Source organism: Eschscholzia californica, unplaced genomic scaffold, assembly GCF_041429995.1.
Source record: "Eschscholzia californica isolate CP2 unplaced genomic scaffold, dmEscCali1.0.p SCAF_2, whole genome shotgun sequence".
NCBI lineage: Eukaryota > Viridiplantae > Streptophyta > Magnoliopsida > Ranunculales > Papaveraceae > Eschscholzia > Eschscholzia californica.
The window spans coordinates 11634490-11705339 of record NW_028238309.1 but is presented as its reverse complement, the minus strand read 5'-3'; the positions used below and the strand labels follow the sequence as shown (position 1 = coordinate 11705339).

The window sequence follows — 70850 nt, the reverse complement described above, 5'->3', positions numbered from 1 at the left end:
TGCAAAAGTCCAAATGAGATATGGTCTAGTTCTCCTGCAAATAATAGAAATTTGAAAACTTTTGGTTGTCCAGCTTATGCACATACGAATGAAGGTATACGAGACCACGAGCTAAAAGATGCACATTTTTGCATGAGCATGAAGTGAAGGAACACTGATTATGAAATCCAAAAGGAAAACCAATGAAGTTTCCGGATAGTAAAGATGCTACTTTTGGCGAGTTGTTTATGTAACTACTAATAAGAAAATAATTAATATAGGCACTCAAGGCAGTGTTGATAAGTAAGTGGAGCAAGAGGATCATGCAAAGTAGGTGGGGTTTGGGATAAACGCATCAAAATAGGTCAAATTTCGGTTAGATTAAGAAGATGATGAAAATGTAGAATAAGAGGTTGATTAATCTTGCAAGAGACAGAAATGAGGGAGATATACCATCTTGAAGTTATGGACATGATGATATGGGTGCATTTGCATTTAATGTGGGGAAGCTTGGATTTTTTTTTTTTTTTTTGTTGAAAGGAAGCTTGGATGGGGTGAACCACTCACCTATAAGAGACTATGAGGGGTAATGTTTTTTTCCGATGATCGAGGAGATCAAAGTTCTTCATAAGAACAGGTAAGAAAATAGTTGATAAGTCTAAAAGGTCATAAGATTGTAGGAAGCAAATGAATTTCCAAGAATGAGGGAAAACCTGAAGTATAAACAAAACTCAAAACACAGTTTGTGACAAGGGGTTTTAGGGTTTTACACAGAGAATGAGTCGTCCCCAATGAGATGTTTTCTACTATTGTAAAACATAGCTCTATTAGAGTGATACTTGTTATAGTTGTTTTGCATAATTTAGAATCGGAACTTGTTGTGTGTTACGACTAGTTCCGGTACTAATGTGTAATTGCTCCTTCATGTTGATAATATGTGGATAGCGTGCCAAAACATGTCTAAATTTAAAAGTTGAAGGGCAAGTCAATTTACTGAGCTGGAGAAAGGAGAAGATGAGGGACAGATGCCTTCCTCTCTTTCTCTCTCTTTCACAATTTGGGGCCAAATAGATTTTGACCCAAAGAACAATAAGAATTTCTTTTATCCAACTTCTTCTGCAACTGTGAAACCAATTGATAAAGCAAGTCTTGGCTATAGTATTTGGAAAACAAACTATGAAGATTTCACTCAAACTAGCATTCAAGAACATAAATTCCTCAAAATCTAAAACAAAATTAGGATTTCAAAAAGGAATTCTAGGTGCTTTGCTTCTTCAACTTGGAAAGCTCTTGCCTGATGACTCCACCCTTCTGCAAATTCAAAGTTATACAACTCATTAGCACTGAAGACCCAAACTACTAGTAAAATGGCAAAACATAATACTATATCAGCAAGTGAGACTTTCTGCTAAAAAAAAACTTCGACTTGTATCGCTATACAAAAACGTCAATCATATTTTCACTATATGAAAGCTCGCCAGTGAACTGAGTTTAGGTTGGTATGTTTGTCGGTATGAAGCAAAGGTCCAACGTTAGAACCTTGTCTTTGACATTATCTTTCCTTACATAATTTTTTCTAGTACTTAAGACGAATCTTTGATCAATTAAGGTTCCAAGATTCTCAGTTTTGCATTTTACTAGTACCCACATTCAAGACTTTTCTAACCTACTCATATGAGCCGAAGTAAACTACTTTGAAATACACCAAAAGCGTCCACCTTAAGTTTCGCACATAAGATCTGTGAGAATACATGCATCATTCGAAAAAGCTCGATGAAAATTGCCATGATACCTTTGGTCAATTTTTCAAAGCTTTTCGGTTGGCATTAAGCCCTTCCTTAATCTTTACTACTATATCAAAATACTAGCTTACGAATAAATCGACATCATTCCAAGCAATCAAGATAATTTGATCTATCCACCACTACACATAAATGCATACATAGATAGAGAGAGAGAGAGCAATTTTCTTAATTCTGTAGAACACACGAGGAGTTTTGCAATCCCTCAAGTGACAGACAAAATCTAGCACTCCTGACGAAGGACTGAAAACACATCCAATTCTACTTCTGAGATAACAAGACCTATATGCTCTAAGGTAGAAACATGAGCAAAACTTAACCACATTTACGTAATTACAGATGAAATGGTACCAACAAGCATAGCATTTTTCAGTAAAATGGCCAATCTTTGAGGAAAGGGATGTATGAACTTTTAAGGGTTAAAAGAAAACCCAACCCTTCTCTAATAGCCGCAAATATTTAGCTAATCAATTCCAGGTCAAGTTCTGAAAATCACAGAAACAAACAACCAAACAAACAAGTCTAATAGCATACCTTGATTTTAGCTAACATGATTTTGAACCTATCAAAGTCGTTGAGAGCAGCTCTTCTCTTCTGCACAATCAACTTCCTTCCCCATGAACTGTTTTCCCACTTGTTCTTCACATCTACCAAAATACAACAAACAAGACCCAATTTTACGCCGATTACATAATTCTAGAACAAAACAATGTTTGAATATATAAAGTTCTACAACAAGCTATGAAGAAAAAGTCGGGATTAATCCCCGAGTACACCCCGACTACTCCTCAATCCCCATCTTGCCGACTCGACTAGGAGTCAAAACCCTAGTCCCGTGGAATTCCGAGTAAATCCCCGACTCGGTCCGACTAGGACCGAGTCGACTAGTTGGGCCAGTCGGGATTATTTAGCTGACCCTTTTTTCTTTTGCTCAAATCAACAAAGGTGGTTTAGGATTTGCTCATTCGGCTTCTTCACCCTTCCTCTCCCCTCTAAACATCATTATAACTAGACTGAAGTAATTTTGAAGTTTTCTTCATCTCCAAACAAGATTCCAAGTTTCTCTATCTTCTCAATCTTTTTTCACTATTTCTTTCTGGAACCCAGATTCTACTCTTTTTCTGTAAAAACTCACATAAATGTTAGTTTTTAGTGTTTTTTCATTAATATTGTAGAACTTGTTGATAATTAGATGTGTCCTTCTTAGGGATGAATTTGTAGTGTTTATACTTCATTAAGCCCAAAACTTATATTTATACTTGTATATAATTATATATACAAAATTGAATATATATTTATTTTCTACTACTAGTCCCGTGTAAAGACGACTAGTAGCGACTATGCCTAGTCTCGAGTCCGCCGACTAGTCCCCCTTGCCGACTTTTCCAACATAGACAACAAGATTAATTTTGTACCTGCAGTTTTCATGGCTTCAATAAGGATCTTCTTTTTTGGAACCCTAGGGATATCAATCTTGATATCTGTAAGTGTAAGCCTCTTGAAATTCAACTGGCTTCTCACCATATCAGGAGCATCAACAAGAGCCTATATTCAAAAAGTAAATTCCTTTACAACAATAGTATATAATAAGATTCTTCTAACTTAAGTCATTTCGCTATCAATCTGAATTATAAGCTCAATACTAATGAATTTGAACTAGGGTTTTGTTCAACTAATTCTTCTCCATTCATCTAGGGTTTCAAAAAACATGTTAAGTTAGTCAGAATGAGAAGTACCCGATTTTGATCGATAACATCGACAATCACGACGAGCTGGCCGTAATCCTTTCCGTAATTCACGAGGGCAACTCTTCCAATCTCCACATATCGCTTAAAAGGCTGTAAAAATCACAATAAATACCAAAAAGAAAATGAAAATCGGGAAAACTATAAGAAATGAAGAGAAACAAATCGTAGAGAGGATTGAGAATAGAATCAAGATTAAGAAGATTCACCATTTTCGAAGATCTGAAGATAAGAGAGAATGAGTTTTGGAGTTCAGGGTTTCTTTCAAACTAGGGTTTTTCTGGTTTTATATCATCACCACGGACCTGCAATTAGGTCTTGTTAAATGTGAACCGTCGATTCTTAGATGATCGAAGTTCTTTCAATCGTTAATCACTGTTGAAATTCACCCATACCGATATCCCTCGTGTTTACCCGAATCCGGACGAGCCCGACTACTGCTGGAATTAGTGGGGGCGCTCCGCCGCTCCGGTGGTGAGCCACATTCGGCCCACCTACTCTAAAATGGACTAATTCCTTTTGACTCCTATTTTATGACCAAATTCTCTTTGGACCACATATTTTCGGTAAATTCAAATTTGGCCTCTAAGGCTCTGAAGGGGAGATTTCTTCTATTCGACAGGAAAGGATAACAGGGAAAGTCGGATGTTGTTGTTTGTCAGAGATGCCCTTTCCCTAGTCTTACTTTCCTTTAACTTTATGTTTCAGTTTGCATTTTCTCTAATCTAAAGCCTTTTAAAATTACCTTCCATCTGAATTAGGGATGCACTAGAGTCAAGCATATAACGAGCTACTCGAGCATGGCTCGACTACTGCTCGTGCTCGACTCATAAATTAACGACTACGAGCTTAACACGAGCTCAAAATCATACTCGTTTATATAAACGAGTCGAGCTTGATCATTCTTTAGTGTATCCAAAATTTACTCATGAACACCTCATTTAACATACTATTTATGGTAGTGTAGTAAATAATTATGTATCAATATTGAAACTTTTACATGGAATACCAACCATCAAAATATTATTGAAATATGAATCATCAAGTACACCAACCATTATCAGTAATTAATAATTTATAGAGATTAAAATGAAAGGGTTGGAAGTAACGAGCTTCAATCGATGAGAGCTCGGGTTATTTGAAACATATACGAGTCGGGTTCGAGAAAGTGGACAGTTATTCGACCGAGCTCGAGCTTAAGCAAACATTCAAAGACACTAGTCGAGCTTGAACATCTTACTACTCGCATCGACTAGCTCGAGTACACCCCTAATCTAAACCTCTAAATCTACTCCTTGTAGCTAAATGCTTTCTTCCTCTATTCTGATTTTAACGATTGCTTCCCTCTTCCAACCCTGTAGACGCTATAAGACCACTACATAAACCCTTGTACTGATATTTTCACACTAATACCCTCGTATGTCTTCAGACTTCTTGCAAACACTGGCAAATTGCTTGCAAAGGTTTGCAAATTGTTTGTGAAAGCTTGCAACTTGTTTGCAAAGACTTGTAAGTTTCTCTCTCTAGAATTTGTTTAACAGAAAATTCGTTTAACAAAAAACAAGTTTAAACCCCTAAAAAGTCAATTTCAAACAACAATAACAATTTGTTTGAGAGTAACAAAGAAACAAATTGAAAACCTAATCAAATTCGTTTAACAAAACAGGAATTTTGAACTTCTCTCTCTGGAATCTTTTAACAAGAGCAACCTGAAAATCCTAAAAGGTCGATTTGAAACCTCAATTAAGAAGATTTAAACATCTTAAACAAATCGTTTGATGAGTTGATTATGAAAAGCATCGAGAATTTAGCTCCAAAAATTCGAAGTCATCATCTCTTTTAGCTGTCGTGGAGTTTTCAAAACTCTCAAAATCGATTTTCTTGGAATTAGAACTAATTTCAGAGTTGAAACAAACACATTATCGTAACTGAAAAATGAAACCAATAAAAAATTGAACTTGAAGAATATTTTGAAAAGTAATGTAGTGGCTAAAACATAAACAATGTATTTTTAACCAAGTTTTACGAAAACGCAATTTCTTGTCCTTAGAGCATCTCCATTGCAACTCTCAAACTCAAAAACTTAAAGTCCCACAGAGAATATTTTAGAGTTCTGCCTAAAACCCATCTTCTATGCAAACTTAACTTTGATCTATAAAATGAATTGCAGTAATTATTTTAGTGATCCTTTAGAGGACACTCTAAATTTTGTGTATACCTTCGAAAATCTTTAAATGCCACATAAGCAAATCATTTATTTTATAGTTAGAAATATAAATTTTAGAGTTTCTCTTGAGTGTTGCATTGGAGAATGGTTTCTAATAGAGTATCTCTAAACAAAAATGATGACATGCCCGACCGGGTAAGCTGGGGCTCCAGCCAGGCATAGCTAGTGACGTGTAGAGGAGGTGGAAGTGTTTTGTAATAATTTTGCCTTTAGTCTCTCAAAGTTTGGTGTTTTAGATAAGGCCAAATAAAAAACCCAGACCCGCCACTTTCTTCCTTAAAAACATCTCGACCAAATGCCCAAATTGACTAGTTAGGATTTACCCGAGTAGAACACATCTCGACCAAAAAATCATAACACATATCTCGACCAAACTTTGAGGAATCTTCGTTCCAAACGAGTTCTTCATCATCCAACGAGTTCTTCATAACCCAACGAGTTCTTCATTAGATAGAGGTACGGTTTAAAGATTTTCTTCTTTCTCTTTCATTTCTCTTGGGTTGAAGTTGTCTAACTCTCAAATTTATCACTCTCTCTCCTACTTTCTCTCCATATAAATCGAAGCTCCAACTTAGGAAGAGTTCAAGCTCGATTGTGGCATCAAATCACCTCCTAACAACAGCTTGGTTTGAAGGTACTATGTTATACCCTTTTCAGTTCTAATTTGTTTGATATTCATTAGATAATTGTGTTGCAATTAAGATCTAATGGCTTTTTGGAACATTTTTGTTTTGTGATTCAGTTCTTATATTTTGTGAAGTTTTGTTGCTAATTAGTTTTTGTTGCTATATTTTGTGAGTTTTTTGTCTGCTGATGTGACGTGTGTATTTTATATCTTGTACATATCTTTTGTTGCAGAAATGTTGAACTCTTCAGAGAGTGGGGATGTGGATTGTTTTGACAAAATTTCCGAGAATGAGATTAACAAACTGAAAGAAGGCTTGTGAAGTAACAATACCAAGTGTTGGTTTGGAGTTCCGCAATATTGATGAAATGTTATGAACTTTGTCTTGCTTATGCTAGAAAGAAGGCTTTCGCAATTAGAAAACGATCATCTAAAAAAGAAGAAGGAGTAGTTCGATACATTACATTGACTTGTGGGAAAAATGAGACAACTAAATCAGTAAGTAGAAATCCTATTGAACAACAACCTAGTAGTCGAATTGGGTGTAAAGCCAAACTTTATTCAAAGTTGAATGAAAGTGCGAAATTTGAAATTACAAGTGTTCTTTTAGAGCACAATCATATTCTTAGTACCAGAAAAGTTCGTCACTTTTCATGTAATTGAAAGATTAATGCACGTGTGGCTAGATAACTGAAAATTAGTGATATGGCATGAATTCAAGTGTCGAAATTATAAGCAACATGTTGTAGCAGCTGGTGGACATGAGCATGTCCCAATCAATGAAAGAGATCGTATAAATTATATACAAAAGAATAAATCTATACGTTTGGAGAACGAGATGCTACAACTATTCAACAGTACTATTTGACAATGCAAATGAAGACCAATGGTTTTGTTTTTTGTATGGATTTAGACGAACATGGTTGCTTACGTAATGTGTTTTGGGCAGATAGGAGGAGTAGGGAGGCATACAAAGAATTTGACGACGTTGTGACATTCGAGAGAACCTACCTAACAAATAGGTAGGGTCTTCCTTTTGCTCCTTTTGTTGGCATTAACCATCATGGACAATGTATACTTTTGGGTTGTGGTTTATTGTCTAATGAAGATACAAAGACATTTAGTTGGTAGTTTAGGACTTCGCTTGATTGTATGGATGGTAAGACTCATGATGATATTATTGCAGTGATTAAGCTATGCGGTGTGCTATTGGGGAAGTTTTTCCTAATACAAGACATCGATAGTGTCTTTGGTATATAATGAAGAAGATACCTCAGAAACTAAGTAATTAAAAAGACTACAAGAAGATAAATACTATGTTGCATGATATTGTTTACGACATCCTTAGCATTGAAAAGTTCGAGTCTAAGTGGAAAAACATGATGGATCATTATAGTTTATGGGATAATCGATGGTTGGATGATATGTATAGAGAGAGAAAAAAACGATGGATTTCAATATTTGTGAAACATTACTTTTGAGCGGGAATGTCTAATACCCAACGAAGTGAAAGTATGAATGTGTTCTTTGATGGATATGTCAACGTGAAAACCTCATTAAAGATTATTGTTAAACAATATAACGTAGCTTTCAGGGACAAAGTCGAAAAAGAGGCAAGAGAAGTCTTCAAGTCTTATAATTTTGAGTTGCCTAGTGTGACTCCTTTCGAGATTGAAAAATAGATGAGAGACATTTCCACACTAGCTAAGTTTCAAGATTTTCGGTCAGAACTGGCTGAAAACTTTGCTTGTGAGTATGTGGATGTTAGAAAGTACGCCACCATGTATGAGTATTTAATTTCAGAGAAAAAAAGAGTTTGGTAGGGATAGATATTCTGTATTTTTTCATCCTGTTGAGTATGATATCAAATGCAATTGTCTTTTGTTTGAGTTTAAGGGCATGTTATACCGACATTCACTGATGATGTTGTGTAGAAACGATATGAAGGTCATACTAGAGAAATACATTCTAAGACGATGGAGGAAGGATGTGGAAAGATCTCATACCCGGGTTAGTGTGGTGGTGGCCAACGGGCCTTGCCGTGGTGGCAAACGGGCCTTGCCGTGGTGGCAAACGGGCCTTGCCGTGGTGGCCAACGGGCCTTGCCGTGACGGCACAACCCGTTTGGCAGCCGTGGCGCCGGGCCCACAGAAACGACCCATGAGAACGCCTGTGGCCGTTCATGTGGCGTTTCCGATCGTTTCCATAGTCGTTCCCGTGGCTCCGAGCCATTCATAAATGTTTTTTTTATTTGTCAAAAAATAAAGTAATAAAAGAAGCATTACATTTTTTTCAAGTAAAAAATTGTGATGTACAAACTTTAGAGTCTATGTCATATCTTTGTTTATTTTATTGGAAAAAAGTTGTATCTTTATAACTCTCCACCTTTACTTTACCTTTTTTTGGTTTAGGTGTGGGGCTATCTTTGCTACTTTCTTTGTTTATTATTTTGAAAAGAAGTTTTAGTTTGTTTCAACAAAAAAAAATCTAAGTAAAAAAAAAAAAAACTTCTTTTGTTAAGTTTAAGTATTACTTTTTTTTAAAGTTTTTTTTTATGTTTTTTTCTTTTTGTAATATAAAGTTCTCATAAAAATCTAACAATTTGTAAACACATTAGAATATTAGATGAATGGAGTAGAATTATAAACAAAATAAAAATCGAAATACCTCTTTATTAATGTGAAAAGAATTAAAATTTGCATCACTATAGTTTAGGTACATCCCAACTAGGTTGGCACCCGCCCAACTATCAACCATTTGCAACAAAAGAAAACAAAAAAATATACAAAATTGACTTAATAATAGAAATCATCACCATCACCCATGTCATCATAATTTGTATCCGAACTATCGACCTCTGGAGGCTTCGACTGATATGCAATTTCATCAAAATGCTCTTGTAGTCTTAAATTTTCTTTTCCCCAATCTTGCAACACAACTAATGCTTGTAAAGACTTCTCATTCAATCTTGACCTTTTATCTGGTAAAATTCTTCCACTTGTACTAAATGTTGATTCAGATGTTACTGTAGAAGCTGGAGGCGAAAGAAGATCACGAGCCATCAAAGATAAAATTGGAAAATTTATTCTTCCTTTTTCTCTCCACCAACCTAAAACCGTGTAATTTTTTCTTTCTTCTTCCGTAAGAAAACTTAATAGATTTGTACTCAAGTATGTGAATAATTCATTGTGGACATTTTTCGATGAGCGAGATTCATTCAACTTCAGTAAAAATCTATCTGCCGCATTTGTAGTTTTACCAATAGGCACGGGCAATGGAGGCCCACTACTAGAAGAACCAGAACTTCTTACATCGTTCCCATATTTGTTCACATATATTTCATACATTTCATTTAAATCCCTACTAATTATATCTCTTGAATTTATATATGTATCTATGTTTAAGTTTTTACTGATTTCTTCAAGAATAAACATTGTGTTATCTAATTTTTTTTCTTATGATCCATAATTGAAGCTACTATGAAAGTTTTTGGAATATTTTGCAGTACTCCTTAAATTTTTCTTCCATTATACCAATGACTTCATTAAAAAATCCATAGTTTTTACCTGTAACAAATGCACCGACAATATTATATATCCAATCAATAGCTATACATGACGTAGGATAGTAAATTCCGGAAAGAACATTAGTAGCATCATAAAATGTTTCTAAAACTTGAGTAAAAAGAGATGCACAATCAAAATGAGTAACATCTATATTTATTTTTACTTTCATGCTTTCACGATAACGAGTGATGTATTCTAAAATCGCACGTTCATAGCCTTGACATGATTTTAATAAAAGAAATGTAGAATTCCACCTTGTGTTATTATCTAATGTTAATTTTCTAGGAATTAATCCATGTTGTACACATATTTCTTTATATTTTTGGTACATACTACCTACATACTTAATATACCTAGCAATACTCCTAATTTTTTCAACAAATTTTATGTCATACTCTTTCCCAATAGAGTTAATTCCATCTTGCACAATTAAATTTATGATATGACAACAACATCTAACATGCAATAAATCACGATAACGAGTACGGAAACATTTCTACAGCACTAGTGTTAGATGAAGTATTATCAAATGTAATAGCAAACAAATTTTCTTTTATTTCAAACTCATTCATAATTTCTAAAATCTTGTTATGGATGGTATAACCGGTATGAAGCCACTCTAATATTCTAAAAGCAATTACTCTTTTCTGTAGCATCCAAGTACCATCAATATAATGACATGTAAGGGCAACATACGGTAGTCCATTATTTATGGACCATAAATCAAAAGTAAAAGAAATACGACAATTATGTTTACTAAGTTCATTTTTTAAATTTAAATAATTAAAATAGGCCCGTTGTTGGCGTTTATGTTGCTGCCGTTCCGGTTCCACGGGCCGTGTCGTGCATGGTCCATTCCGTGGCGTTCCTACGTGCCTAACGGGTCGTGTCTAACGGCTCTGGGACTTTAAAATCCCAGCCCCGCCACGGAACACCCGACCCGTGACGCGTCGGCACGACACGAAACAGACCGTTCTGTGTCCCTAAATAAACAAGTCGTGTCGGTCCGTTTCTGGATCGGCACGACCACCACTAGGTTAGTGTAAACTATGGTGGGTGGGATACTACACCAGAACAAAAACGTTATGATTAATTGTGTATATCATTCAACCAAATAGCAGACGAAGCATCTTTGGATGAATGGATGTCGAAATGTAAGCTGAAGATGAACTCAAAAAAAGACAAGAGAACTAGTTCAGGGACAAGCCGACAAACGGGTTATACGGTCGACTGTGAGGATAATGCAAGGGAAGATATCTGTGATCCAGTGTTACTTAAGTTGAAGGGTCGTCCAAGAGATACTAAAATTAAAAAGAAAGCATACGAAAAGAGAAAATTAAGTTGTGTTTGTCTATATTACCTATATTTATTTATGTTCTATATATTTTCTTATTTTGTGTAATGTATTCAATCCTACAATGTTTGTTTTTATTTGTAGATTTCAACTTTTAAAATGCCTTCATGTGAACCAGGGTTGAATACCCAAAAGAGTTCGTGTGGTGATAGTCAACCAAATATATACTCTACACCGGAACCTAGGATATTTAGTTAAGAAGTCTTAATATGTTTGTGTTTATTTTTTAGTTTTCACCATCTAAAATGCCTTTATGTCAGCCCCTGATGAATACACAAGAGAGTTCGCTTGGTGATAGTCAACAAAACATATACTCTACACCGGAACCTAGGATGGTAATTTGTTTACCTTCTATTGTTCTTATTTAGTTAAAAAATCGTAATATGTTTGTGTTTATTTTAGTTTAGAAATCTTAGTAAGTTTGCTTGGTGCAGTCTCACATGGATTTATTGATAGGAGTGTATCGTCCTCAATTTGTAAGTGGTTCAACTTTCCCATTTTCAGTAGATGCGGGGGTTCGACAATTTGATCATGCAAGGACACGTTTTTAATTGATCGACGAACCCAATAATGCGTTTGATTTTTCAGTCGAGGAGTAAGAAGAATGCGTTGCATTTGATTTTCAATCGAGGACTAAGAAGAATGCGTTTCATTTTCCAATGCTTGTAACGACAGACTTAATTTTGGAATGATTGTAATGGCAGACTTTATTTGAATTGGTAGTAATGGCAGACTTAATTTTGGAAAGCTTGTGATGTTTGTGTTTATTTTGTAATGGTTGTAAGATTGAAGAACAAGAATAACATGATTACCAACACACGTTTTTTACTGATAATTTTGGAATGCTTGTGATGTTTGTGTTTATTCTTTATTGATAATTGAAGAACAACAACAACATGATTTCCAACTAAATTAACCAACACAAGTTGTGCCATTAGATGCTCACACCAACACATGATTACCAACACATTTTTTTTAATAAGATTGAAGGACAACAACATGAAATGCTAACCAACATAAATTGTGTCATTAGATGAAAAGAAACCATGGCCAGTGCATGAATCATGTTTGATTGTATACAACAAAATGATCCAAAATAAACTACATAGATAGTACATGACATTAGAACAAAAATGACTAGTTAACAATTCACCCTCACAACAACAACCAAATAGTTCACCAAATAGATGACTAAATCTTTCCAATGCCTTTCAACTTCAACTCTGCGCTTTTCATAAGATCTTTCTTTAGTTCTTCACATTGTCGGTAATGCTGTATAGCTTTACAAGATTCCAACTCCAAAGGCATTAATTTTCCAACAATACGACTTATTTCATTGTCTTCTCTCGTAGACGCCTCCGGTATGTCTGACAATCATAAATATCTTCTTCAAAAATGTGAAACCCACATCCGCGCTTTCCGTCATAAGATGACTTTGGGCAACAATAAAACCTCCGACCTTCATATTTTGATGTAATGAGCTTGGCAAGACCATCCCCACACAGACACAAGCGAAATTCATCCAACCAACACCAAAATCCACATTCCCTTTCATTAAAGCCTCTCTACACAAATAGTGAATGATCGTAACTACATTTGAATAGTTTCAAATACTTCAAATAATGTATATAAAATATAGTAAAAAATGATACCGCTTGTGGACACTTTGTGAACCATCGATTGGGATTGCACTCAGTTCTAAAAGCAACACCTTAAGAAAACTATTCGAGCAAGCACACACAATCTGTTATTTTTTCTACGAAATCCAGTATATCATTGATTTTCTATTGCCAAAAATACAGAGACCTTTATTATAAGTTCAAAATAGTATCTAAATAAACACACACAACCACACTATTATCTTTTTATTTCGGTTAGTCGAGCCATCACCTGCAAAACAATATCCTAAGAGAAACAAAATATAACATGACATTAGACCCTATTTGAGAGAAATTTCTCACAAATTCATCACATCAGACATCAATATATCAATTTAGGGCAAAATCAGATTACTTTCTAAAATTTTACAACACTTAGAACATATAATCAAAGCAATTTCTCTCAAATTCATCACATCAGACAACTAGATATCAATTTAGAGCAAAGCAGATAATTTCCATAATTCATAACACTTAGAATATATAATCAAAGCAACTTCTCGTAAATTCATCACAATAGACATTCAGAGATCAATTTAGGGAAAAATCAACTTAATTTCTAAAATTTCAAAACACTTAGAGCATATAATAAAAGCATTTTCTCACAAATTCATCACATTAGACATCTGGATATCAGTTTATGGCAAAGTCAGATTAATTTTTAAAATTTTAGAACATTTTTTGTTGAGAAATCGACTACGATCTACGTTAGTCGTTACGAGGTGTTGATACATCATGAAGATGTGATGAGCACGATAACGGCCTAATTAGGCATGTACACGGTAGCTTATTGGATCGGATATAGGCATATCCGTATCAGGTACCTGATATCCCGATAATTATCCGACTGATATTATCCGAATCCAATAATATTAAAAGATATCGGATAATCTGAAAGAAAACAAAATTTTATATTTTAATTTTAAATTAACCTTTACATCTAAATAATAAATCTCAACTATAAATTTTATATATTATTATTAATAAATTTTATTTTATTATATTTTTATATTACTTATTAGATACAGATATTTAACGAATCAAATATTGGTGTATCCGTATCCGATATCCAATAAGCAGATATACGATAAGGAATATCCGAGTCTCTATCCGATATCCGAGATTTTGGATATTTTCTTAAAATTCGAATACAAATACGGATCGGATGTCGAATATCCGGATATCCATTGACAGAAGTACGCCTAATTTAAACCATTGATGAAAGAGGCCTAACGCCCAACAATATGAAAGAGGCCTAAAACCCGGCAAATTATTACATTATTTACTATATTTATCGCCTAATTACATGGGATAAATCAGCGCAGTTTCTCCCTAATTCATCACATTAACATCAAGGCACAATCTGGGGCCAAAACCAACCTAACCCTCCCAAATTCGAGCTTCGGTCATTGAGAGCATTTGGTAATAGTGTATTTATGAATGTAGTATTAATAATATTAGGAAATTATTGTATTTAGAAATGTGTTTATGAATATCTTAGATTTTTGGAAAATAATTATACTTGTATATTTTTTTTGTTATTCTAGATCAAGATAAGATCCTTTTATGTTGGTAGTTTTATTTGTATATATGTAGAACCCTAAAAGGAGAATAAGATGATTTGAATTTCCGCAATTTATTATGATAGAGCCATAGTCGTTTGAGGATTCAAGCATGGCCGACGGCGGGAATAACCCTATCAGTGAGATGAGGAAGACGATATCACAGTATGATATCACTTCTCTTGACAATCCAGGTTTGTTAATCATTCAAGATCAACTTAAAGGATAAAATTATGGTGAATGGGCTTGTTCATTCTTTACGACCTTGACAACTCGAAAGAAGTTTGGGGTATTGACGGAACGACAGTGGAACTAAACGAAAAATCGAGTGAGTATGAAGATTGATGGACGATTAATTCATTGTTGGTTTCTTGAATTCGCAATACTGTTGAACCGACGTTGCGATTTAAAATCTCACACGTGGAAGTAGCAGAAGTTCTTTGGAATGATGTTTGAGATCGGTTTTCTATCACTAATGGACCATAAATTCAACAATTGAAATCTGAACTTGCTGATTTCAAACAAAGAGGTATGAATATTGTAGACTACTATGGTCGACTCAAGAAAATTTGGGATGAACTCGGAAATTATGAACAACTGCCGACGTGCAAGTGTGGAAGGTGTACTTGTGATACCATGTCAATTTTGGAGAAGAAATAAGAAGAAGAAAAAGTGCATTCGTTTCTTCTTATAGGGTTTGATGAGAATGTGTATGGCACAGTCAGATCTAACATCTTAGCTCAAGACCCACTTCCTAATATGAACAAAGTGTACTCAACTTTGATTCAAGAAAAGCGAGTCAAAATGACCTCTCGAGGAAAGGATGAACGAGCAGATATCATGACCCTTACTATCAAAATACGATCAGATGGACGCTAGAAATCTAGCTTGGTATGTTCATATAGCAAGATGGTTGGACATGAATCGAAGAGTTGTTTCACCTTAAATGGATATCCAAAATGGTGGGGTGATCGACCTCGCATCAATGGCAAAGGAAAGGGACGAGGAAGGAGTGAATCGAGTACCCGGGGGGCTCGAAGTTATCTAGGTGGTCATCGTGCTAACGTTGTTTAGACTGACTCTACCGAACATCAAACAATAACTAAGTTAAAGGACTCAGTAATACCACTGAGGTTTTCCGCCGAACAGTGACAACAACTTCTTGGGATGTTAGACGGAACAAAACTTGCTACAACTGAAAAGATGACAGGTAAGTCAATTTGTTGGATTATAGATACGGGTGCTTCTAACCACATGACAGGAACCTTTGGTGATCTTCACGTGAGAGAGATCAACTCATATGTCGTGGAATTGCCGAACGGAAGTGTGACTATGGCCGAGAAAGAAGGAACTATCATTCTTGACGAAAATTTTGTCATGGAAAATGTCTAATATGTGCCATTTTTGAATCGTAATTTAATGTATGTCTCAAAGTTAACCGACGACTATGATTATTTCGTCAGATTCACTAAAAAGTTGTGTGTTATACAGATGTTGATTAGTGCTGGTGAAAGACACAATGGACGCTATAATTTCTGGGGTATACCATGGGAAGCACAGGCTTTGAAGATAAATAAAACGACACCTATTGATGTTTGGCACAAACGTTTGGGTCATCCGTCACTTCAAGTGAGAAAGTTAGTACCTCAATTTGTCTCAACAAATTTGTAGTAATAGTATTAGTAACAGCTTGCAGCAGAATTGTGATGTTTGTCAAAGAGCAAAACGAAGTGGAGATAAATTTCCTATTAGTGAAAATAAAACGTCTAGTATTTTTGAACTGATTCATTGTGTGTGGGGTCCTTATAACACAACTTCATCTTATGGTGCGCCTTATTTCTTAACAATAGTAGATGATTTTTCTCGTGCTGTTTAGATTTACTTATTTGTCGATAAGAAAGAAGCACCACAAAAATTAAAAATGTTTGTCTCAATGGTTGAAAGACAATTTGAGAAACGTGTAAAATATTGCGAAGTGATAATGGAAAAGAATTTACATGCATACGCCAATACTCTCTAGATGAAGGAATTGTATTTCAGACGTCCTGTGTTGGAACACCTCAACAAAATGGGAGAGTCGAGAGGAAACATCGATACATTTAAAATGTGGCTAGAGCTCTTAGGTTTCAAGGATCGCTTCCCATTGATTTTTGGGGGGAATGCATATTAACTACAAATTATTTAATAAGTCGGACTTCGTCTTTAATATTGAAGGGGAAAACACCTTATAATATATTATATGGTAAGGAACCCACATATGACCACTTGGGAATATTTGGTTTGTTATGTTATGCACATGTTAGGACAGGAGGTAAATTTGCTAGTAGAAGTAGAGATGTGTTTTTATAGGATACCCGTATGGAAAAAAAAGTTGGTGTTTATATGATTTGGACAAAAAAGATTTCTTTGTATCTGGAGATGTGGTGTTTTCTGAAGGAACTTTTCCTTTTGCTGACACATCTAATCTAGAAGCAAGTGAAGTATCGACAATTGAACCCGTCGATGTTGATTTAGGACAGACTTCGGTTTTGATATTGAGGGGGGCACCGAAGCAGAGGCAGATTTAACGGAGTCAGTTGGTCCAAGAGTCACGCCAATAGATTTGAATCTAAGAGATGATGAAGAAAACTCGGGCAAGGGTAAATGACGAAGAGAACCTTCAGTTAGACTTCGGATTATGTAACTAATGCAACCCGGAATTGAGTCCATCTGCCTCCACTTCATTCGTACCACGATATCCTTCAAGTAGTCCTTATCTTATAACTAATTATGTGAATTGCGATAAATTTTCTGCACGACATAGCCATTTTCTCGCAGCTATGATAGTGGAGCGAAAACCTACCCATTGTTCTAAGGCTGTTAAAGACATCCGGTGGCGGGACGCCATGCGTCATGAAATTGATGCTTTGGTTTTCAATGACACTTGTGAAATCAAAGAATTTCTTGAGGGAAAGAAAGCTCTAAGGTGATAGTGGGTCTACAGGGTGAAATAAACTCCGACGGTACTATTGAGCGATTGAAAGTCATTCTAGTGATTCTTGGGAATCACTAAATTAAAGGGATTGACTACATAGAAACATTCTCTCTCTATAACCTTCCCCCCCAAATATCTCTCTCTAGAAATCTACATGAAAAACTCAAGTTTTCTTCGTCTTCTTCGGCGGACGGAGGGGTTCCTCCGCCTGATCCTGTTTCTTTGGAAGGGGATGTTACCCGTTTTAGCGTTTCCATTCATTCATCCATCTATTCAAGGTATTTGAAGTATATCAGAGAGGAAAGGAAGAAATAAAATGAATTCATTGTTTCTCTTAGATTCATCTGATTGGAGTTGATTAACTCATCAAATTCTCTTTTATGGGATATGTCATCAATTTAACCATCAGAGTCTAGGCACCTTCTTTGATTTTGATCTTTTCTTTCTAATTGATTAGTAAGATGGTAAAGGGATAACTTCAATTTACATCTTCGACAAGGAGTTCAGTCATGCGAGATAAGCCGAGATATGTCAAAGGAGTTGTTTCACAGAAGAAATCGTCGATGATTCAGTATTTCAATATAATTAGTATACTGATTTTGGCGGCTCTTTAATGGTGGCGGTGACTTCCCGGTAATTGTGGTGGCGGTTCTCTCAGCTGGGGGCACTTTTAGTCTTAGTTCATTAATTTTGTCAACCTTTAGGGTCTTTTCATTCTCGATCTTGAGGACCTTTTCTTTGTCGACCTTTAGGGTCTTTTCTTTGAGTCTGTGTCTTGTTTAATTCCTTTCCCTTCATGAGGCACTTTACATTCGAAGGTTCTGTGTAGAACTTGACGTTGTAACTCTCATGTACTTCTCAGATGAATAAGAATTCTCATACCATGTAAGATGTAATCGATTTCACTATGAATATTATTGTGGTTTTACTCAAAAAAATAATAATATCTTGTTGTTGCAGCTACAAGGAATTGAGAAGTACATCAAATGGATGTACATAATGCGTTTCTCCATGGTGATCTCACAAAAGAGGTCTATATGAAGATGCCACCTGGTTTCAGGTAGAGAGTGGGACGAAAGTCTGTAAACTCAAGAAGTCTCTTTACTGAAGGATATATTTCCTCGGTCTGAAGGAATGGTATCCTTCCGAAGGAATGTCCTTCAACCAAGATGTCAATGCGTACGATTTGGCGAATAGGATCATGATGACCTTACTCGGAAGATCATTAGTCCGGTCGAATTAGGGGTCGTAATGCTTAGCTAGAAGCCGCTTACGATCGTCGGGTAACTTCAGTAATCCGCAACTAACATAGACTGGATCCTACAAGAATTACACATAAGAGTGATGGTTTGAACAGAGATAATTGACTAGTGATATATTGGCAAATAAGTGGATTGGATCCATTATTGGTAAGGGCAAATAAGTTCGGAGGAGTCCGAACACATACACACACTTCCGAACCCGAAAGGGAGGCCTGGGAAGGCTAAAGGTGGGTCGGCCATGTGATGGTCGACCATCTCATGGCCGGTTAGGCCCTAAGTGGGCCGACCAAGGAAGCCCATAAAGGGTTATGTTGGTCGGCCACACTGGGGGAACCCTAAAAGGGTATTTTGTGAAAAAATCTTCTAATTAGGTCTTTATGAATCTTAGTTTGGGTAAAACACCTATTCTAGGGATTTTTATATAAGGACCAAATTAGACAACCTAAAAGCAGTACAAGAGGACCAACAGAGTTCAGAGAGTTCAGAACAGAATTCAGTGTGTATAACTCAGAGAGAGCTGTCTGGGAGAGAGAAAAGGAGTTTCTCTCTATTATCTAGTCAAGAAGAAGGAGTTCTTCATCTCAACCTTCAAGAAGGTCCTAGCTGACTCGAAGGAAGGAGTTCAAGTCATACACTCGGTGTCTCAAGTAGAGGAGGTACAATTGGAGTTCTTATCTTCCGAATACTGGTCGGGATTTAGTTCGTGGGAAAGCGATTAAAGGTAATCATCTTTCTATTTTAGTTCCTTGATTAGTTCTTGTATATCGATCCTGGTAATCTAATGTTAGACATATGATGTTTGAGATTCCGCTTAGGACATTAGATAGTTGTATTAGATACACATAAAACCCAACATTTACGAGCTGAAACAAATACCACGATTCTGGCTTGCTAACTTATCTACTGCTTTGAAGAAATACAAATTTTGTCAATCATATTCCGATTATTGCTCATTTACTCTACGACCGAGTTCAGTTTTTCTTAACGTTTTAGTATATGTTAATGATCTTATTATCTCAGGTAGTCACTCTGACGATATTCAGAAATTCAAAGATTATCTCAGTAATTGGTTTCACATGAAAGATTTCGATACTCTGAAATACTTTTTGGGGTAGAAGTTGCTCGTGGTCCAGATGGATTTGTGTTGTGTCAGCGTAAATATACGCTTGACATTATTTCTGAAGTCGGGCTGCTCGGAGCTCGACTAGCTGTTGTCCTGTAGGAACAAAATCATCGATTGGCCATATCTACCAGTTGAGAGCTTGATGATCCAAAACCCTAACGTCGGTTGGTGGGTCTGCTGATTTATTTGTGTTTTACTCGACCTGATTTATCATATAACGTGCACGTCTTATCTCATTTTATGCAACAACCTCGAGTATATCATTGGGAGGCGGCATTACGGGTTGTTCGTTATCTCAAGGTTACTCCAGGTCAAGGTATCCATTTGCAGACCAAGTGTGATTTGCAGCTACATGGATGGCGTGATGCAGATTGGGATAGTTGCCCACTTACCCGAAAGTCTCTTACTGGTTGGGTGGTTTTATCAGACCTTGGCGTGTCACCAGGGCCGTGCATGACCCAGTGCGGGCAGGGCGCCCGCACTGGGCCCCCCAATCAGTGGGGCCCACAAGACATTGTAATTAATTAATAAACGACTGTGACAGTAACGGGAGTTTCAATTCGTTTTGAAAATGATGAGGCTAAAACTTCCTATTAACTGCCCACTAATGTTGGCCCACATGTGCTTTGATTTTTTATTTTTTTGATGGGGAGTACGTTGATTTTCAAAAAGACTCTTTTCTATCTCTCTTGAAAAGCTAATTTTCAATTGATTTCATTCTCTCTCCTTTCTATTTGTTTGTCTTTCTAAGTTGATATTTTCACTTTCCTTAAACATTAAAATTTTCATTCTTCTTTTCTCTCTCCATACTATATATCCAACATAATTAAATCTCTATATTTATATCCTTCTTTTTTTGTTAAAAAAGAAGTTTAAGTTTATTACGTATAAAATAGTTTTCTTAATTTTGAAATTCAATAGTATCCACCAACAATTGATAGTTCGTTGTAAGAGCAACTCCAATGTGGGGGGGCTGGGGCTCCCAAATTTTGTGGCTCCCAAATTCAAAATTTGGGAGCCCCAGCCCACATGCTCCAACCCGGGAGCCAGGCCCGGCCCTGGGCCCAAAGCAGGCAAAGCCTTGCTTTGGGCCCCCACATTTTAGGGGCCCCCAAACTCCACAAAGTTTCAATGTAAATCTATTTTTATTATGAATTTTAAAGGCCCCTCAATTAGTAACTTAAAGATTGGGCCACATTTTTATTACCCAAGCAATTGTTTTACATTTCTGTGGGCCCACCAACTCAATAAAGTAACCCTATAAATGCTTCCCCACTTACTTTTCTTCCCTCCCATTATCCTTCCTTCCCACACTTTAAAAACCCCCAATTCCCAGCCAAACGTGAAATGCAAAGCCACTTAGCCACCTGAACCGAGTTCTCCATTAAACTATTAAAGGCTACCATTATTTTCCACTCCACTATCACAACATCAAGTCAACACAAATCATCACTAAGAGGTAATTTTTGTTCACTTTCTATACATCTCTTAGTAATCTACTATTATATAATGGGATTGTTCAACTATCATTATTATTTGATTTCTTCAAGACCTAGGTTTTGACATTTTGAGTTTCCTCTTTCACTCTCTCTCTCTAGTCTCTAATCTTACTAAATATGAAATATGTGTAACTAATGTGTTGTTTATAGTCTATATATTATTAGATGTTTCAATTGTCACTAGTTAATTTGATATTTGACAAAACCTAACTAACTATTGTTCCTATTAAGTTATTATTTTTGTTATTATCATGTGATATAGTTTTTCTCATTGACTTTTGAAGATTTAGCTATGCTTCCAAATAGAGTACGAAAGTATGTATCCGGATCCGAAAAAAGGAAAAAGAAGAAAAGAGAAGAAGAACTAATTCAATCCCAAGTTGGTGCCCTTGATCGATTTATTAGACACAATAGAGACGTAAACATTGAAAGTGCGGGAGACGTTACAACAAATGATAATAACATGAATGAGGACATTGTAGATGATATTGAGAGAGAGAATACAAGTCAACCCTTATGTGACAATACAAATGAAGATCTCGTTAACGAAGAACTCATAAATGAAGAACACGGACCTAAAAATATCTTTGATCCGGGAAATTGGGACATCATTGATCAAACTTTGCCTGTTATTCGTTCAGACATTTTTACTAGATTTTTTTTGTTCCGGACTTCCGAAGATCTCATAACTTCTAAGTGTTTTGGCACATAAATGTTCAAAACTTTAAAGGTTCAGAAACTTTAAAGTTTGAAACTTTTAAAAGTCCGGGACATTAAAGTTTTTAATCATTAAGTTCGGAAACCTTTTTATTAAAAACTTTGAAAATCAGGAGATTTTTTTATATTAAAATCAGATTATATTATTTCAAATCTTAGCCGTCCAAACTAATGTTTGATATTACAATGAACGTTATATTATTATTTTAAGAGCTAAACTTGATTTTAGAATGAACGTTCAGGACGTTCCCATATTACTGGCTATAAACACATAGACGTCTTCGACTCGCGTAAAAAGAATTAAAAGTAAATAAAAAAATCAATTGCTTATATGAAAAAATATTTTTTTTTTTATAAGAGGTGGATGCTATGGAGACAAACAAATTATATTAGGAGTTCGAGGGGGGGGGGGGGGGGGAAGAGAGATTTGAGATAAGGAGAAATCAACAACATTAAAGAGATAAGAAAAAAAAAACATTTTTAGGTACATCCAAAGTAGGAATTCAAAGATCCACCTGTTTAGGTGGATCTTTGAATTTGACTAATTTATGAGTAAATTTGTCTCGAAAAGTCCTTGGGCCAGATCTTTGATTAAAAGTTCTTAATTTTTCATAAAAAAATAAATAACGCGTTCTTTTAAAATTCTTAAAAAATGATCTAAACCAATAACACGAAACTTTAAAGTTCTTAAATAAAGGTCTGAACCAATAACACAAAACTTCGAAGCTCTTAAAAAAAGGCCGACACCAATAACGCCAAACTTCAAAAGTCTTAAAAACTTTGAAGATCTGTTAAAAGGTCTTAACGAATAACCCCCACTAAGGGACTTTTTGGTACAAAAAGGTCCGACAAGAATTACTAGTTTTGATTTTCCTTTGGATGAACATGGTAGACGTTTCTCTCCGACATATTATACTCGTACTACTATAAATGGTGATAAGTATGATAGGATATGGCTTGTATATTCAATTTCGAAAAATAAAGTATATTGTTTTTGTTGTAAGTTGTTCGCTTGTGGAAATACTAGCAAACTAGCATTTGAAGGGTTTGAAGATTGGAGAAATCTTACGGGAAGACTTAAAAGTCATGAATGTAGTAAAGATCATTATGAAGCTTCGACTAAATGGCATGAATTAGACGTTAGATTGCGAAGAGTCGAAACTATTGACAAACATATTCAAGAACAACTTAACAAAGAGAAGGAACATTGGAAAAAAGTTTTGAATAGGATAGTTGGTCTTGTGAGAACTCTTGCTAGGAGAGGTTTAGCCTTTCGTGGGACTAGTGAGAAGATTGGTGAAGAAAATAACGGGAACTTTTTGGGCATTATTGAATGGGCTGCGGAGTTTGATGAAGTACTAAAATTGCACCTTCAACGCATTAAAAGTGAAGAAATTCATTATCATTATCTTAGTCACAAGATCCAAAACGAATTGATATTGATGTTAGCTTCTGAGACTAAGAACATGATTGTTAAGAGAATTCAGGATGCCAAGTACTACTCCGTTATACTTGATTGCACTCCTGATGTAAGTCATGAGGAACAAATGTCGTTAGTAATAAGATGTGTCAATGTTGCAACAACTCCCATAAAAGTGGAAGAATTTTTCCTTGGGTTCTTAAAGGTGGAAGATACATCCGGACAAGGTCTTTTTAATGTCCTTAAGAATGAATTAGATAATCTCCATTTGAATATCGATAATGTTAGAGGACAAGGATATGATAACAGATCTAATATGAAAGGTAAACATAAAGGTGTACAAAAAAGATTGATTGACATAAATCCAAGAGCATTCTACACGCCTTGTGGTTGTCATAGTCTTAATCTTTTACTTTGTGATATGGCTAACTCGTGTCCTAGAGGGATTTCTTTCTTTGGAGCGGTGCAAAGTATTTATGTATTATTTTCATCTTCACCAAAGCGTTGGCAAATCTTGAAAGAGAAAGTACATGGTTTTGATGGTATCACACTAAAATCTCTTTCACAAACTCGATGGGAAAGTCGTGTTGAAAGTGTCAAAGCAATACGGTATCAAGCTCCACAAATAAGAGAAGCTTTACATAAATTGGTGGAAACAAGTGATGATTCAAAAACGGTTCATGATGCTGAAAATATAATAACGCAAGATTTTGGGAATTTTGAGTTCTTGCTTAGCATGGTTATTTGGTATAATATTTTGTTTGTAGTAAATTCTGTTAGCAAAGCACTTCAAACCGAAGATATAGATATTAATGTTGCATTAGATAAATTGGAAGGACTCATTCGTTATCTTCAAAGTTATAAAGAAGTGGGATTTGAAGAAGGCATGATTGAAGCTAAAGAGATTGCAACTACAATGGGGGTCAAACCTATATTTCGAGAAAGACGTATCGTTCGTAGAAGAAAACAGTTCGACGAGAATGTAAATGAAGATACATCACTATCAGCTGAAGAATCCTTCAAAATAAATTACTTCCTATACATATTGGATCATACCATTTCTTCATTTAAGAGTCGATTTGAACAATTTCAAGAGTACAAAAGAATATTTGGTTTTTTGTTCGATTTGAATAAGTTAAACTCTATAGATGATGGTGGTTTAAGAGATTCATGTGCCTCCCTTGAAACTTTTCTAAAGTTTAACGAGTCATATGATATAGACGGACTTGATTTGTTCTCAGAGTTGAAAGTGTTGAAACATCTTGTACCAAGAGAGGTAAAATCACCAATTGAAGTGTTAAATTTTTTGAAAGAAATGGAAGGCTTCTATCCAAATGCGTGGATCACATACAGAATTTTGTTAACTATACCCGTCACCGTTGCATCTGCCGAAAGAAGTTTTTCAAAGTTGAAGTTGATCAAGTCTTATATTCGATCTACTATGTCACAAGAAAGGTTAAATGGGTTAGCTATCTTGTCGATTGAGAAAGAGATGGCTGAAAATCTTGACTACTCGACTATTATTAGTGATTTTGCATCTAAAAATGTACGAAGAACAAAATTTCAATGAATATAATCATTATTATCCTTTTGAAATATAGATATAATGAAAATTTTGAAGTACTTGTGTATTTGTTTTTATAATTATGATTTGCGCATAGTATAGGGGCCTCATTTTCGGATCTCGCTTCGAGCCCCCAAAATGTCAGGACCGGCCCTGCCGGGAGCCCCGAGGTTGGGCTCCCGGTGGGGCTGGGAGCCCGGGCTGGGGGGCTCCCAGCCCCAAATATGGCCGTTGGGGGTCTCCCAACGGCCATATTTGGGGTGGATCCCCTAAAAAGGGATCCACCCCACTTCTTTTTAATTTTTTTTTAAACTAATTTTTTTTTCAAAAAATATAAATTGTTTTAAATTTGTTTTTTCAATTATTTCTCTAATTTTTTCTTTTTTTAATTTTTTTTATATTTTCAAAATTCCTTCTCTCTCTCGAACATAATATTAAATTTCAATTTTATATTTAAAATTAATAATTTATAGTTGAAAATTGAAATTAAAAGTCCGCACACGTACATTACACACGTGCATAATTTTGATTTGGGAGCCCCTGTTAGGAGCCCGACGTTGGAATTGAAAAAAGCCCCGGGGCTCCTAAAAATCAAGGGCTCCCAAAATTGGGAGCCCGAGCCCCACATTGGACTTGCCCTAAGTACATATATACCAAAATTCTTGAGGTCGCATGTTAGATTCTTTGTTAAACTTGTGTAATTAAAATTATAAATAAAATGGACTTCAGGCCAGTCCGGTGAGAATTTAAAATTTGGCCGTTATCGTGCTTATTAATTTCCAAAAAACAAAATAGATTCAATAATTTTCAGTAATTTACAAACTATTCATAGCCATTTTCAAATTATTGTGAGTTTGTTTGTTATTTTGCTTTTACATTTTTTTACTTTTTATTAGATAAGGGCCCCAACTCAAATTTGGCACCGGGTCCACGAATTCTCAGGCACGGCCCTGCGTGTCACCCCCACAACCTATATCACTGTGATAGTCAAACGACTTTACATTTATCTAACAATTCGGTTTTCATGAGTTACACAGTTAGCGATGAGCTGCTTGTTGGTACTATTGTTTGTTCCGTCCAACTCGCAGCTCGTTGACATTTTCGCTAAGGCATTCGGGACTCATCAATACGATTTTCTTCTTTGCAAGTTGGACATTCGCGATCTCCATGCTCCAACTTGAGGGGAGGAGGGGTTTGAGAATATTTGGTAATATTGTATATAGGAATGTAGTATTGAGAATAATAAGAAAATATTATATTTAGGAATGTGTTTAGGAATATCTTAGATTTTAGGAAATAGTTATACGTGTATATTTTCTTGTTATTCTGTATCAAGATAAGATCTTTTTATTTTGATAGTTTTCCACAATTTATTATCTATTTGTAGAGAGAGAGTTAGACATCAAAGATAAAGAGGTACAAGAGCTAGAAAATATGTCTAATCTTTGAACCTTACTCACCATTATACATTGAAGTCCTAGTTGGTAACGATTTTCGACCACACCTTCCCAAAAACCGAGCTTCAAAACCGCCAAAAGTTGAGCTTCAAAGAGAAAGAGGTAAGTGAGAACCTAGCTTTTGGTCGAGATGAAAACTACAAAAACCCTTACCTCGATCTGATTTGAACCATAAAAACCGAGTTGAGAACCACAAAAACCTTATCGTTGTGCTTTGGAACAAAGAAGCTAGAATCCTAGATTTTGGTCGAGATGAGTTCTGACCAAAAGCTAGTTGGGTCTTTGTTTTTTTATATGACCTTATCTTAAAATACCAAACTTTGAGGGACTAAACGCAAAAATCGTTACAAAGCACTTCTGCCCCACCTCTACACGTCACCCGTTGTGCCCAACTGGAGCGCCAGCTCACCCGGTCGGGATTCAGAGGTCTCAGGTTTGATTCCCCAAAGAAGTAGAATCCATCGGTTTGAATTTGGGTTATTAAAGGTATAAATAATAAATAATGTAATAAATTTGTTGGACTATAGGCTCTATGTTGTGTGGCTTTAGGCCTCTTTCAATATTGGTTTAACTTAGGTGGTTATCGTGATTATCACATCTATTTTTCACACTTGAGGCCGTAGGATTTTTAGATATTTTCTTAAGAGCAGCATAAAATTGCATTTTAGGAATCTATCTACCACTCCACTCAATTTCTACCGTCCCCAAAGCATCAACTTTTAAAAGAGGTTATTCCATATAAGTGCACTCCTAACAAAGTGACAGTAACACTTTCTCGGATCTCTCCTATCGAACATATTCCACACAGAAAAGGTTAAAATCTGTTTTTTTTTTCTCTATTTACGCAGTAATTGAATTGGATCATAACCTATACCATTTTATACTCTCAGGTGATCTAATATTTTTATCATAAATCTAGATTATTTATGAATAAATTTGTATAGATCTAAATTAATCTTCAATTTCAGCAATACATTTCTCCCTTATATTCTTACTGAAAGATATCATTTTAGGGTTTTCAGTGATTTGGGTTATTTGAGACCTGAAAGTAATTAGATCGGTTCAAATCACTGTGAACTTGTACTCTTCCTTATTGTATACCCTAGTTAATTGGATAATTTCTGCTGAATTTTGTTCTTCTGATTCTGAGTTTTAATATGTTTGAATTCAAATTTAACTTTTCTTAAGACCTGTTTATAAGTTGGTGATTAGTAGTGTTTACTGTTCTTAGTTTAGTGTTGGCAAATAATTTTAAAGAGATGTAAGGTATGAAAGATTTCGGAAACCCTTGACTGTTTTTTTTTTGAAGACTAGTGATGATCAGTCAAAATCCACCATCCCCATAGAAAAATCAAAAGAAAAGGAGGGTTTCTTATTTATGAAAAAAATGCTATCTGGGGATTGCTTTGCCTTTTTTGTTCATTTCCTTCAATTTTCTTTGGGTGTCCTCTCTGATCCGATAAAATTAGTGTAACAGTTATTAGATGACATTAACATGCCTAGATGTGAACATACTTGGCATTACGCTAAATGTTTCTCTTATAATTAGTTTTCACCTTGCTTTGCATTTGAAATTCTAGTGTAGTGCTAATTGCTAAAAGATTGTGTTGAATATCCTGATTATGCAGTAAGTCGTAACAATGGAGGGTACTGTTTTCACCCCTTGTTTGGAAGGAATGAACAATGTCAAATCGGAAGAAGGGAAAATGCTGACAAAGCCTTTCTTGGATACATGCAAGCTCATCCTTCCTGTTATAGGTATTTGATTAACGATTGTTGCAAAAATGTATATTTTCTTTTTAGCAAGTAAACATAGTGTGGGTCTCTGATGTATAGGTTGATTAGGCAATGCTCTTGTCAATTAGAAGCTAAGATACTCCGAAAGATTCGACTTTGATTTAGACTCACTGTGTGGCGTATTGCCAGTTAAAGAATCAAACTTTTCCGATATCACAAACTTTGTCTTGAGAGCATCATTTGACTTTATCAAATCATTTTAGTTCTTGGGACTTTTCACATATTAGTATGAATATCGTAGATTAGTCCTACAAATGCATGTCAAAAGCGGTGTTTTACCACACTTTTCGGCTTGACTAGTTTTTGTTGGGCCTCTGACAAGAAATTAACACTTCTCCTGTTTCTGGTTCCAGATAAATTTGGAGCTGCCATGGCACTCGTAAAATCTGATATTGGAGGCAACATAACGGTAAAATTTTATTTCTTCCCTCGCAGATGGATTATTCTCTCTTCCTGACATTATGCATTCACTTTCCTTTGTTGCACTCATTGCTGTTGTGGTTGAACTGTATTTGCAAAATGAAGTTTTCAAAAGAACAATGTTGAGATGCAATCTTAGCAAGCAGTTACATACCTACATATAATTAATGTGATTTAGAAATTTCAACATTTCCAAATTGCAAATTGAAGCAATAGGTAGTTTTCATAATTGTTTTGATCATCGATGTCTAGAAACTGTTGGTTTCACCAGTTGTATTCTTATTACATTCATTTCTGAGTTCTGACTGGATATACGCTCTTATTTTATCCCCAATTATAGCTGTGACATGAAGAGGCATCTAATTAACAAATAAAGTAATAGACAGTGACCCGGTGAGAGTTTTGCTTTGGTGAATGATTTCTTAGTTACTGCCCGGGCACCTTAATCTGCTGCAAGCCTGCAGTCTATATTCTTTTTATTTTAAAAGATTAGATTTTTTTATTTTATTTGCTTGTGTTTATATTCATTTGATTCGATTAGATCCATTCAAAACGGATCAAAACTGTAAACCATGGCTGCAAAATAAGTATCGAGTTGAATTATGATTCTATAAATGATTGATCTAGGTTGATCATTCAGCAACTTCTTCTACAATTTGCTTTTGTAGTCTCAATTTAGTAATCATTTTGTATTATTCATGCCCCTAGCTAGAGATTTCATTAAAATTTTCTTTCTGGATTTGAAGTTGAACTACACAGTTTGGTTACGAAATTTCGTCAATTTCTCCGAACTGCTTATTTCCTATTCTTATTTCTTCTTCTGTTCATTTTGCAGAGGTTGGAGACCAAATATTCTTCCAATCCTTCAGAATTCAACCACTTGTACAGTATGGTACAAGTAGAAGTTGAAGCCAAAACAGCAAAAGCTTCATCTAGTTGCACAAATGGTCTTCTCTGGTTGACAAGGTACAATTACCTTGTGCCTGTCTGCTCTTATGGATACTACTTTAGTTGAACTGTTTCTCTACCTTCTTTTATTTATCTAATTTTCTAATATGAAACGGGTAAGAGTATGGGTACGACGATATCCATAGGTGGTATGAGACATTGGATACAAGAAATCTCAATACGGGGATGCTGCCATAGATACTTCTTGCCTTTTTCTTTTACTATTAGGTCTTTATTGTTACTTCCCAATCAACCTTTGTTACGAAATACACAACCCAGAGTGTATTTCACTGCCCAACACTTCAACTTATGTAACGTAGTCTTTTAAAAAATTTGCTAGCATTTGATACTCAGATTTCTCTATCTGACACGCGAATACTTGTTCTGGTAGTCGGATAATCGGTTTGGGACTTTGGGCTGTAAGATACTCTTGTTATACTCTAGAGTACAGACATTTGAGTAGGTATAATTTAGATATTGTATGATATTGCTCGCAATCATGTTAGGACCACAAATGACTCTCTAGGTTAAGTTATTTTGTGTATAATGTAACAATGGAGTCCTAAATTTAAATAAAAGAGGAAGAACTTGTGGTAACTACAACGAGTAAACAGGTGGATAGTTGTATCCTTCTCATGGTCGTTGTCACTCCGGTATCCGAAACCTCTTTTTTTTTTATGTGTTTGATACTGATATCTGTACATGTAACCGTGTTACATATGCTGCCCCTAACACGATTTTGTGCAATTGCACCCTACATGTACGCAGTGGCGTGGTTGAGATTTTAGGGGCCCGGTGCGAAGTTTTAGTCGATGCCCTAATACAACAATATAAAAAAAAATGACACGTGAAATTTCTACAAAATTTATAATATTTTCACCTCTCTTGAGACAAGTAACATTCTACAATATAGCGGTGTCTTTTATTTAGAATGTGAAATATAAGTTCGACTCTCTTTGTCGTTTTGTAGTTTTGTTTAATCAGAGAAAAAATGACAAAATAAGAGTTTCGAGGAGGAACTGAACTTCTAACATCACGAGGACAAAGAAACTATTAATATCATTGTGCTTGGAACCCAAGAGGAAAACAATTCGACGTAAAAATATGTTTGGATGTAATCAAACCTCTGACCTCTCTCGATGTAAAAATAAGGCTACATATTAACTAATGTTCGTGAGTTGTAATCGTCTAAGAAGCATAACAACTTGAGGAGCGGAACTCAGTTCGGGAACTATCTGAAAAAAATGTGCTTTTGGGAGGACTCGATCCTCCAACCTCTCCCACACAAGTTAACAAGAACACCCATTAGACTACACACTAATAGTTGTTCATAATTGGATGCGAATTTATATGAAGAGTCCATCTATGGATAGGTTGTATTCGCCTTTACAAGTTAGGACGATGGGGCCCCTTGGGAGAGGGAGGCCCGGTGCGACGGCACCTCTTGCACCCCATCTCCCACGCCCCTGCATGTACGTACCTGGCTGTAGTAAATGGGGGTATCCTACTAGTAGTATCTAATATGAATATATGTCTTTGAAACGGCAAAAAGTACTAAATGGAGTATGCATGTTAATTTTATTTTTTGCCTATACGAGTATAAATAAATACGTCTATGCAGTTCTTTCTCATTTTACAGATATTTTCTTATATATACCTTGTGTTGATGAATTTTGTAGGGCCATGGACTTTTTGGTGGAACTGTTCCGCAATTTACTTGAGCACCCAGATTGGACAATGTCACAAGCTTGTACAGATTCCTACACCAAGACACTGAAACAATGGCATGGCTGGCTTGCCAGTTCAAGTTTCACTGTAATATCTCTTATATGTAGTTTACAGTATTTTGTTTATTTAAATTTTATCAAAATACAGAAATTACCTCAAATTCCAAATTGTTTTGAGAAATAACTCGTATTTCGAAAACATGCCACCTAACTGTAACTTGTGTGAAAACGGAGAAACTTGTTCTATTGATGACGTGATCACACAACTACCAACCCTTTTTCTAATTTAAGTTTTCTGAGTCCTAGTTTCATTCCATTTGATTTCCGTTAGACACTAAGAATTTTAAATATATTGAGTGAATTCATGTGATCTAATTATATTATCGAAATATTCATGTAATATTCATTTGTTCCTCGCTTGTTTTTGCCTTTTCTGATCTTCAGTTATCACTGAAAAACTGCAGCTTGCTTTGAAACTTGCTCCGGGTAGGGAAAAGTTCATGGAGGTGATAGGTGGAACGGGCGATATCAATGGAGATATTGAGAAATTCTGCACAAATTTTGCTCCTTTTCTTGAGGAAAACCACAAGTTTCTGGTAAGATCTCTCATCATGGTAGATTGAGATTAACTAGTGTAGTAGAAACATATGCACTATTTGGTTAGTTACCTAAGTAACGCGGAGGGTATCGTTGGACCCACGCGACAACTGAATATTCCACAAAGGGCAGCCAAGTAACCTCTTATGTGGGTAATATGGTATTATCATTAGATCATCAATCGTAACTATGGTCTATTTTGTTTGACACCACTTATTTAGGTTGGGATAAACTTTCTAAGCAAGTTAGTCAAGATTAGGGTTATTCAAAATAGGGGTTAAGGTGAATTAGGCCTTCCCAAAGACATGGTTAGATCATATTCTTGGGTTATACGTAGCACATTTAGGTATTCTTATTACCCATGTCTGAATTAATAAAACTCAAGTTGCAAACTTAAATCATATCTAAGTAAATGATAGTTCTATTTTTTAGATTTGCTACTTTTGATTCTTTTTTTTTCGGAAAACTAGAAGTATCATCTATTATGAAGAAACCCAAATGGAAAGAACGGAAGTATAAAGAAAACCAGAAAGAGAAAATGCTAACTGATCCAATTTATAACTATTGTTAATTTACTTTTCTTGGTTCAGGCTAGTGTTGGATTGGACAATTTGAAAGCTTCCTGATGAGGGCAAATCTCCCGATAACCAAATGGTGCTTTAAATGTTGCTGTTCATCTTCAAACCTAGAGCCATGAACTGTAAACTTTCAAACTAGAATAACTTTTACATTTGATGTTATACATTATTACTGCCAATCTCCTTTTGTTTTATGGTTTCCTTGAGATGTTACCTTGACTTTTATCAGCTTGTCAATATTTTGGCCACTACTGGGCCAGGCTAGGCTCGGAGCAGCCGAAGTGGTTGCTTTGTACCCCAAGGATATTAGTGGCCCTATTCAAAACCAAAGTTGGCCTCTGCACCATTTATCACTAAACAATCGATGGCTCTATTCTGCTTTTGTTGTTTAGGAGTCTAAATTTTGTTTCAATGCATCTTTGCTCTAGAGCCCACTGTTCTTATATCAGAATGCACAATATATCTCTTGAGCCTCATTGGCTCTTGATTAGGTTAACTTTGTGTTCAGAATACTCAAAGCTGACTTGTGGGGGATTATGGGAAGAAGAGAAAATAAGAAAGAGAGTGACAAAGGTGATGAGAAGGGAGAAGAAGAGAGAGAGAATATTTGTGAAAGGAAGGTTGAACATGGTGATGACTGATGATGATGATGGTCACAATGAGGATGGTGATTAGGAAAGAGAAGTTGTGTGTGTGAGAGAGAAAGTAAGAGAATGTTTAAGGATATCTTGGAAATTTTTGAAAAGATAACCACGGGACGGTCAATGAATGAAGATGTGAGGGGGTCATTTGAATATTTCGCTAAAGATAGGAGCTAGCAGAAATTTGGTCATAAACTAGGGACATTTGGAATACCACCCTATAAAAGTTCTTTCTACTTCACCTTGACCCTAGAGGTAATAGATTCCGTCATCTCAGGGTTAAAGTTGTACATACGCAAAATGCACACGTATCATTATCGTCGAATCTCTCTTTCTTCTGTCCTCCCTCTTCTTTTTCTTCAGCTTGAGCACCCTGAGTTTTTGCCTAGCCTTGAAGACCATTGTACAGGGTCATCACAAAAAATTAGCTTCAAATTTTCTCCAGGAAAGAACATGTGAGGGAGAGAAGTTATTAAACATCAACTAGGAAATTTGTAAGTCAATTGGAAGGGTTTGATACTTCTTGCCACTACAACAACATTTAAGCAGCTGATTAGATGAATGAAATTTAGAAAGACAAATGGATTTATACCCCACCACCAGAAAAATGTCCAATTCAAATGCCTCCATCTGTGATATAGGTTTTTTTTTACTTTACCCCCTCAATACTAATTGATAATTGATTTTACTCCTTCAATAATTGGTAATTGAGCTTACCTCCAATGGGTTTGTTACTTTTGTCGAGAACACTAAGATCGAAGGAGATGTCTTTCGACCAAAGATACAATGCGAACAATTTGTCGGATAGGACAATTGATGAAGAAGATCATCAAGTCTGGACAATTTAGGGATCGTAGTGTTTAGCTGGAAACCAACTACGATCATCGGATTACAATGTAATTCGCTGCTAACTTCGTTCGGATCCTACATCGGGTTACACCAAAGAGTGTCTACTTGATTGGAAGCTATGACTAGAGGGATGAGACACATCTACACGGATTAGATCCGGAAATATGTCCACAAGGCCTAGAGAAAGTCAAGACAAAAATAGTACGAAGGCCCGAATGAAGAGGTATTTGGTTCGGGGACTTAAAAGGGTTTTAAGGGTCCATTAGTGGGTCGCCCATGCCTTGGCCGGCCACACGAATAGGGCGACCAGATCTGCCCTTTTAGGACATGTCTTGGTCGGCCACAATATAAGTAGAAACTACTTTCTATTTTCTGAAAATCCTAAACCTACTTTTATTTTGGTCTTTTAGGAAACCTAATTAGGGTTGGATTCCAATTTTGGGATTCTATATAAGGCTCTTATTAGAAGAGATTTAGGTGTGGAATATTCTCAAGTAGATTTCTTATTCTACAACATCAAGTAGAGAAAAAAAGAGAGAATAGTTCCCAACTATCTATCTAGTCTAAAGAAGAAGGTGTTCTTCGTCTAACCACCATTAAAGTTCTAGCTAACTTAAAACTGGAAGATCAAGGTGATTACTTGGGTGTCTCAGATAGAGGAGCTACAATTGAAGTTCTTGGTCTTCTTATTCAACCGGAAAGGTTCGAGGAAAAAATAGCGATTAAGGTAATCTCTATACTAACTTAGTTACATTATTAGCTTATACATGAGATCATGGGGATACTAGTGTTAGACATTAGATGTCTGAGATTCCGTTTAGAACACTAGGAGACACCATAACCCAACAAAGACAATGTTTGACGTACGGAGAAAATATGTCTCCAAGATTAACAATCTCGTAATGTGATTTTAGTAATTGTAAACCTTGCTTTAGTATTGGATTTAATAAATAATATGTTAGTAGCTTATTTTGTTCATAGATTATTTAATTTACGATTCTAATTACCTTACGTCAACGATGTCTCCAGTATTTTGCCAAAATGGTAATTCCAAGGAGGTGAACTCAATTACCACTTCGTGTTGAGGGATTAAGCTAAAAAAACCCTTCTTTTATTCCAACCATTATCTCGGTGTCTCTAAAATTCACACTATTGGTAGAGATTGTAGAAAACATTCTTCATCTTCCACTTTCGACCACCACCCGCCACGTTCGACCATTGCCATCACCAACACTAACCACCTCTATCTCTCTTCCAGAAAGCCTTCGGGGGATCATACAGAGAGAGAAATGGTGGTGTTAGTGGTCAGAATTGGTGGTGATACTTGTTGTTTCTCTGGTTATCAATCGAGAAGTCGATTTCTATCTTGGTTTGATTTAGACAGAGTTTCCTTTCTCTAACTTATAGAGAGATAAACTATTAAAGAATAATGATTTATCAATGTTCCTTCTTTCGGACTAACTGAGATAGGTGTTAATGTAGTCGAGGCAAGAATTAATTCTCTTTCCTTAAGACATTTTACACCCCCGTAACAATACCAAACGTTAGGGTGTATGCCTTCGGGATACAACGACTTTCCTTTCAGAGTTTTAAGATGGTACTTCTTTATTCTGAAAGCGGACGAACCTTTGTAAGTATTATGAGCTCTTGGACTAATGCGGATGATCTTCTAGATGCTTCGGAAATTCAAATTTCACTCGAAACTTCTTTCTTTCTTTTTCTAGATATTCTAGTCTAACCAGAACTTCTAGAAATACTTCCTAATTAGATATTCTAGGCAAACCAGAACTTCTAATTGTTAGAAGGGAGGAGAAGAAGAGAATGAATTGAATTGATAAAAATTGAAGTGGGTTTTGTGGGTTTATATAGGAATTGAATAGGTACATTAGTTTGGGACACATCTCTTGAGTTTTGGGGACAAAACCCTTAGTTTTTGGGACACAACTCTTAGAAATGAGTTGGTTAATTAACTGGGATTTTCGGGTGCATTTTCGAGCGTTAGATTTGGCTAGAAAACACGGACAAAACGCCCATCGTTGGATGGTGTTTGATCCAGCCCGAAATCGTCCCAACAGAGTCCATAGATGACCGTTAGATCTGGATCTAGAAATATCCCGAGAGTGTACCGACGCGGGGCTTACGCGCGCCGTTGGATCTTGTTGATCCAACGCGTCTGGCGGTATCCCACTTTTGTCCCACTCATCTTCAGGCGCAGCCGTTAGATCGCGCTTCAAAAACTCGGGTGGAACGCGAGCCGTCCAGATCTGGACGCGCTCGCTTCGCCCAAATGATCCCCAATTTAACTTTGTCCCTTTTGACATTTTAGTACCTATTTCAACCGAATTTCGTCTAAACTTTAATCTTGAATTTCTCATTCATCCGGAATCGGATTTGAGTGATTCTTGGCTCTAAATTGAAGAGCTCGACGAGACGAACGCAATGTTGCGTTCCGTTTCTGAGTTTGACGAGTCGGGTCGAGCCAAAATTGGCTCCAATTCTAACAATACTAATGGTGGTGGTCGGAGGTAAGCATGAAAATTATGAGACAAAAAACAAACAAATCGATTTGTGGATTCAAAACAAGATCATTGGAGCATCTCCAATGCAAACTCGAAAAAAAATTCAAATTGTCTTATGTGTGACGGTTCAGTTGAGTTTCTTTTTCCTAGATGTCATTGTCAATTCAAAAGACATCTCCATTACAACACTCTAAAAACTCAAAAATAACTTAAGTGTCATTTTCTATATGGTTAGATTTGCTTTTAATATTGAGTGGTCAATTAAGATCGTCAAAACAAATCTCAAATATTGAGTTTCTTCTTGAGATATCTCAAAATTAAATGATGTCACATCATTTTGAGATCCAAATTGAGTGTTGCATTGGAGAAAGTCTTTTATAACAAAACTTAAATATTCTTAGGTGGCACTAAGTTTTTTAATTTGAGTGTTGCTTTGGAAATGCTCTTACATTAAATCTAACTGACAAAAATCTTTATTCATTGTAGATTTTTTTTTTTTGCTCTCTCAAAGTAGGGCCTCTCTAAGACACTCTCCTGTGAAATCGTGGTTGTTAGTATGCTTATAGTTATATAAAATTTAGGGTTATTTTCCAAATAGCCTCCAACTTTGTGACTGGTTTCCTGCCTAGCCCCCTACTTTATCAAAAATACCCAGATGGCCCTCCCTTTTTAAGATCCTGTTATAACACCGTTAACTAGTCATCATTTCTCTCTCCTCCATCTCACCACCTCTCTCTGCCACCTCATCTTCTCGCCACCTCATCGTCTTCACCGGCAATTGTCGCCGGCCGGCCAATTTTCTGGTCGGCGACCTTCAAACCTAAAAAAAAAAAAAATCCTTTTTTTCCACTCTCCCTCTTAGATTTTTTTTCTTTCCTCTCTCTCTAGAACAAATCTAGAGAGAAAAGGCCGAGACCTTGAACAGATCTGTTCAAAGCCAATTTTTCGACCTACTCCGGCGAAGGGTTTTCCTTCGCCGGAGTATTTAGAGAGAGAGGAGAGAGAATTTTTTTTAAAATGTTTGAAGGTTGCCGGTCGGAAAGTTTTCCGGTCGGCGACATTTGCCAGTGAAGACGATGAGGTGGCAGAGAGAGGTGATGAGATGGAGGAGAGAAGGTGATGACTAGTTAACGATGTTATAACGGTAACTGGAAAAGGGGGTCATCTGAGTATTTTTGATAAAGTAGGGGGCTAGGCAGGAAACCGGTCATAAAGTTGGGGGCTATTTGGAAAATAACCCTAAAATTTAATATTGAGTCCAAATGTTCAATTACATTATGTAGCTACATTATGTGTACTTGATATATAGGTATTTAACTAATTATATGGTACTAATTAATAATTCTATACATTTAAATAAATATATATCTAATAGTTTTTTTTTTTTTTGGAATTTTAACTTCATTGAAAGCTGAGAACCAGCAACTGATAAGCAATTACAAGAAGTTAAAAGAAAACAAAAAGATTACATCACCTAACACACAGGTCAAATGTAAAATTCAGTTTTGGGCTAAGTAGTTATGGGCCGAGTCATGGGCCATCCCATTTGCCTCTCTTCAACAGTATAAGGCAGTTTTGAGGTTAGGCTTGAAGCAAAACCCTAGCTGCTGAAACCAATCCACGTATCCTCCACGGGGGTTCATCCTGGCCGTCCAAGATTGAGTTGATCAAGACTAGGCTATCCCCCTCATATATAATCTTTTGTTGCCCTAGACTTCCTCCCACTTCTAACTCCAATGTTAGAGTTCTTGCCTCACTCTCTAGAGCCGACTGTGCATGAATGCTTCTACCTTCTGTTCTTAATATTTCCTGGTTATGGTTCCTGACAACGACTCCAATAGCTGCCCTTCTTCTTTGAATGCTCCATCGAAGTTGATTTTGATGGTATTCGCCGGTGGAGGTACCCAATCTGTTATGGTCGGTGTATGGTTTAGATCTGTGGATGAGGGGTTTTGAATATATTTAACCTTGAGTTTAGCCTGACGAAGGATGTGGTTTAAATCAATCTGTTGTTGGCTAAAGATCATTCGATTTCTACCTTTCTAGAATTCCCAGTACAGGTAAGAGTAGAATACTCTTCTTCTCTCTTTATTTTTGTCTGAAAATAGAAGAGTGATTAATTGAATTTCATTTCCATGTCGAGGGGGGACTTCAAAAGAGGAGGCTAATTGAAGGAGTTCTTTCAATCTCGGGCAGGCATGAAAGAGGTGTGATACTGTTTCTTCTTCAATATTACAGAGCGTACACCTTGAATCGATCTGTGGACACCCTCTTTTGATGTTGGCTTTCAAAGGTAATCCATTATTAACCAGTTTCCATATGAATAACAGAACTTTTGGTTCGATTGAGCTATTTGTCCATAATTTTTGCCAAGGAAAATTTGGTGGACCTCTTGAATGTTGTTGTTCTGATATGATGCCTCTATAATAAGATTTTGATGAAAACTTTCCTTTGATATGAGGAGTCCATATGAGTCTGTCCTCTGTTATTTCTGGACTCAAAATGATTTTAAGGATTGCTTCAGCTGAATCTTTCTCGAAATAGTCATTAATCAGGTTAACATTCCATGAGTTGTTAATCATAAGATCAGAAACATAATACCTCTGATGATGTCGATTATGATTAACTTGTGGAATAAATCCTTCTATCGTAGGTACCCATGGATCAACTTCAATTCTTATTGAATCTCCTGAGCCAACTTCCCAACAACAATTCTTTCTGATGGTATCTCTAACTTGCAACATGGAGCTCCAGATTGATGATGCATTTTGTTTTTTGTTGGTAGTCCAGTAATCATCCAAGTTGTAATATTTAGCTTGTAATAATTTAGCCCACAAAGAATTAGGTTGGGTTAGGAATCTCTAGGCTAGCTTAGCCACAAGAGATTCGTTGACTTTAGCCAATGACCTAACTCCCAGACCCCCAAGTTCCTTAGGTTTTTGTATGACCTCCCATGGCAAGAAGTGCATCTTTTATGGACTGTCCTCCTGATCCCACCAAAAATTTCGTTCAAGCCTCTCAAGTTTGTTTAATGTTCCTTGGGGGATGAAAGAGAGACTGAGGAAGTAGGTACAGATGGGGTTTAGTGCTACCTTAATTAAGGTAGTTCTCCCTGCCTGAGACATCAACTTTTTCTTCCATCCTGCTAGCTTAATTTTGAATTTGTCCACCAAGAATTCATAAGACTGGATTCCATACTTAGGTTTAAGAAGGAGGGTACCTAAGTATTTGTCAGCATCCTGCATGAGGGAGGTTTGAAGTTGAGCTTGAAATTGAGTTCTGATGTCTAAGGGCACCCCTGCACTAAAATGTAAGGAGGGTTTGCTAAAGTTGACCGCCTGACCCGAGAAACCGGTATATGTTTGCATCATTTGTTTCACTGCTTCTAGATTTTTGGTTGTTGCTTCTCCCATAATGAGCAAGTCGTCTGCAAATAATAAATGAGAGACAATAGGAGCATTCCTGTTAGCCCTGTAACCATCAAAAAGAGATAATCGCTCAAATTGAGCAATGAGAATAGATAAGGCCTATGAGGTGAGGATGAACAGATACGGGGAAAGGGGGCATCCCTGACGAAGTCTGCGGCTAGATTTAAAGTTTCCATATTGTTTCCCATTTATGAGAATGCTGAAAGTTGGGGTAGAGATGCATGCCATGATAAGATTAATAATTTGCTCTAGGAGACCCACTGCATTTAGAATTAGATTTGCAAACCTCCAGTTAACCCTATCGTATGCTTTTGCCATGTCGATTTTTAACGCAAATGCCCCTTTTTTGGATTTTGATAATTTCATTGAGTGTAAACTTTCATGAGCTATTACCAGGTTGTCTGTGATTTGTCTCCCCTGGACAAATGCACTCAGATTCCAACTAATATGATTATCCAAAATTGGTTTCAGTCTGTTAGCAATAAGCTTAGTGATGATCTTGTAACTGGTATTACATAAAGCAATGGGACGGAAGTCAGTTGCCATCGTTGGGTTCTCAGATATTGGAATTAAGACCAGGTTGGTGTGGTTGATAGACGGATTTATGGTACCCTGACTGAAAGCAGTTTGAACACTCTTTATGATGTCCGGACCTACAATCTCCCAAACGTTTTGATAAAAAATGGGTGGGAATCCATCTGGACCCGGGCTCTTTAAAAGGCTCATACTAAACATTGCCGTCTTAATTTCATCATCTGTTGGAGCCCTCGATAGGGAGTGTTGGTCTTCCATCTCTATTTGTTTGAATTCCTGTAGTACCTCAGGAGGGGGACTAATGAGATTGGCTCCTCCCTGAACATGGTCTGAAAGTGTTCCACTATGTTTTCTGCAATATTTCTCTCTTGCATAATCTGATCTCCATTTGGTTTGATTATTAATTGAATGTGATTCTTCTTTCTTCGAATAGCATTTGCAGTGTGGAAAGCTTTTGTATTTCTATCACCAGTTAAGGCCCAGAATTCTCTCGTTCTTTGCTCCAATTTTGTTCTTTGCATCTCCTCCATGAATAATAATTCCTCCTGAAGTAGTGCTTCCCGATGGATAGAGTGTTGTGTTGGATTTCTGCTTTGAATTTTATTAAGTTCTTCACGTAGGACCTTTAATCTCCTGTCAAGATTTCCAAATGCCGACTGACTCCATTTTTTGAGATCTGCTTTAACTTTTTCAAGTTTCTGAGGGAGAGGTAGATTTTGTGCCTCCCATATATGTAGTAGATTTTCTTTATACTGTTGATGATTTATCCAGAAAAATTCAAACCGTTCCAAGCGTGGACCTGTGGTACCATGCGTCGATGTTTTTAGGAGAATAAGACAGTGATCACTGTTATACCTGGGGAGGTGAAAAACTCCTGCATTTTGATAGAAATCCAACCAGCTAGAGTCTGCCATGACTCTGTCTAATCTCTCACGGGTTAACTGGGTCAGAGACCTGTTGTTTGACCATGTATAAGCTGGCCTGTTGAAACCCAAGTCTATAAGGCCTGCTTCTGATATAAACTCAGTGAATTGGTTAGAAAACGGGATCGAATCCGATCCACCCCACTTTTCTGATCTAGCACATATAGCATTCATATCTCCAATACAGAGATAAGGGAGAGTTGATGATAGAAGAACTGATTTTAAATTATTCCAAAAAGTTGGTCTATCTGACACTCTAGGAGGCCCATATATAAAGAATAAATTCCAGGTAAAGTCCAAGTCACTTACCTGCCCATGAATACAATTTCTGGAGTGGGAGATAATTTCCAAATTAATAGAGGAATTCCAAAAGAGGGCCATACCGCCACTCTGACCAGAAGCTGGGACAATGCAACTATTAAGTAAATCATACCTTTGAAGCATAATTGAGGAAGGAAATTGATGTAATCTTGTTTTAGATAGGAAAAACACATCGGGCTTAACCGATCGGAGGAACTGATTTAAAGTATGAATTGTCGAGGAGTTCTCCAATCCCCGGCAGTTCCACGATAACACTAACATGACCCTTGCGGCTCTTTGGGAGCAGCCGCCACGACCCTTGTTATACCAACATCCTCTGCTGAGTCACTGTTTTTTGGTACTTTTGGTTGAGACTTATGTTCTTCTTTTGTGTGAGCAATCCTTTTGAGTGACTTCCTCATAGTACTCAAACTAGGGGACTCCGAGTTCGGTGATTCATCCTCCTCCATATTTGTGAGACTGTTAGTTGTGAAAGTGGGTACCTGATACTCTGTTATGGGAAGATATGAATGCTCGGCGGTGCCTGTAGAATTCTGCCTGGTCAACGGGATAGAGTCAAATTGGCCCTGGTCAATATATTCCTCCATTAGTGTTGTGTGTACGTGGGTAGTGCCACTTGTATTCCCACTAAGGGTTGGAATAACTGCTTTTGTTGTAACTGATTTGCATTTGCCGGCGGCGGAGTCCGTCACCGTCGTTGGAGTACGAATACCCTGCAATAACTCATCGGCGATGGATGGTGATTGAGTTGTCTTGGTTCTGTTTTTTGCATTCCAGAAGGGGAGCACTTGAATTCTTCCGGATACCTTTGTTTTGCTCTATCAAGGACCATCATCGTTTGTTCAGTAGACAGATTTTCCGTTAGCATATCGAGAAGCTTTAATCGAGTCGGACAGAAATCCATAGTATGACCTAGAAATCCACAATAGTTGCAGAATCTTCCAAGTTTTTCAACTCTAATTGTGATCATTCTAGTCATTCCTCCCTGAGTTAATTGTACCACTTTAGGTAGTGGTTCCGCAATGCATATCTCCACCTTGACTCGACCATAGACTGGCCATTTGGCTGCCTCCTCCTGAGTCGCCGGAATAAACCTGCCTATCACACCAACAAGAAAATTTACAGTAGACACATTAAGTAATTTTGAGGGGAGATCGTGTAACTGTATGTAGAACCATGCATGAGAAAAGTCATGATCAATAGGAGATTTTTCGGGGATGCATTTCTCCACCAGGAATGACCCATGGTGATTTTTTTTGTGACAATGTCTACTTCGCCTGATGTACCAAGTTTACCCAAGAATGTGTTGTGCGTCACCTCTGTAAATGTGTATGGAAAAGGGAGGTTCCAAACACCATGTAACTTCCTTGACAGTAGATCCGTTGTAAATTGCTTGTGACTGATGACCTTTAGAACACATTGTTGCTTGTACTCGTTTGGTTCTTCTTCTGCTTCTTGTCGATGTGCGATTTTGAAGATAGGTTCTGTAGTAGATAGTTCTGCCAATTGCTTTAGAAATGGATCATCTGGATCCATGATGTAGAAAGATGGAGGGGAGGAGAAGGGATTTGGAGGTCCTATAGACCACTGAGAGGTCCTATAAGACCAAGAAGAAGAAATAACTGTCTAAAGTGGTGGCATAAACCACATTGAACCTACACCACATTGTAAAGTTTACCACTCAATTAAAGTAAGCCTAAACCACATTGAACCTACATATCTAATAGTTTTATGTTGCATAAATGGAGCAAAAGTCATCAACAATGGGAATGAGTTTACAACCCAAAATTCAAATGGTCATTCTTTCAACAAAAAAAAAAATTCAAATGGTCATTATTAGGAAAAGTCGGTCCTTAGACATTTATTTATATGGTATGATAGGACATAAAATGAATCGATTCCTTTCCTTATCCAACTAAGCAAATAAACAAAATATGTGTTAAACTCAAATAATAACAGCAGTAAAGTCATGTAATCTTATTCCTTGTGAAAGGCCAAGGAACCGCCCGAATAATGGATATTGATTTAATTGTTTGATAATGCTATAAAATAATGTGTGTCATCTACCTATTTTCAATATGTATTTATAGTGAAAGGTCCAAAATATAGGCCTTGGTAATACAAAATGTTAAATATTAACATAAAATAGGGCAAAAATCTAAAAAAAAGATACAAATTTTAATATTCACGGGACAAATCATTTTTGCATACACTATTTCATAGAATTCACGAGACAACTCACTTTTGCATGACACTACATTAAACAAAACGTAAATAACCCTGTACTTTTACTATTTAACTTCATGCAATTTGATTTGTGTTATGTATAAAAAAAACCTAATCTTACACATATTACATACTTACACATTCACTAATCAATTACACAATAGTGATACATTATTTGTATAAAGAATAATAAATATTCAAAAATAATGAATTTTATATTAAATTTAGACTAATGATAGAATCACAGAGGATTTTGACAAAAGAAGTTGCTCAGTTAGTGTGGCGGTTGTGATTTGAACCTCTCAACAACATAGATTTAGTTAAAATTTCAAATCACAGCCGCCACATAAGTTGAACAACTTCTTTTATCAAAATCTTTGTGATTCTAGCATTTTCATTAATCCCAAATATTTTTTATTTCAGAGGTTTTGCCCACCGGAACAATTTCAATACTTTCCTTTTTTAATTTCTTTAAAAATAATTGAAAGGGCAAAATGGTAATATGAAGAAAACATTGCATTGTCATTCAGTAAAGAAACAAAATCATGTTATTCCCTCTTCATAATTCCTCTCAACTTTTTTCTCTGTCTCCATCATCATCATCTCTCTCATCTTTACTGTCAATTCCTCTTCATCATTTACACATAAGCCCTAATTTTATTACATTAAATAGTTCTTACTTCTTACCACTACATAAACATAACAAAATATCCTACCTTTCCTCCCTCACTCTTTCCTACTCTAACAGTGCACCATTCATTTATCAATCTCAAGAGACAAAAATTCATGACTTCTTTTCCTTTTTATAGAAAACTAAAAGAAAAGAAAGTTTTCCCCCATTTCTCACAAGACTAACCTAGCTATATATATAGAGATATAATACCCTGAAGATCAAAAGACTATAAGTAGCAGGATCTAGCACCAGAAGGCAAACCCTATCTTCATCTCTACTCTCTTTCATCATTTCCATCATCAATTTCCACAATAACCCATTATTATAGAATTCTTGAAATCATCATTACAAGTCATTTTTGCTCTTTATTGATGAGATTCATGAGTAGTAAGTCTCTCTCTCTCTCTCTCTGTTTAAGCAATCATAGGAAACCCTAGAAGTGAAGTAAAAGATCATCTACAAACTATCAAGATGACCTAAAATCAAGAAAGTGTAAGAAAGAGCAACAGTACCATCACTACTACCAACATAATTTCAATGGATGGAGTTGGACAAGGTGAGAGTTCAAACTCAGACAACACCATAACAAACAGTAATACAACTATTAGGTCAATTGCAACTTCATCATCTTCTTCTTCTTCAGCTTCAGCTTCAGCTTCAGCCCCAGCCCCAGCTCCAACTTCAAGTAGATATGAAAACCAAAAACGTCGAGATTGGAACACATTTGGACAATACCTAAAAAATCATAGACCTCCACTATCACTTTCAAGATGTAGTGGTGCTCATGTCTTGGAATTCCTCCGTTACCTCGATCAATTTGGTAAGACTAAAGTTCATACTCAAAACTGCCCTTTCTTTGGTCACCCAAACCCACCATCTCCATGTCCATGTCCTCTTCGACAAGCTTGGGGTAGTCTTGATGCACTCATTGGTCGTCTTCGTGCTGCATTCGAAGAAAATGGTGGTAAGCCAGAGGAGAATCCATTCGGTGCTCGAGCTGTTAGACTATATTTACGCGAAGTTAGGGAGTTACAGGCTAAAGCTAGAGGTATTAGCTATGACAAGAAAAAAAGGAAGCGACCACCACCACAACAACAACAATCTCAACCATTTCCACAACCTCATAATGGCTCTGGTGGTGGTGGTGTGATTTGAATTCATCATATCATATATACATTAAACCAATCCAATTCCACGAGATTATCGATCCATCGGAGATGTGGGTAATGAAGCATTTTGTATTTCATGAATTAATCCTCTCTTTCTCCTTCTATCTAGACTACTAGAATACATAATGGGTACCTTCTCTTTTCCTCTATTTGCCCTTCTATTCCTCTATTTGCCCTTCTATTAAGCACCCATGTTTGTTATTTTTTGGATGTCAGTGTAGCACCACTGATAGTATGCTCGGTCCTTCTCTCACTAAATCTGGCCCGATCACGTACCCAGATCGGGATGCGGCCGGAATTATGGGTCGGCATAGTCATTAATCATGAGTTTAATTAGTTTGTAGTTCAATTTTTGCCTTTCATCAGCTTGGTGTTTCTAGGTTACACTTATGAACTTATTATGTTTGATTGGTTTTGTGGTTATTGTGGGGAACCCTAAAGTCTTCTTCCTTTTGATGCAAACAGTAGTTGGAGTAAATGAGTAATATATAGGAGTACTAGAAGTAGTAGTAGTTTGAAATAGTAAGGGAACAAACTACTTTTAGCTATATTGGTTTGTTTTTTTTTAAGCATCCAATGGTTTATAGATCTGTGTTATTATTAAGAAATTCATATAATGTCAAGTAATAGATTTGCAGATCATCACTCCATATCTTTTTTGTCATTTCTTTACAATATTATATTGCCAAAAGTTATTTCATTTCATAATAATTAATTAATAAAGAACATTCTATTTTTTTTTTCTTTTATAATATATGTATGTTTCCCTAGTTATCTTCCATTGTCTTCATACTCTATCTAAGAAGTGCATGTATGAAGAAGAAATATTGGGTGCTCATTTCAACAATAATTCTGCAATAAAAAAAAATCTCTGATTTACTTTGTCCTTTCCTTCTTGAGTTAGGGTTAATTGTTTCACCTTCTTGAGCACAGGGAAAAAGAATGCTAATCCTGTAATGTGATTCTTAGTAGTATTATTTTACTTTAGGAAACCGAAAGTCAACGGTGACTCGGGAGAGAATCTGAAACCAACGGCTTTGATTTGATGGTCACCTCTCTCAAGATTTGCATATTGTCGGAATCGAAATCAATTCTGGTTCGACCGGAATTGTCAAATTTAGAAACAGAATGCGCAATTGCGTTCGTCTTGTCGAGCTCTTAAATTTAGAACCAATAATAACTCAAATCCGGTTATGGATGAATGAGAAATTTAAGTTTAAAGTTTGGATGAAAATCGGTTAAGCTAGAGACTAAAATGTCAAAAATGACAAGTTGGATTGGGGGGCATCTAGGCGAAGCAAGCACGTCCAGACCTGGACGGCTCGCGTTAACTTCGCGGGATTTGAAGAGATCCGACGGTCGCGCGTAAGAGGGATATGTTCCAAAAAGCCAAGGGATATGTCTCAAAAAACCAATAGATGTGCCCCAAATGAAGTGCCTATTCGATTCCAATATACTACCCAAATCATTTCAAAGATCATTCAATTCATCCTCTTCTTCTCTTCTCTTCTAAAAGCAGTACTCCAATATTTCTGATTTTAGAAATATTCTAGTATATCTAGAATTTTGAAAAAAGAAGTATCTGAATTTATAAACATTCAAGTGTCTAGAAGATCCAAGCGTAAGAGTTTATATTATTTACGAAGTTTCCTCCGCTTCCAGAATATAGAAGTACCATCAAACTTCTGAAAGAATAGTTGTTGTATCCTGAAGGCATACACCTTAACTGTTGGTACTGTTATGGGAGTGTAAAATTTCTCTAAAGAAGAGAAATTTTGTCGACTCGACTAAAAATTTTTTTCTTCTTTGTTGAGATACGTGTGTAAACACGTGATATAAGAGACGAATCGAGATGAGGAGATCCGACGATCAAGACTATTCCAAGATATTTGAAGATATGTGAAGATCAAGAATATTCAGTTTCATATATTTAGAATATTTCTTGTAATATATCTAATATTATTATTAGATATATTTTATATTGTTTCTTAGTTTAGTTAGGATAAATTTGGAAATCCTGACCCTAATTTCTCTATAAATAAGAAAGGGTTCTAAGGATTAAATCATTCGATTACTAAACAATCATTGTAACGAATCACCACAATTGTGGTTAATAAAGTATGTAGTCATTCTGGCTTTTTCCGAGGATGTAGGTCGTGAATGTCTGATTGAACCTCGTTAAATATGGTGTCCTTTATTTATGTTCATCTATCTCCAATTATCACATTATCGTGAATTTCTACATGGTATCAGAGCCAGGGCTATTGTTATTATCTATGAGAAGTCTTCCTCTTCTTCGTGAAGATCGATCCAGACAAGACTAAACCAAAATCAATTTATCCTGGTTTGAATCTCTTGTTCTGATTTCTTCATTTGAACTTCTCAAGTCAAAACCCTAGGTTTGAATTCAGATTCGAAAAAAAAAAATTCTTCTCTTTCCAACGATTTTCTTTCGTTGTGATTCTACTTTCCAATCACTTTGTTGATTTGTTCGACTTTTACAAAATTATTTTGTGTTTATTGTTCTCACTTCCAAACCGAGAACACCGGGTAGAAGATGACATTATGTTATCAGTTATGGCTAATGAGTTTTTCAAGAAGAGTGTGAAGAAGGTTTTGGATGTGATTATTTCACTCTTTTCTTCAAGTCGGTCACTTCAAAAGTTTTGTGTTCCGACTTCGGGAGGGTGTTGAGATACGTGTGTAAACACGTGATATAAGAGACGAATCGAGATGAGGAGATCCGACGATCAAGACTATTCCAAGATATTTGAAGATATGTGAAGATCAAGAATATTCAGTTTCATATATTTAGAATATTTCTTGTAATATATCTAATATTATTATTAGATATATCTTATGTTGTTTCTTAGTTTAGTTAGGATAAACTAGGAAATCCTAACCCTAATTTCTCTATAAATAAGAAAGGGTTTTAAGGATTAAATCATTCGATTACTAATCAATTATTGTAACGAATCACCACAATTGTGGTTAATAAAGTATGTAGCCATTCGGGTTTTCTCCGAGGATGTAGGTCGTGAATGTCCGATTGAACCTCGTTAAATATGGTGTCCTTTATTTATGTTCATCTATCTCCAATTATCAAATTATCGTGAATTTCTACATTCTTATCCTCTGATCTTTTCTTTTTAAGTTTTCTAACTCGGTTAATCTGAAAGAAAAAATTGATAAATCATTATTCACTTATTAATTATCTCTCTATAAATTAGAGAAATGAAATTATGTCTTAATCAAGACAAAACATAAAGAAATTGAAATATCGACTTCTAACTAGAGTAACAACATGTATAAGATCCCGAGAAAATCTTGGCCCTTGATTTCATTTTCTATAGATCGTTCAATTTACGATTTCAAGGGAAAGAGAGTCACAAATCCATCCTAGGTGCTTAGGGTATTCCTTCCAAATGAAATTCTATTCCACTCAGAATGCGATTTTTCATGCATTGTTGTACAACAATCACCATTTCATAATGTGCTACCTGATAGTCATATTACATTCTTGTATGCTAATCATGGTCTTAAAGAGTAGCTACAACGTTCCTCATTTAATGTGGTAATGGGAATTGACAAGTGTGGAAAGGATTTTGACAAAATCCTTGGCTTATAGAGTCACCCAGGTCCAAGAACGACCCAAGTCATACTCAAATTTTGAAAATTTTGGTTTTCTAGTAAAAGTAAGGCAGCAAGTCAAACATTTTGTCAAAATCATATGTTTGTGCACATAACACTTTCGTTTAGTAATAACCCAATGGTTAGCTGTATATGATAAGGGTATGGAATTGTAATCTTCTTACCTTTTGGTTACTAGGACTTGGGAGTATTTCTATATGATACATGTTGAAGCTTATGAAGTACTCAAAAAGCCAGGATAATTAGGTTCGTCCTCATTCCGATCTAGACAGAAAGACAAACTGGTTACTTTGGTAATATATATTGAGATATATATGGGAAGTAAATTTAATTTTCAAATTAAATTTGAAAAACACCGATACAACACTTATTCTACAAAGTGTAGAGGGTCACGTAAGACTTCTTATAACACCTTAAAATGCAACACTCGAACTCTAAAATTTAGAGTGTCATATAGGACTACCCTTGCCCAATCTACTCAAAGGATTATAGATCATGAACGAGGAAATCTCAATGAAAGATTGGAACTTACCGACAGGCTGACCTACAATCACCTATTCTTTGGGAGTCATTTAGAGTTTTTTTCCTTAAAACCCATCTCCAATGCAAAATTCAACTTCGAACTTCAAAATGATGTGACATAATTTATTTTAGAAATCCTCAAGAATACACTCTAAATTTGGAGTGTCCTCGATGGGTATCTAAGTGTCGCGTAATCAATTCATTTAATTCTATAGTCAAAATATAAACTTTAAAGTTTTGAGTGTTGCAATGGAGAAGTCTTTCTAGTAGAGTATTTCTAGATAACCAATTAGGAAAGAGACAATTTGGAGATCCACTTTTCGCACTTAGACACCTAAGATTTTTAGAGATTTTCTTTGAGTGTTGCATTGGAGAATGTTCCCACATCATGATGGGGTCCAATAGAGTGTCCTAGTGCAGAATATTTTTTAACAAAAAATCTAAAATCTTAAGTAGCAGTCTAAGTTTATGAGTTAACTTCTCATTGGAGATGTTCCAATAGAGACACATCATACAAAGATCCACTTTTATTCCTGACACTGAAGATTTTGAAGAGTGTTTCTTGATGTTAAATTAGAGATGCTCCAGTAGAGTATATTCTCTTTCGTATAACGGGATGCCAAAGGTGCGACTCCACAGGTCCCCTTCAAGCTAGAGCCCCATTTTCAAATACATAATTCAATAGATTTAATATTTTAAGTGACATCTATGTATACATAGGAATGTATGGCAAGGGCGGTCGGGTCCAAAACCACAAAAGCGGTGGTTTTGTGCCCCAACATAGTGAAGAGCCTCATTTTCGAATTTTGTATGTTAGTTTTAAAGAAATATTTATATTTTGAATAGAATTATAACACGATTTAAGGCATAACTCAGCGATTAAGAGTTTAGATTGTGTGCAAGAGGTCAAGGATTTAAATCCTCCCCTGAGCTCTACTAAGGAAAAAAATTTTAACATGTGTTATATGCACCCTAAATTTTAAACCCACTTGAGGCCTTCCAATCATTTGGATCGGCCATGTCGAATGGTGTAGTGGTGGTAAGAGTCTCTCAAATGTCAGAGGTCTTTACTTCAAATCTCCCATTGATATTTTCAATAACATAATTCATTAGCTGGTACGAGGAATACCAGTGTAGGGGTATGAGTCTCTCGACGCACGACAGATCTTTCCTTCAAACTTCTTATATGTTTTCAATATGGGAAGTTTTATAGGGGCCTCCTATAAGTGGTATATGCGTCTCCTTCCTTCAGAATCTCCCTTTGAAGTTTGTCTTTAGGGAGGCGCCTATAACACTTATAAGGGGCGCCTTTAAAATTATTATTTTAATATTTTATTTTTATTTTTTTGTTGAAAGATAAATGCATTAAACTTCTAAACAAGTATCGTTACAAAACATATAAAAAAAATGAGTCAATCACCCTTTGGTGCAGTGGTTGCATATTCCCTCTTAAGTCCATGAGGTCGTGGGATCGAGTCTTGGTGGAAGTAGTTTATCATCAAAATGTATACCATGTAATTTAGACAATAGATAAAGTAGAGTTTGGAAAGGATGGACTTTCAGGCCCCCTAACATGGTCTTAAGGGTCTTTATATAGTCTTTAGGGCTTAAGATGTCTTAATTGGTTGTTATAGTGCTCATCCAAATGCATGATGTTATTCAAATGCTATGACTCTTGTAGTCCAATAACCAAATTTTTTTTTTACATAAATGAAGTATTAAATAATATATCTTCGATTCGTAAAATATTCTTCATTTTGTGGCTTGCAAATCTGACAACTCGTCTTGAAAGTGATATGAAATTTGATCTTAATAGCTTGCATGATTAAGTGAAAGATGAAACCCAAAATGTAATTGGTTCGAGACGTTATTCTATATGAGCCTCCATGACCCAAACCCAAATTATATAGTCCTTATTTGTGATTAGTTTGCAAGCCCCAAACATGTTAATTAAATTAGTTAATCAACTATAAGGCATCACAAATATGAAAGTCACACACATTAAAAATTTCTCAAGTTAATTATGACCAAAAAATTTTCCTCTCATTTCACTTCTTTTTTCTGATCTTCGTCCTCTTTTAGTTACTTAAGCTAAATATATTTTCTATGTATTATCAAGTTTGCATTTCTTTTATTTTGCAGTATGTACTAACTAGGTATAAATTTTTACTTTCGGCCAAACGCTACTGTCGAGTAATAAGGTAATAGAGTAGAGAACCAAGGAATTCTAAATGTGGATTAACATATACATATTTATATAAATAAACTCCAACTTGCAAGGACGAAGATAATATAACTACGATTAAGGCTTTTCACTTGGTCTTGGTGATTCTTCAAAATCGCGGAGAAAAATGAAAGGCTTTTTCTTACTCTTTGTGGTAGATATAACAAAATTGATCCAACTAAGAGGTTTGTCAATGAATTTTAGTGGTAGAGTTGTAGAGAGATCTTTGGGGAGAGTGATGTGTGAGAGAAATAACGAGATTTAAGGTAAGAAAAGTTTGTGAGAGATATATTAAGTGGTTTCGGGAAAAATTGAGAGAGTGATTTAAAAAAGAATAGAAGAATTTAGGAGAGATTTCGAGGTTTAGGAAAGAATTGACATATTTGTGTGAGAGAAAAAATTGTCGGAGATCAAGAGAAATCTGTTGTAGAGAGAAAGATGAAAGAAACATTTGAGGGGGAAAATTATAAGAGGGGAGATAACACACTTTTTAGAGAGGGTGAGGAAAAAAAAGTTGACGGCCGAAGATGACCACTGCCCGACACCCTCGACAGATACTTGTTGATCAAACTGAAGTAGAGTACTCAAGATTAGTAATGTATGTTTTATTGAAGAAATAGCCAAAGGGACAACTCTAGTTAGAAAACAGCGAGTCACTGACATCAAACGGAAAAACAAAAAGAGAGGTCAAATTGAAAGTTGGTCTTGTTTAGGGGGCTAAAATGAAATTCACTCAATTGACAACATATATAAAGTTGGACTGAAGGGAGGGCCCGCCAGCCGTGCGCACCATCACATGGATGTCAGTAGACAGTGTCGGCTTTGTAAATAAATACTACTACTCACTCACTCGGTCAGTACTCAGTAGTAGTGCCCTACCTATCTATCTATCTATCTAGGGGTATATGACTTTCAAGACATCCCTAGTGCCTGCACCCAGTCATCATTATCCTACCATTCTATTTTTTTTTTTTTTTTTTTTTAACTCCTACCATTCTATTTGTGCAGTCAAAAAAACCTAATCGACCCTTTGATTTTAGAAACAATAAGGTCAGGGTGACTGTCCAAAATGACCGTCACGCAAACCTTCTGTGAGAGGGATTCGGGTTTCTCTCTCCTCACGTGGAAGTCACGTGACGAGAGAGAAACTCGGGTTCCTCTCACACACGGTTTGGGTGGCGGTCATTTTGGACAGTTCTCGTGAGTTTTTGTTTTAGAAAACCACACAAACCAACCAAATGAAGAATATATTGTTACCTTTTGATATAAATATGTACCTACGTGTATATGTGTATGTGAGATTATATAGTTGTCATTTCCGCAATCTAAAATATGACGCGCTTTTCGGATGATCATATTTTCAATATTCTTGTAAAAATTTGAATTGTCATCGTTAAACAATTCTACTTGTCGTGTTCTATAAAACATTTCCACAACAATCTCTTCCCAGACCAATCTTCGATTTTTTGCTTGAGAACAAAGGGTCGAAAAGAATGAATTCATATCAAATGGCGTTGAGAGTTCCTTGAAGAAAAAAGGAAAATGTGTACGAAGATCGTAGAAATCCAGAGAAAGATCGGTTATCGAGGGGGGGGGGGGGGGGGACAGTGCCGATAAATCGTTATTGGTTTGCAAGAAAAGGATGGTAACATTTTTTCCTTGAGAAAATCATAACGATCGCCATTATCGAGTGTTTCTTGAGACTGTCTAGACTCCCCTAAACCCTAATTACCAAACCGAGTTGAACTCCTCTAAAAATAACTTGCATTATCGAATTTGACGATTTTTCCATTTCCGATCAAATTTTTCACGAAATATGTACCTAGTTGGTCGGTTGCCTGAGTAATTTTGGCTAAAAATGTAGGAATCGTCAGATTCAATGATGGAAGTTGTTTCAGAAGAATAAAGTGTAGAGAGAACGATAGAGGAAGGGTACAACTCGATTTGGGAAATTAAGAGAGTTTGGACACTCTTATATACAAAGGGTATTTCTGGTAATAAAAATAGGAAAAAATGTCACTGCAGCAGTATCAAAGTATTGGAAGTAATGGTCGAAAATAGTGTTGACTGGTGTCATTTATCAAACTTCGTGTTCCAAACTAAGGTCATTTAACTCCGTTTCCTTTTCATGAACCTTTGTGAAAGGTTGTGGATTTGGAGAATTTTGAAAAGTCTCCAGGACATAAAGACTTTGGTCAACTAAATTTGGTCTAAGGGGTTTAATAATTTTGGGTAAACAATTTGACATTTCTTATGTCTATTATTGTTCTTTAAACTTCACCTCCTTCTCTCTTCCCCTCTCTTTCTCTTGATAATCCTCTCTCTTACCTTTCCCTTTAATCTGTTGATGGAGTATATCTCAATCTCTCTCCCGTTGATTATGTCTCTCTCTCCCTTACACTGTTGCTCATTCTCTCGCTTTATTTGTCTCATTCTTTAGAGCTCATTCTCTCTCCCTATCTCTCACGACCCTCTCTTTCTCGGCCTATGTCTCTCACTATCCCTCTCTCTTTCTCTTTATCTTTCTCTCTCGTAGTTGCGGTAAAAGGAAAAAATTTCCTTCGCCGGAACCGAGAGAGAGAGACAGAAGAATAACAAAGAGTACGAGAGAGAGAGAGAAAGAGAAATAGAGATAAAGATAAAAGGAATTAAGAAAAGAAAATAAAAGAGGTGACAGTGGTGGCCGCTGTCCGGAAGTTGTAGTAGTGGAAGTCATGAGAAGATAAAGGGTAAAATTTCATCAAATAAATTTTTGAATTAAAAAATAATTATAGCTCTTAAGTCTGACTTTGATTGACTAAATCTCATGACTTAATTCCCAACATTAATCTACCTTCAGAAAGCATGGCATAATGGTTCATCATATACAACAGGAACTGCATGACCTAATTCAAAATTGAGTCAACATACTTACTAAAGGAGTACCCTGAGACAGGTAATGACAGGATGCAGGTGCTAGGTCATATTCATGATCATGTACTCATGTATCTATTACTGAATTTTGAAACCTAAGAGAGAGAGAGAAAGTGATAGTTTAAAGAGAAGAGACTGATGAATAAAACATGTGCACAGATTTTTGGGTCATGTAGTAAGTGTGCAACAACTGTCAGATTGTATGAAGAAGGCTTGTGATAGGTCACTTCATTATCATCTACTATCTAATATCTAAATATACATATAGAGTTAATCCAAAACAAGCCCGACCAATGGATCTTTAACATTTTTTATAACTATATATGGTATGCCCCACCACAACACAACAAAATATCAGTCAAAACTCGTGATCTAGGGTTTACTATTGTAGCAGGTAGACATACGGTTCATTTATTGGCAGTATATTTGGAGCTCTAAAAACTGGACCTTATATAATTGATTTCATTTAATTATGTAAGTTTAATAAATTATGAATTCCTTTTTACTTTCGGAAATTGATTACGGTTTACGCTAGTTATTACAATAACGTTGATAAATATTAAAGATGTGATAAGCACGATACTGTCAAATTTAACAAAAACAGATCCAAAATCCTATTAAACTATAACCTAAAGTTTAACTACATTATTTCTACTTTTTTTTTCTTATGAACATACATTACTTATACCCTAATATTCTTAAATTTAACAAGTCATGGATTCCACCTCCTTCGAGGAACGAACCCGAGACCTCCAAAAATTTTTGGAGTATACGTCAATACTTTATATCATTTGAGCCACCAAGTGTTGACAATTATGATTTTCATTTGAATATGAGATTTTTGGAGTTTTAGAACAACTCTAATCTTGGAGGGGTTTAGGCCTAAAAACCACGTATTCTTTAATGTACTTAAATCAAAGTTTCTACTTCAAAAACTAACTCCAATCTTGAAAGGGTTTTAAGCCTAAGAATTGTGTACGGGTGTGCCAAAAACGTGTATAATCTTGTGCATGTGCAAAATATGTGTGAGAATTATTTTCGACATAATTTTTCTTCTCAAATTATATGAAGAAATAGATAAAATGAGAAAGAATGAAAAACTTATACAAGAGATAGAAAGAAAATGGTTGTAAGAGTTAAGTATGGGTTGGTTCCCTACAAACATCCAACAACCTGATGAACCTCTCCTGCTCTCCACATGACTTTTGGGAGTCCTAACAATCATGTGGAGACTGACTCTAAAAAGGCTCAGTCGACTCTATAAGTAGAGTCGACTGAGCTCTTCTTTGGAGTTGAGGCTCAGGCCGGTTGCCGTGAGGGGTTGAAACACAAAATTTGAATGTTGGGCCTCAGCCTCTTAGGATTGGAGTTGGTCTTAGAGTAGATGCACTAATAACTGAATTAGCAGTTGCTGGCACATGATTTCTTATTTGAAATGCTAGACAATGTGGGAATTCTATAAGCGCACCATATTACCACTGTGGCTATTTGTTTCTACATAAACCCACAAATTGAGTAAAAGTGTCCATAGCTATAACGTGGGCGCCTATCGAGTTTCCTAAAACATTATTCAAAATCTTTAGATATTCAGCTGGAATCAGATTATCGTATGGTTTATACAAACCCATTTTTTGCAAAGGAATTCATAAAACTGAAAACATATAAGAATATAAAATTATACTTTAAGGGGAGTCTTTCAAAAGAATGCCAATAGTAATTGGTGTATGCATCAAGTGGTGGTCAACATGTCGTGGCATAGCAAATGTGATACAAAAAGAATTCCAATAATAATCGATGTATTCATCAAGCGGTGGTCAACTTTTCGTGGCATAGCAATTACAGATACAAGATTCTGTGGCAGGTCGTGCCCCATTAGCCACCACCATATACATCCAACACTCAATAGTATATACGTGTATCGTGATATGGTGACTTGTTTCCACAGCAGAAAATATTTGCTTTTCACGTTTCACAAAAATGCGAATGAATTATCTTATGGCCAGTGTTTTGGGGAAAGAAGCAAAGTTTCTGGGCCAATAAGTTTTAGGTGGAAACAAAGTTTTTTTTTTCCTCCAAACACTACCCACTTCTTATGTATTCTTCCACCATCTTCCTTCTTACCAACATCAACTCGGGCGATCATTATTTCCGGCGACAACAACTCCGGTCATCCATCTCCATCTCTTTCTCTTCATCCCTCTCTTTATCTTCTCTCTCTTTCCTTTTTTTTTTTATCAAAATTCCGGCGAAGGGACCATTCCCTTCGCCGGAACTTAGAGAGAGAGAGAGGGAGAAGAGAGATGCAGAGAAGGGAGAGAGAAGAGAGAGGAGCAGGGCCGGCCCTGGGCCTAGGCGACCCAGGCGGTCGCCTAGGGCCTCCAAATTTAGGGGCCCCCATTTGATATAACATTATATAATATATAGATAGTATCATTATATGTATTCTTTTATGCACATATATTACAAGTTTGTTTTGGCAGTAGAGTTGGTAAAGTAGTCGATTGGTGATCTTAAGGTCAAAGGTTCGACTCCCATGACCTACATTTTTTTTTAAATAATTTTTTTTTTCAAAAAAGATACTAAAAAAAATGTGATTAGTGATCCTATATCGAAAAAGGCAAGAAGAGCGGTGTTTTAAGTAGTATTTGTTTTATTTGTAATTTTAATAACTATAAACTTTATTAAAAAAAAATGGCAAGGTTATATCTTTTCGACTTAAAATATAGGGTCCCCGTCAATAAGTCCGCCTAGGGCCCCCAAAAGTCAGGGGTGCTACTGGAGAGGAGAGATAGAGAGAGGAGAGAGATTGCCGGCCGCCGGTGGCCGGAGAAGAGAGAGTTGAGGGATAAGGCACGTTTGGATCGTGTTTTTTTGGTTTTCCACCGTCTTCTCCGGAATTTTTTTTGCTTTCCCATCTTATATGTTAAAAAATCCTTGTCCCTTTTTCTAAAACTAGATTTTTTATCTGTCGCTAAAACCTGTTTTCATAGTGCCAACATTTATGTCCACCACCCTTTCAAGTATCGGTAGAAGCAGTTTATCATTAAGATTTATCCCATGTAATTTAGTCACTAAATAAAATAGATGTTGTCTGGGTTTAAACTCTTTGTTATCGGAATTTAGACCTCTTTAATTATTAGTTTAACTTACGCGGTTATCGTGCTCATCACATCTTAACGATATATCAATACCTTGTAACGACTAACGTAGACCATAGTCGATTTCACAAAAAAAAAAAAGTACGGACATTCACAATGACGTCAAGGGTTTCTGTGCAAAAGTGTAAAGCTTGATCACTAATCAGCAAATTATATACATCTAAATTTTTCTGTTCAAAGAAATGTAATTTATTTTAAGTACACCTATCATCTCAGTGCAAAAATTTCTTTTGGACACCTCTCAAAATACCCAAAAGCCAAATTCTTTTTGTTAAACCATCCCTCCACAGGATGAACCTGACATTGGATTTGTTCTCAGATCTTTAATGGACTACCGAATTTATGCAAGAACAACAGAGAACAGAAGCATGTCATCTAAGAGATGCATTCTGGCATTCGAAAGTTAAGGGAATACTATCTTTGCCGCGTATGAATCTCCTCATTAAGAAGTTGAGTTATCAGTCCTTGATCAGTGGTGGATTTACTTTCACTTAATAAGCTATACAATGTTCGTAACTCTTCGGGGTTCGCCTTTTTCAAGAGACCCTTGAGTATTGTGGTGTGGGTGCTCGATTGATCCTCTTCTTTTATTCTTGAGTTGGGCTCTTCTGTAGTTTGACCAGTTTGTGTGTTTTGCTCAACTTGTTGCTTGGACTTCCAGTACTCTCTGCAGATCTTATTTGGGTCATTTGCCTCTATACCCTGATAAAGAAAATCGTCGATGTTAAAGAAACATTCATAGAATGAAATCAATAAAGCGTCCATTCATCTCTTCAGAGTTCCAGCGGCTTGAAAATCCCAAGCCACGTTATTGAGGTCTGAACCCGAAAGTTCTTACTTACGAGAGTTACTCTCTATAAAATGTTCAGAAGCAAATCTTGAAGAGACTTTTTAGTGGACTTGTGTACCTGAATGATTGCTGGTGAAGAGAATCCAAACATTTCAATGCCATCAAGACTCCCAGGTGGTTGCAGAGGCAGCTTTGCTCGTCCCAAGGCGTGTAGCTTCCGAATTTCTTGATTCACTCTCTCTCGCACCATATCCCAGCATTTGACTGCTGATAAGTGTATGAACACCTCACTCGGAGATTGCTCTACCTTAACCTGAAATAAAAGTAAATCTGTGTCACAATAAGAGTAAACCAGACGGGCATCCTAGAGGGTCACTGGACAAGTTCAGTCCCAAATTTAGATGCCTAAGGCGTATAAGGCCTCCCTCTGAAAATGACTCGTAACTTCGTACATGGATGGAGAAACAAAAAGGCTACATTCTGGATCAAATTTACATAAGGTGTCACGAGTTAGTAGTGATGGTGATCGAAGTGGAAGTAATATATAAAAAATGCTGTGGTCCTTGTGGAATTTTTTTTCTTAGTGGATCGATGTTCCGCACTATTGTGGCCCAAAATTCAGTAATTAATGTTTCTCATGGAAAGAATTGGTAGTGATTCGCGTAAACTTTTGCGGACTTTAACCAGGTAAGGGTTTAACAGTTCTTCAAAATCATACGTATAAACGTAGTATATGCATCAGAAAAGGATAGCCCAAATAACCAGAAAGAAATACCAGGTCCCTATACACCATAACCAATAGATGGCAAAAGCTAAAAAGCTATGCAAGCATTTGAGAGTCAGATTCCAAGATGAAGAAAATTTATTTACCATAAAAAGAGGCCCCATATTCCCCGAATCAAGAACTTCTGAGACGTAGTGGCACATTTTAGTTGGATCAAGCACGTTTAAATAACTAACCCGACTCTTAAATCCTGCAACAAGGAAAAGAATAACCAGAAGGAGAATAATTTCAATTTTCGCAAAAATATATTTAAAGAATGAGAAGCACTAAAAGAAACAATGCAAGTACATTTTACCTTTGGGGTATATCGCCTTGTTGCTGGACCATAAGTTTCCAGATAGCACAACCCCAAATTCCAGTGGCTCAACACTGCAATTTATCCTTTTCACCACCTTTGCAATACGAGGACCCTTCTGACGGTAGTATCTGTCTAGATTATTGGAGACGCAAGAGGGGTTCCCAGATAACAGATTTGCCTGATCTGCTACATTCAAATTGGAACCAAGTATCGTCTTTTGATCATCAACCTCAGGATAACCGGGTTCCTTTTTAGGTAATAAATCTTGGGTAAATTGTTTAAAACCAGTGGCTGAAGATCCGGCATGGCAAACGTTTTGATGAGAGAATTCTCCTTTGGCATCAATCGGTCCCATAAAGTTGTACTCTACGCATTTTTCCCGTTTCTTGTGGTCTTCATCCTTTAAATCCACATGTTGAAATGGATGATCCTTCTTTTCCTGATCAGGCAAGAAACTAGTATCCTCTCCATTTATTACAGATGCATCCATCTGTGGCATGTCTAAACTTCGACCTTTCTGAGAGTTACACAGACTTGTCTTCTCATCAGAAAACAATTTATGCGGCTCATCCTCCTCATCATCACTGAGAAATATGATATTAGTGTCTCTGGCTAAAGACGACGCTTTTGTTGGTTCAACTGCAACTTGGTTTCTCAAGGAAGTATCACTCTCAAAAGCGGTAGAACAACTCAAAGAGGATGGTTGACTAGAACTTCGTTTTGGGTTCTCCGCATATGATGTGTCTTCTTTGGAGAGCTGGCACGTAGGAGTCCTTAACAAATTAGAAACCAAATCTGGAGAGCCTTCTAACCTATCCATCAATGCCTTCCCATGTGAAAGTCTACCTCGTATACCTAAGTCGTTCTTATCTCTGGAGCCCTGCGAAATTTGGGGTGTCTTCTCTCCTACTAGGGAGACATCAGCATTCGGTTTTGTTAAGGATGGCACCGGCACCACACGATTATGAGAAACATTGTTGCTGGTGGAAGCTACTGAATCCGGTGCTGGACGAACTAATGGTTTTGCTTCTAAAGAATGAGATGGTTTACAAAGAGGAGGGCTAGATAAGGATCCTGGAATAGTTGATCCCTTGATTTCTTGGTGCAACCTTAGAGGAATTCCATTAGTTATGGTGGAATCTTTTGTATCTTGAAATCCATGATCTTTCGCGTTTGTTGCTTCTGAGAAATGAGATTGTTTAGCAATAGGCCTGGGAATTTGAGAGTTGTCTTTGGATACAAAGGAGGTCAGGGCCAAGCCGAGATCTAGTTTTGCCCACCTGTATACTGAACTTAATTTTCCTAGTAAAGCTTCAACAAGGACATTCAATTCACTTATTTCATAACGGAAGAGGAAAGTTCTGTCACTCCAAGCGCACGAGCACAACTGCTTAGCATGATTCAAGCAAGCATATCTATCTAAGGTACATTGACAACCTACAGCAGACAAGTGCAAATCATAGAAACATATGAAGCATTCCCTTTCACAGGTGGCATCAAAATTGACGTCCATTTTCATAGTCTGCGAAGAAGTGCAGAGGTAATCTCTCCTCGTGAGCTCCACATCGACACGTGACTTTGTAAGAGAAAAATATATGATGTCAGAATAAAAAATAATCTGAAAAACATGTAACTATCTTTGGAATTCTTCATTTGATAAGCTACCAAGTAATGAAATTCAAATCAATTACCTTGAGTGCCTTCGCTAAGATTCCATCTTTCCCACAGACTTCTTTCCATCTTAAATTATCTGAAGTGTTTTTTCTCAGCAAAGAAAGTTCCCAATTCGCCTTAACGGCTTCCCTCGCCGCTCCTAGCAACAACTTATCGTGAGATATAGATGTCTTACGCCCTTGTTCTCGGTAGAGCTCTATTGCATTTTGCCCATGAGGTAACCAATCAAGAGGAGCAACATTTACAGCCTCCGCACAATTAAATCCACAATTAAACCCCGAGTGATATGCTCGAGGGAAAGTGAGAACGAACTCCCTCGGATTCTGTACACAGCGAAACACTGGTACACCTTCAGATTTTAAGATAGACGGTGAGAGTTGAGTAACCTGCAAAGAAACTTTTGCGGTTCAGTAAATAAAACCAACAATTACTCTTAGATCTAAAAGCTAAGGGACAGGCTAGTCCTCCCTAGAACATAAAGTCGTAACCCAATTATTGCCGTAAGAGCTTAGTTATTTCCACACTAAAGATATTTGATTAAATGAGTCGATCAACTTAAATGAAGGGGTTTTCGTATCGCTAACAGATGCATCATGTGCGAAAAGGCGGAAGAGACTACAAATCACCTATTCATTGCCGAGTTGCGGCGGCCCTATGGAACTACTTTACCAACACGATAAATCTAAAATGGTGCAACCCGAGGGCAATAAACCACATATTGGTACAATGGCAAGGGCCCGAATAAGTTTAAGGAACAACAGGAAATATGGAACGAGGTCCCTAAAGCTAAATTTGGAAATAGAGAAACAACAAAATTTTGAAGGAGGAAAACAGTTGCACCAACATAGTGGAAGAAGATGTAGAAGGAATTCTATAGCACTGGTCTAGAAACCTTAATACGGCGGAAACAATTTCATACGACAGTTCAGACCTCGGAGGCTTGGATGTCATACCACATAACCTAGCCTCCCAAAGGGTCGTTGTTATTTTTTTTTCAATATATTATTTCAAAGATTCAAAAGAAATAAAAAAAGAAATCAATGGGGCCATAAAGTGAATGAAATGGAGATACGAGAACCCCCAATGTCTCTGATGAGTCCGAACCATGTATGTTATAAAAATATCTGGATTCGGTTAACATGAACTGGACGGAAGATAAAGATAAGTGTAGAATCTCGAGTTTCACCAGAAAATGATGCAGCCTTGTTATTTGGTGGTAATGTAAAAGAGATGGCATAACTCACAAGTTTATGCAGCAAGTCTGGTTGTTCCTCAAACAAGTCTGGCAAATGCTTTCTCATAGCTGCCTCCAACTTGACTGCATCTTTCCCAGGCACACCATACCACATTTTTGGAGCACCCCAATGCATGTAATTTAGTGAATATAAGTGATGGTCTTCAACATGCTGTTTTTGAAAACATAAAATAAATTAATAATAATGCAGAACGCCAACAGCAATTTTATGAATAAGGCGTGTTTATCTTTATTATATATGTTCACTGTAGTTTAAGGAATATAAACATAAGAGGCTCAGAGGAGTAAGATTTTACTGGACCAACTTTTGATAATGCATAAATCACATCTATCTGAGAAAAATGAAAGGCACATTCCATTCTTACCCAACAAAATGACGAAAAGCACATCCCTATGTATAACCATGGCACAAGCACACCAGAAATATCACCGCTTTCATAAGAGAGCACAGAGGCTGGAAGCCTAGGTAAATTGTTCAAATTCCAACCAGATTTTAAGTATTTTTCATCCGAACTAGAAATTTTTGATGGAGATGACGATTTTGGAAAGCCACTACCAAAAACTCCAGTTTCCAAGTCAGCACCATACAACACCTACAAGAGCATGCAAAACAACAAGAACATAAGAAACAAAAGATCAAGACTTGGGTCATATGTCATACTCACTGGTTTGTACCTCAATCTCTTCGGTTGGATTCTCAACCATTCGCCAGTATTCACCCTCAATATTATCAACTGATGGTTCCCATTGCTTTTGAACAATGCAAGGGTTACCTTCCGAATCAGTGCATACCTCCTCCTTTCGAAAATATTTTCTCTTGAACTCGTCCGCGTACTTTTGAAAACTAGCTAAAGTATGTTCTGGACCAGGCTCAAACCCAAACGAATCAGTTTCATTAGAGGATCCACTAACATTAATTCCTGCCATATCCACAATATCAGTTCCACGATCCGATTCCAGTCTCCTTTTCTTCCTCATACCATTAGAAGTAATAGAAACTTTTCTCATCGTGTCACGTTTTTGAAGTTTGTCCACCCGTTGAATCCGTGTATAAAATACAGAATTGTCCCATGTACTGTTTTCCTTGAGAGGACATGGAGGTTTCCATGAAGAGGGAGGAACAATACGGCATATTCCATAAGGCTCAGCTTTTGAACGTATGCTTTCTATATACTTCAGTGTATCATTGAACTCCTGAAAATAAACTTAATAATTACTCAAGAGTCCAAATTTCTTCCAAATGCAGATCCCAATCTATGAAGAGAACCAAAACAAACTAAAGAAAAAATATTATTCGAAGTTGTAACAAGTAAGACCTCCTCGTTAGGGTAGAACACCGGTGCATCCGCAATGATTGGTCTACGTGCCTCTTCTGGACGCCATTTTGCTATGACCTATTACAATCCTCATTGTTAATTTCGAATATTAAAGAATTAAGGAATCCAATACAAGAGAAATCCTAAACAGAGACTTAACCTTTTGGCAGTTAGCACACTCTATACATCCACGAATAACTCCCTTTGGGAGGCGAGGTTTTGAATGCGGGTGCTGCAATAGAAATGTATTAAGTAACAGGTAAGGGGTAATAGTATTATAGTAACTTACTAACTTCTATAATGAGAATTTCCGGACCTGATGAAAGTGTTCACGTGGAGATTCCTCATCTGAACTATCATCTGATCTGATGTAATTTATCCAGGGTCTATGCCTAAGAGATCTCTTTAGCGTAGTACTATCACCAAACTCACAGTCCGAGTCCATCTGGATCGGATGTGGCTCATTGGCAGTGACAGAGGTCATCCCACTAATCAAACCTTCACTGTCATCCATCTTCTTCAAGGTAAAGGATGTAAGTGACACAAAACCTGGTGGAGCCGACAAACCAACTTTCTCTTTAACAGAAGAACCTTCACATTCAACCCCCATCAATACTGTAAATGAAAACAAATATTCTGTAAAACACCAAACAGCTATACGACATGTTTGAAACTTAAAATGAAGACAACGTAAGAAATACAAAAAACAAATCCTTACCATGAGCTTATGCAGTAACAAATAGATGAAGGTATCCATCAAACTGCAGGATCTTTAATGCTTATAGAAAAATATTGCTGTTACTGGACAAACAATTACAAGCAGAAGTTGTTTAGAAACTCAACAAACATTTTAATATCATGAGGACAAGCTACACATATACAAAGCACCTGTCCATCTACCACATAGTCAAAGCAATGAAACTATGTGCATACTTACCAAGGAACAAAATTTCAGTTTCAATGGAAATTTCTGTAAATCCGGAAATGGAAATATTTCGTAGAAATAGAAATATTTTGGGTAGTGTAGAAATTTTACAAAACTATGGAAATAATGGAAATACAGTGCAATTGTAAATTGTATATAACAAGATTATTATAGCATAATGAAGCATAAAAATGATGTATATAAGGAATCAACAAAATCTATTAGTTTGAGGGGGTATTAACAATTACATACGTCCGGGGGTAAATTGAATAACTTCTTGACAATAAAACCAAAAAGATAACATTCTTACTGATAATAGTTAATAGTTAACAAACTCTGTTCGTCTAAGAAGGTATGGTCAATTACACAGTTATATCAGGGGTTTACTAAGATAAATCAATTTGGACAATTAAGTCAGGGGGTAAATCAATCAAATAGATGTAAGAAAGATAAGGAAAAAATCAAGAGATATCTATGAGAAATCAAGAAGAAAATGAAGAGGAAAAAGATGAAGGAAGGAGACATGCTTTTAGTTTTAGTTTCTTTGGATTTTTTGCTAGATTTCCATTATGTAGGTCCAAATTATCATGTCTGTGAAATTTCAAAATTTTCAACAATTTCGGCTCCAACAATTTCGGTCGAAATTTCCCTTCTGTCGGTGGAAATTATGCACGACTAGTTGTAAGTACGATTTCGTGCACCTAATCTTAATTTCTGAAAACTTCGCAAATATCCACTGGAATTTGTCGAAATTTTATTTCTTAATACTTACTAGAATCGCATTGTAACCCAAATTATAGATGCGGCCTTCATGACTTAAACTCCTGATGTTGGTATGGGTCTTATACCATTATACTAAATGCTAGATTCCAGCAAACAAAACTTTGAAGCAGTTGTCGAGAAGGAGCATGTATTAAAAAGAAAATTCTTAATGTAGCAAACCATTAGGCAATTAAATAGTGTATCGATTGCCCCGACACATGATACAAGTACCGAATATGTGACAGGCAATGTTTTAAAACACATTTTACGCGTCAAGGCAGTTTGTTCTCACAAGTCGAGGCTGCGTCTCGAGGCGTATGCTTCGATGCGTAAAAGGCGTAAAGCTTTTCTTAGTAAGAAAAATGATATCAATTATGTAAAAACATGACATAGTCTTTCTACTCTACTATCATATTCATAATATAAAGTTCCAAGTGTTTAAAAAACAAAAATACCAAGGAATGAAATTTCGGTTTCGGTGGAAATTTCGGTCGGTCGAAAAGTGGACACGTTTCGAGGACACATTTCGGTCTGTGTGGAAATTTTACAATTTTGCGAAAACGATAGAAATATGATGCAATTGTTCATTACAACTCTCTTTAATCATTATTAAGCATAAAAAGATGTAATCATCACTCGGATAATGGTTTATTTAATAATGTGTAGTGAAACCTGTTAGTTTGGGGAGTATTTTCAATTACACAATTAGTTTAGGGGTAATTTAAGTAGTTTTAAATTTGAATTGTTACATCAGGGGGTAAATGACTAAACTAAGATATTATGTGTACTACAAAACAACCCCATGAAAGCTCTATAGGAGCCTCATATTACTGCGCTAGGCACCCTCTCAAAGCCGAAAGATTGGAAAGATTTTGTTTATGGGGCGCCTACCGCAATAATATGGTGTATTAAAAACTTCCCAACATAAACCCTAAATGAATTAGGGTTTTTTCAGCGAATCAGTATCTTCCTTCTTCTTCTTCTTGCCGCACCTACTTTCTCTCTCTAGGGTTTCCCAAAACCTCGAACCTTCTCAAGTTGAACGAAAACTCCTTAGGGTTTTGGTTGTCAAGATGATAAATAACCAATTAGAAAAGAAATCAAGAAGAAAACTTGTAGAAATCAACCAAAACTGGAACAAGTAATGAAGAAGGTATGCTTATTTTTTCAATTAGATGGTGTCTAATACTGTCTGTGTATTCGAATATTTCGAAACTTCAAGCGAAATTTCGCCAGATTTCGACCGAAAATCTGCACGAAATTTTTGTAAGTGCCTTTTCGTGTCTATAAGTTGAAAAACCGAAATATTTCGTCAATTTCGACCGAAATATGTCGATTTTTCATTCCTTGAAAAATACTAATATTTTTGTTTTGCCAACAACTCAAAATAACAGGTCACTTCAGTTGGCGCACGTTTTATTCTCGAGTTCAAATATGTACGTCACCAAGGCCTCAGCTAACCGCCTCGCCTCCAGGCGCGCCTCGAAGCGTACTGTCACGCCCATTAATTTTTTGGCTAAGCAATGGGCATATGTGACATCCCCTTCCTTGGTAGTATCCTTTTAAATTGGCTAGAGAACTCAAGAAGACATCATATTGGGCCTAGCAAATGGACTTGGGCTATGTTTTACACACTAATGAGTTGCCAAGGGAGGAATTCTCTAAAGAATTATGGAGCAACTAGGAGCATTCTAGAAGATTACTATAGATTTTCATGGAACTCTACACACTTCTTAGCCCTTAGATCTTAGACAGTTAGACATGTGTTTTAATCTAGTCCATCCATTGTATGAGTCTTGTAGTATAAATAACGGTGAACCCCCTCATTTGTAACCATCTAAGAAGTGATCCAAGCAAGTGAGAGTCCAAAGTGTGACTGACTTAGGAAGCATGCCTGTATAATTTTGTACTTGAGTGTTTGCTGGCAATAGAAAAGTTCATACCACCAAAGTGTTAGTGTGGTATTGTTGAGCTTTTTTGCTAGTTCTCTTAGGTTCGTAGTAGCTTAGATCTCTTGTGTGATTCCGCCACCAAGGGATATTGTTTGCCTATAGACAAGGTTACTTTGCAAAATTGAAGAAAGGCTAACTTTTGCTCGACTTGCGCCACTCCTGAAGCATAAGTGTCGCACAGGTAATACGTGACAATGCTTAGTCATAGTTTACTCTGTGACAGTACGCCTTGGAAGTTTTTTAAAACATTTTTGACACATACCATGTGAGAATGCAATGTGCTACCGGTTTACCTCCTTGGGACACTATTTTTGTTGGAGGATATTTTAGGATATTTTCCTTATACCCTAGACATAATATACTCTCTATGATGTAAATAGGATTCATGCACCTTCTCTTGGACATTCAATCACCATAAAATTTGAGATCTTAACTAGTTTACGAAAAAAATTGTAGTTAACTACTCAAGTATGTAGATCAAAACGTCTGGTCCACTCAAGTAACTCGTCGGATCGGGGGTAGACCGAGCTGATTCGATGTCGATCCACCGAGTCAAGGTTTTCATACTTAATAGAGGGATCTCTAGAAAGAGAGGTTTATCCCATGCAGATGCTTGTTGTACAGTACTACAGTATACACCAACTGTTGTAATACTTTTGCAGCTATTGATATGTCTAAAGATGTTTATAATTGGAAACTTTAAAATTATGTTTATAATTGTAAAGACATAAACTATTGTAATACTTTTGCAGCTATTGTTTTTAACTTTATACATAACGTTCTGTATAAACCCTAACTCGGGGTCTCGACCGAGTCTCGTCTCGGGAGAGGGCCGAGACCGAGACAGGACCCGAGATTCTCGGCCGAGACCAACTACATAGACTGATCCCAAAGCCGATCCCAACACGACCCCGAGCCAGTCCTGTTACGAGCTATTGGTACCGTGGACTGGTCAATCCCATTCCCAACTGCTTAAAACTCAATTATCGGTATGCCAAATTTGGAATACTAGGTCACTAACTCGCCAAAAACCCTAAATTATTTCATGTTATAACCCCTAAATTGAATATCTACAGGTATCAATTCTGACAGAAAACCCTAGATTCTTCGAGTTCATCGTAATAGAATAGCAACTACATCAACATAAAAACATGTGCATAGCGGCACTTACATATTCTTTGCTGAATAGACAGGTTCTTGTTTCTTGATATATATGGGCTCCAGCTTCAGAACCTAATACATGAACAAATTCATGAAAGATGACCTAAAATCAAATCAAACTAAGAAGAACAATACAATAACAGAAGAAAAAAAGAATGGTTAAATAGGGTCTAAAACAACGGATGAATAACCAAAGAGGTTCAATCGGATTCAACAGATCTAACCCTAACCAAGATAAACACAAGTAGGTACCCACCAAAACGGCTTTTCTTGCAGGAAAACTGGTTTTGTGGACCATAGGTTGAATCAAAAACCACTCAATTCCTCTAAAACCACTTTCACACAAGAGACTTGATTAATTAGGGGCAGGGAAAACCATATGAATCTAAAACCAAGAATTTGTCCCAAAAATTCAAATAAAATCTGAAAAAATAAACTCAATAGAAGAGCAACACTACAGATCTGTAGTTGATACTCAAATAATTATTACCTTACTAGCAAAGATTTGTTAAGATACACAAGAAAGGAAGAAAATACCAAGAAAGAAACCCTAATCTTACATATAATTCATAAAGGGTAAGATTGGTACCAAAAAGAATTCTCTCTCTTATTATAACTCTCTTCCCTCAAGGCTAGAGCAGTCCCACCTCAGAAATTTCAGCAAAGAGAAGAGGGTTTTTTCTAAAACAAAAAAGTTTCAAAAGAGGGCAGAAACAATACTTTAGTAGAGGTTATGTATTGACCTAGTGAAAAACTGAAAACTCTCAAAAATAAAAATAAAAACTGCTGAATTTTAATGATGGGAACAAATGCTTAAAATTTGTAGAGAAACTCTTTATATAGTATGAGGTTTCCTAATCCTAAACAACTTCTATGTAGGAGTTCTAAAAATAAGAAATTGCAGGATTTCAAAAGAATAGGAAATAAAAAACTTTTTTTAAAATAATCATAAAAAGACCGTTTTGAGATCGTAAATCTATATAATAACACAGAAGGAAAACGCTGACTGAGACAAACATCTTTTTTTAATAAAGGATATTGTCTAGAAGTGCTTCCTAAAATTTAAAGTATGGTCCATGGGTATAAGGCCCAAAATAATGTTTAAAAAAAATTTAGGGTTCAGTCTTCCAAAAAAAAGAGTTTTTAGTCCTTTTACAATTTGGACATAAAGACCCTTACTATATAAAACCAAATCCCGTCCATATCCCCGTACCGATTTCATGCTTTTTTTTATTAGGGTCGGGCCAAAATTGAAACGACATTTTTGTTGCGTGATTGGGGGATTAAATAGGAAATAACGGATATTTCCAAATCAATTTTCTCTCTCTTACTATTTTTTTTTCGATTCAAATCAATTTTCTCCCACTTAACTTTCAGATTTGAAAAGAGTATATTTTCTGGGATCAGTTTAGCGTAATTTGGGGGGTAATATACAAAATGTATATATCACTTTCTCTCACTTAACTTTCAGATTTGGAAAGAGTATATTTTTCTGCGATCAATTTAGCGTGATTTGGGGGTTAATATACATAACGTATATATATCACTTTCTCTCATTTAATTTTCGTTTTAAATCATTCT

General features: G+C 36.3%; 6 protein-coding genes and 1 pseudogene across 11 annotated transcripts; 4 read left to right on the top strand and 3 right to left on the bottom strand.

Moving 5' to 3' along the window:
- Positions 1–1075: 1075 nt before the first annotated feature.
- LOC147556227 (large ribosomal subunit protein eL14y-like) lies at positions 1076–4021 on the bottom strand. The gene is made up of 6 exons (XM_086664055.1): positions 3736–4021; positions 3518–3619; positions 3197–3326; positions 2316–2428; positions 1208–1290; positions 1076–1176 (listed from the first exon to the last, which is right to left on the bottom strand). The coding sequence occupies exons 1-5, from the start codon at positions 3736–3738 to the stop codon at positions 1237–1239; spliced, it is 402 nt and encodes a 133-aa protein (XP_086520181.1). The 5' UTR covers positions 3739–4021; the 3' UTR covers positions 1076–1176; positions 1208–1236.
- A 10609-nt stretch (positions 4022–14630) lies between these two features.
- LOC147556226 (uncharacterized) lies at positions 14631–15592 on the top strand (annotated as a pseudogene).
- A 129-nt stretch (positions 15593–15721) lies between these two features.
- Positions 15722–25083, top strand: LOC147556225 (uncharacterized). The gene is made up of 6 exons (XM_086658599.1): positions 15722–15728; positions 15780–15904; positions 16010–16147; positions 21639–22004; positions 23098–23809; positions 24017–25083. The coding sequence occupies exons 1-6, from the start codon at positions 15722–15724 to the stop codon at positions 25081–25083; spliced, it is 2415 nt and encodes an 804-aa protein (XP_086514725.1).
- Positions 25084–27052: 1969 nt separating this feature from the next.
- LOC147556224 (glycolipid transfer protein 1-like) lies at positions 27053–32780 on the top strand. 3 transcript variants are annotated; one of them, XM_086664052.1, is made up of 7 exons: positions 27053–27347; positions 28163–28292; positions 28685–28740; positions 29587–29717; positions 31379–31514; positions 31891–32022; positions 32614–32780. In XM_086664052.1, the coding sequence occupies exons 2-7, from the start codon at positions 28175–28177 to the stop codon at positions 32647–32649; spliced, it is 609 nt and encodes a 202-aa protein (XP_086520178.1). In that variant the 5' UTR covers positions 27053–27347; positions 28163–28174; the 3' UTR covers positions 32650–32780. The 3 variants fall into 3 exon arrangements, with proteins under 3 accessions (XP_086520178.1, XP_086520179.1, XP_086520180.1); XM_086664053.1 differs by having other exon boundaries at positions 27235–27424; XM_086664054.1 differs by lacking the exon at positions 27053–27347 and adding an exon at positions 27500–27614.
- Positions 32781–39582: 6802 nt separating this feature from the next.
- LOC147556223 (uncharacterized) lies at positions 39583–43352 on the bottom strand. The gene is made up of 6 exons (XM_086658598.1): positions 43103–43352; positions 42623–42914; positions 42076–42353; positions 40858–41896; positions 40163–40543; positions 39583–40081 (listed from the first exon to the last, which is right to left on the bottom strand). The coding sequence occupies exons 1-6, from the start codon at positions 43350–43352 to the stop codon at positions 39583–39585; spliced, it is 2739 nt and encodes a 912-aa protein (XP_086514724.1).
- A 1277-nt stretch (positions 43353–44629) lies between these two features.
- LOC147556222 (protein LIGHT-DEPENDENT SHORT HYPOCOTYLS 4-like) lies at positions 44630–46526 on the top strand. Its single transcript, XM_086664150.1, has one exon. The coding sequence runs from the start codon at positions 45253–45255 to the stop codon at positions 45868–45870; it is 618 nt and encodes a 205-aa protein (XP_086520276.1). The 5' UTR covers positions 44630–45252; the 3' UTR covers positions 45871–46526.
- An 11935-nt stretch (positions 46527–58461) lies between these two features.
- PKDM7D (Transcription factor jumonji (jmj) family protein / zinc finger (C5HC2 type) family protein) lies at positions 58462–70345 on the bottom strand. Of its 4 annotated transcripts, none has more exons than XM_086664045.1 (14): positions 69859–70345; positions 69280–69341; positions 65188–65270; positions 64786–65084; positions 64630–64701; positions 64470–64547; positions 63829–64347; positions 63519–63746; positions 63143–63304; positions 61916–62284; positions 60222–61800; positions 60013–60116; positions 59261–59455; positions 58462–59054 (listed from the first exon to the last, which is right to left on the bottom strand). In XM_086664045.1, the coding sequence occupies exons 4-14, from the start codon at positions 65077–65079 to the stop codon at positions 58767–58769; spliced, it is 3888 nt and encodes a 1295-aa protein (XP_086520171.1). In that variant the 5' UTR covers positions 65080–65084; positions 65188–65270; positions 69280–69341; positions 69859–70345; the 3' UTR covers positions 58462–58766. The 4 variants fall into 4 exon arrangements, with proteins under 4 accessions (XP_086520171.1, XP_086520172.1, XP_086520170.1 ...); XM_086664046.1 differs by having other exon boundaries at positions 69526–70276; XM_086664044.1 differs by having other exon boundaries at positions 69760–70219.
- Between the last annotated feature and the right edge of the window lie 505 nt (positions 70346–70850).

Excerpts from the sequence above, each read along its gene's own strand:
- LOC147556227 (XM_086664055.1), bottom strand. Across the intron at positions 3,327-3,517 it reads ATGTTATCGATCAAAATCGG|GCTCTTGTTGATGCTCCTGA; the intron begins GTACTTCTCATT and ends TTTTGAATATAG. Across the intron at positions 1,291-2,315 it reads TCATGTTAGCTAAAATCAAG|AAGGGTGGAGTCATCAGGCA; the intron begins GTATGCTATTAG and ends TTGAATTTGCAG.
- LOC147556225 (XM_086658599.1), top strand. Across the intron at positions 16,148-21,638 it reads TGGGTCATCCGTCACTTCAA|TTTTTCTCATTGACTTTTGA; the intron begins GTGAGAAAGTTA and ends CATGTGATATAG. Across the intron at positions 22,005-23,097 it reads TCATTGATCAAACTTTGCCT|TTGTTCGCTTGTGGAAATAC; the intron begins GTTATTCGTTCA and ends TTTTGTTGTAAG.
- LOC147556224 (XM_086664052.1), top strand. The coding sequence starts at position 28,175 with ATGGAGGGTACTGTTTTCACCCCTTGTTTGGAAGGAATGAACAATGTC. Across the intron at positions 28,741-29,586 it reads ATATTGGAGGCAACATAACG|AGGTTGGAGACCAAATATTC; the intron begins GTAAAATTTTAT and ends TTCATTTTGCAG. Across the intron at positions 32,023-32,613 it reads AGGAAAACCACAAGTTTCTG|GCTAGTGTTGGATTGGACAA; the intron begins GTAAGATCTCTC and ends TTCTTGGTTCAG.
- LOC147556223 (XM_086658598.1), bottom strand. The coding sequence starts at position 43,352 with ATGGATCCAGATGATCCATTTCTAAAGCAATTGGCAGAACTATCTACT. Across the intron at positions 41,897-42,075 it reads CAAAGAGCCGCAAGGGTCAT|CTTCTGGTCAGAGTGGCGGT; the intron begins GTTAGTGTTATC and ends GCATTGTCCCAG. Across the intron at positions 40,544-40,857 it reads TCATTAGTCCCCCTCCTGAG|TTACAAGATCATCACTAAGC; the intron begins GTACTACAGGAA and ends ATGTAATACCAG.
- LOC147556222 (XM_086664150.1), top strand. The coding sequence starts at position 45,253 with ATGGATGGAGTTGGACAAGGTGAGAGTTCAAACTCAGACAACACCATA.
- PKDM7D (XM_086664045.1), bottom strand. The coding sequence starts at position 65,079 with ATGGGGGTTGAATGTGAAGGTTCTTCTGTTAAAGAGAAAGTTGGTTTG. Across the intron at positions 63,747-63,828 it reads ATCCAACCGAAGAGATTGAG|GTGTTGTATGGTGCTGACTT; the intron begins GTACAAACCAGT and ends ATGCTCTTGTAG. Across the intron at positions 62,285-63,142 it reads CAGACTTGCTGCATAAACTT|GTTACTCAACTCTCACCGTC; the intron begins GTGAGTTATGCC and ends GTTTCTTTGCAG.